The 72,089-nt window shown below is 37.4% G+C and overlaps 1 protein-coding gene across 1 annotated transcript; it reads right to left on the reverse strand.

Moving 5' to 3' along the window:
- Positions 1–7,159: 7,159 nt before the first annotated feature.
- On the reverse strand, positions 7,160–49,222 carry LOC128265604 (proton-associated sugar transporter A-like). The gene is given in 8 exon segments (XM_053001749.1): positions 7,160–7,318; positions 10,883–10,948; positions 16,844–16,915; positions 16,918–17,069; positions 17,125–17,172; positions 17,175–17,471; positions 46,588–46,850; positions 49,194–49,222. Coding segments are annotated over 7 exon segments (1,014 nt in total). The 5' UTR covers positions 46,808–46,850; positions 49,194–49,222.
- Between the last annotated feature and the right edge of the window lie 22,867 nt (positions 49,223–72,089).

Below are 72,089 nucleotides of genomic sequence, written 5' to 3' on the forward strand. Positions count from 1 at the left end.
CCACAATGCGAACACCCTTGTTCCACTTGACAGTCCTTGTAAAATGTATATTTTTGAATAATCAAATTCCAATGCATCTTTAAGCGTCTGAACCCTCTGTTATTTTCGAAAAATGTACATATGCTGTTGTCCTTGACGATCAAATCGGTGTCCATGCACTTGATGGCATGAGTGCATTTTTGTGCTGAGTCATGTTTAAAAAACTTCTTTCTGATCGCTGTTCATCATAGGCAAATATTATGAACATTTTTCGTAAAACTGACGTCTGTTTTCAGGTCTATTTTTTAAAATGTCCAAAGATATATTATAGTTATCATAATATATCAGCAGATGCTCTATTAAATATGACGCTTCACCCTTTCCAACTTTCATCTTAGGCTTCATCATTTGAACGCTGTCAACCATTTCCTTAAGCTTGTCAAAAAATCCTGACCATTCGGAAATGTAGGATTCTCCTATTCCTTACAGAAACTCGACGTTCTTCAAATCTATTCTATTATTTCTTTTTCCATTTTAATCTTCTCATACCCCCCTTAAATCGTTGGGATAATTTGTCCATTTATTTTCCATTCTTTCTCAATATATTTCATATATAATATTATATGTAGTTTCGGGTCTTGGCCCGCAGTTTTCATGGTTCCATGAAGCGATTGTCTTACTTGGTTGTATTCGTGTAAACGCATTTTCTGTTCCCCAACCAATTGTTGTATTGAGTTGTTATCATTTCCTCGGGTTGAGTGTTGAGTGTATTCCCACGCCGTTGCAGCTCAAAAGCCGCACTCTGTCGCTTGATCCTGATCTTCTCACGTCGACCGCCTCCATGAAACTCGCAGCAGTTTCAGGTTGCAATCGTCGTTTTAGGTTTTGTTTCCCTAATTTTGCCGTAGTGCACCGTTGAGTGAGCTTGCGAACTTTTCTACTGTGGATACCGTAAAGTGTACCGATCGGTTTGGCAGTCTACATGAGCAAAGAATTCTTATGCTCGAAGGACCATATTTAAGCAGCGTATATCGAGTGCCTGGGTGCAGCTCGTACAGCAACGTCGTCCGTGACTAAAACACAACAGTACTGATCTTTATTTGGCGGTCATCTTTATACCCTTTTCCACTTATGTGATAGTTTCAGTTTTCTTATCTTTAAACAATTCTAGGAGTTATATGTGTAATCTATTTTTTAATCTATTAGCGGGTAAAAACTATCAAGTGTCAATTGTTTGGGTTATCCCATTCTATTTATGTTGGATAAGAACATGTTTCTTAGCTATCTGACTTTCAGATCAATGTATGTCTGAAGCAACCTAATTGTCCATGTCAGATGTAAGCATTAAGTGATACAAATTTCAAAATGCAAACGAATCTCTAGCGCTGTTTGCCATCATGTTGTACTGGAACATTTTCAATAACGTCGATTTTTTTACCGTCTGGCAATGCCTTTATAAGTGCATTTATGTCCCAAAATTTTGATTTCATGCAAAATTAATGAACAATTTTCTAGATGTAACATTAGATTGTATTTCCTACATATCTCAAAAACATCAGTTAAATTCCAAAGCATATGATTCTCGAAACAATTAAATCATCCGTATAAAGAAATGCTAGGTTCAAGTCCAGAGAATGATGACTATAGCATTCTCTGGACATGAACCTAGCATTTCTTTAGCGCTGTTTTAAAGCCGAATGGTAGTCGCGTGAAGCGATGTGAACCATGCTCTAGAACTTTTTTCAAGTTAAATTTGATGAAACGTGACAATAAGTCATGGCAAATTAATACTTTCACTACCTAGTTGATCAAGTCGAAATGAGGATTGCCTCTACCTCGACTAAAGTGGTCTCAAGTTCTACATAAGTGAGCTTGCCCTCCGATATATCTTCAATAGCAAAGTTTTTGGCCAACTTCACCCACGGCCTTCAAAGCGCTCCAAAGTGTGGAGCTCGGGGCGGTACGGAACAGAAATCAAACTCTTTGCACGCACTATATGAATGAAGAATGTCAATCGCATCCGTATTGAAGAATTCGCTGTGAAATACGCACATATTTATTGATGCACCCAAAAAATTAGTGGCGTTATCGCAATACAGTAAGAGGGTAAGCCTCGGCGCCCAATAAACCTTCGAGGCATGATAGGAATGCATTAATTCGGATACCACTTCTATATGCACCTTTTTCGTGGCGAAGCAAACAAGATGGACACATATTTCTTATTAGGTCGTTTTCCACGACGTTTGGAAATGTCAATTAGACGTTCTGGGCGTATCCTATCCGCAGGCAGGTTACTTATAATCTACTGTGAGAGTCGAGGCTTTTAGTGAAAACCATGCGGACAATCTTTTGAGTTTGAACTCTTTCATAATCCCTTCCGTCTGATGAATAAATGGGGCGTCACCCTACAGTTAAGGTTTTGAAAGACTTTGCTTACTAAAAACTTAAATTCTTCATAAAATACTGAATGCTGTATGAGCACAATGATACGCCAAGAGATTATGCTAATCTCTAAAGCTAATGTGTTAGATGTCCACAACCTTGAGTTTCCGCTTTAATACCATTTTTTTAAACGCTCGATATACGTATATGGCTAGAACTTAATTCTTCTTCTCTTGTAGCTCGTCTTTCGTATCAGCACCTGTTAATCGTCGACGCTTAAATCGTTGCACACCTTAGGCCCCAACTGAAAACTGATCCTTGACTGATCTGCCATATATTGCAGGCATCTGACGGCCATAAACGGAACTGATGATAATCCGTACGTACGGTGTTCAGTTGTAGATTTGAATTGTATCCGTCGCATTTGGCCTCCATAAGATAAGCTGGAATACTCAGTCGCAAGTGTCTACCATGAAGGCTAAGAAAAACCATGTTCAGAATTCTTTGCGACGTTTACTGACTTTTGATGCTGAAACGTGTGAAAGGAACATTTGGAAAAGACTGTTAAATACTAGTATATCTGGCTTTGACTGGTCCGGGCAGAGGCCATTAATATCTTTTATAATGCATTGAACTCTTTCTTCCAACAGAGTGTTTAATAAAGAAATGTCATGCCTTGAAAATGTGAGGTCCCAGACTTTATAACAAATATAAGGCATGTGGTTCGCAAGCCGTCTTTTCCAGATACTTAAGTGCTCGGTCGAATTTACTGTGCTTGAAGCAAAGTATAATAATGGCTATTTATCTCGTTGTCGGACCCAGTTTTCAAAGATCCAAAACAGTTTTATAATTTTGTTAGCACTAAGCGTAACTCCGCCTCTTACCCAGCATCTCTATCGTTATAAATTCCAGTGTTTAAAAAACTGAAGTAAGTTTCATTTCATATGATTTTGATACTGCTCCTAGGAAAGCAGAAGTCGCAGTCGAAGCAAATGCAAAAATCAGAAAGTGACAAAATTCAGAAAGCAGCAAATTTCTCTGTTTTTCGTTTCATTGCTTGCTGCTTTGCTGTTGCTTACACTTATGAGCGTAAGTCGGAGCTGCGGAAGGCATCGACTTTCGGAAGTCGTCGAAAGTCGCAGTCGGGTTAATACGTTCAACTGTTGGATGACTTGTTATTTGTCGCTTTTGTTTTTTTTAGCACCTCTTTTATTTTTCCAGGAGCAGAAGCAGAAGCAACAGCTCATTTTAAAAAGTCGCAAGCAGTCAAGAAACAAAAGGTTAATTTTTTTTTACTTTTGCTACTTTGATTGCTGTTTTTTAAACACTGGAAAATTTCACGGCAAACACTAATCAGGCAAACGACTTTTCAGCTTCGTCCAGTAAACATTAATCTTACTCAAATGTCAAGTCCAGCCTAACTTAACATTTTGTCCGAGTTTAAGTGAAAACTCCGTTCTATTCAGGTTGATCTGCAAAGGGTTAAGCCAATATACTGCCCGGGTCCTGACGGTGTTTCAAGCTGCGTGCTTCGATACTGCGCAGACACCCAGTGCAGACCACTACATAAATTGATCACATCCTTAGAAACCTCTGACTTCCCACCTATTTGGAAGGATTCATTTGTTATTCAAAAAAGGTAAATAAAAGCTCTGTCTCTAAATAATCCAAGTTACTTTAGGCGTCTTACAAGTGAGTGCTTGGATTTATAAAAAAATTGGTCTAAAGAATTTGATGATCCCTGTGCAACAAAGACTTTTCATTAGTTTGCTTGGGATTACTTTTATTCGTTAACTTACATACGGAGAAGTGCAGAGTCCCGAGTTAGTGGGTAGCTCACATTTGTCTGTGGCTAATTGAATTACTAGGAACTTTATTCCTCTTATTTATAACCATTGTCGATCAAACATGAACCTTTTAGAGTACGATGCAAAGTTTATAATAAACTCGTTCACATAATTTCTACTACCGACTTTTTACCGATTTTGTAAGTATAATCTTATCTTACTTTTGGGCTTATGACACTACGATGTTGGCCTCATTTATTGCTCATCTTTACAATTGTGCGAGCAAGCAACTGAAAAGCTTTAAACGTTAAAATTAGAGGAATAAACACATATAAAAAACAAAACAATAAAGTTTAATTTAATGTTAATAGGGTGGTGTGGCCGTGAACTTATATCAAAAAGTCTCAGTCAGTATCCATATAGTTGTCTCTTTCTCTGAGCTTAAATGAATCCGTCAATGCGAAGAACGTAATGGCATACCCGTATTAGCACGAAATTAGCGTGTAGTATTTAGATTCGTAAGTTTTTTTAATTAGTACGTCCGTTTCTTTATTGTCCCTTTTCTTTCACCCCTCGCGATCTCGTTTTGTACGACTCTGGGGCCCGTGCGTAACAAGCATTGCTTGATACAGTAAGGGCCACTTGTTTGTACTGACCATTGTGCATCAACGTAAGAAAAAATTAAAAAAAAGAGTTAAATTTTTGTGCTATTTTTAGTGCTATTTTAAATGAATATCTTAAGCCTTCACTAGCACATCTAGCCCATCGGCTAGAACCGAGACAGTTTGAAAAAATGGTCTTCACATGTTAGCTTATCTTTGGTAAGCTATGGAGGAGATGTCCAGTACTCTTTTAATTTTCCAGAATGGATGCAACATTCCCGCCTACGATCCACCCGAACTCAGTATTGTTTAGGCGCGGCTTGCCGTATTTAGGAGTATGCTTTCCATTTTTAACTACGTCTAAGATGCCTTCAGTACTGATAGTTCTATTCGATTCTAAAACAAGACAGAATGCAAACTTCGGCTATATGATATATACACTTACTATATATTTCGAAGAACTAAAATAAAAAAATTAAAGAACAGCAAAGTGATCATTTTTTTGTATTTTTTTCCGATTGTTCCTATGTGAGCTATATGCTATACTCGTCCGATCCGGTTCGTTCCAACTTATTACTACCTGCAATAGAAAGACAACTTTTGGGAAAGTTTCATGCAGATAGCTTTAAAACTGAGGGACTAGTTTGCGTAAAAACGGGTCGGTTTGAAATTTAAGAAAATCAATTTTTTTGTTCAATTTCTTAATGTAAACACACAGAAACTTTTATATCGTCCCGTTGAATATTTTCAAAGATACACGTTTATGTTAAAAGGGTTTTCAGAGTGCTTGAAAGTACAAGAACAAATTTTAAACGCGTTTTTCTCAAAATGGTGTATTTAAAGTCGGTGACCAACATCGGCTAAGACGATTAGTCACCGAGCTTCATTTTTTAATAATTAATCGAAACATTTTCTCACCGATATATACTTTTTTGTATAAATAATTTAAGACCAAAATTTTGGTCAAAAATCATTTTTCTTATTGCTTATTACTTCGATTAATTACTAGAATTAGTTCAGAGATATAGTTACGCAAAATGCTTTTTTTTTTGAGAGGAACTCCCGGAGATCAGCTGGATCTCCTTTCCGAATAAATATTTTTTCTGACACGTTGTCTTAAAATAATTCAAACTTTTCCAGGAGAGTATTTCATGCCCTTGTTTCATTTTGTTGCTTATCAGCTGCATTTAAATTGGTCGCCAGCGCCCGTCGTTTGGATTCAAAGGCCATCTCGCTCGCATCAACACACACGTGCAGCTCATGCTTACATGCTTACCTTACACTCGAGGAATATTGGCAAGTATCACAACTCATCTTATTTTGAAATCCGAGCCCCGTTTAATCGTTTTGTTGAGTCCTTTAACATTTTTCTCGCTCTTGTAACACTTTATGAATGTAGTCATTGCTCTGAGATTTTAACACCAAAAGCATTATTTTTGGTTTGTTGATATTATATACCCCGAAATGGGGTACTATTACTTACAATGGACGCTATCTCTTTTGAAAGTTCAACATCATATCCCTGGCTTACGAAATCCATAATTGCTTGGTCATACTCTTGCATTTTTCCTAAATTCCGCATCTTATTTACAAATCCGAACCCGTCTGTTCAAAATGTAGAGTGCTATGGTGGTTTTTCTTGCAACCAGCTATATTGCATTTCTGCTTAAACTTACAACTTGTGATTTTTCCACAATACAGGCTACAATAGCGTAGACCATGTTTTTAAGCTAGAGTTCATCTCTTTTGTACACTTGCCTTTTATGCACCACGCATTTGACTAATGGATGATATCAGTTGCATTTGAAACAAGTCACCATGACAGTTCTATGCTGATTACGGCACCTTTCAGCATCGGTTTTGGATTCATAAGGCTAGTTTTAGCCACACTTTTACCTATTTCGCCAAGCTAAGTGCTAGAGTGGCTTAAGTCTGGGTAAGAAAATATATTTGTGCAGTGCTCATTCCATTGTATTTGTTTTGATAAGGGTAATTTCCCATTGAGCTGTTCTGTAAAGGTCGGATTATGGAGGTATTGTATGGCTCCAGTGGAATGTAAGTATAACACTAAATTTTCAATAAAGTTGGCAAATCGTTAGCCATCTCAATCTGGCTTTTTCTTAAAAGTTCTGGTCGATTAGAAGACCCACATTTCCGTATTTATAATTAAGCCTTTACTTCATTTTAAAGAATCTCCCTTAATGCTTTTTTAATAAATAGTGGCCAATCTTCCGGATTTCCATTAAAGTCTGGCAAGTCTATTAACTTTCTAGGCTGCACATCAGAATGTCCTTGCATAAAAGGATCGTTTACGTTGAAATATTGGTAGGATATACCCTGTTTCCCACAGAATCATGACTACTATTCATAAATTGTCCATACATACCAAGATCTCCCTCCATTGACGTGCTACCGCTTAATGTTGCTACCCTGTGTAACCAGGGTGGATGTGTCGCCAAATGCGCCACCAATTGCTAGGATAGCTTCCTTAGGACTCATATTCGGATCCGATGGTTTTTCCAGCTTGTCCATCCGTTCTGTTAAGTTCCTTGTCAGATTCACCACACCCTCAGATTGCAGAGACGAATTATTGGTTTTATTTGTTAGGGCTGTATGCTTCAGCAGCACTGTATTCGAATCCATTTCAGTGACTGTATCCTCTTCTCCAGATTTCGTTGCCGTTGATGACACCTCAGCAATTAACAATCTTTTTCCACTGCGCAATTATATGAGAATTTGAGAATGTTTTTCACAAAACAATTTTCACAAAAACAAATAAATAGGATGAGATCAGAGTATACGATATCTGAACAAATAAGAAAGTTAGATTCTGTGGATTCATCGGTGTGGTTTAATAACAAATTAGAAAGATTTTTCTGATTGGAAAAGTAGTAAACAAATTAAGTTTTTTTCTAATTTGCTATATAGCCTATACATATAGGAAACAAACTTCGGCAGTCCGAAGCTCATATACCCTCGCAGCTATTGCAATAAATTTTGTTTTATTTGCGTATATGTTTTCAAAACATTGAAGTTATGATGATTCTGAGCTCAATTATAAGATCGTTCTTATGGCAGCTATATGTTATCGTTTTCCTATTTAAATAAAATTTAAAGCATAATTTTAAAGTATCAAATTATTATGTCAAAAAAAATTTAAGAAAAAAAATTTATTAATCTTTCTGTTTTTAATACTTCGAATTTTCTTATAAAGAGTAAGAAATAAAGAGCTATATGATTTAGTGATCGGATTTTTATGATATATAAATAGTAAATCGGAAATATCTCGAAGAACCAAACAAAAAAAATTAAAATCCGCAAAGTTACATTTTTTTTAAATTATTTTTCTGATTGTTCGCATGGGAGCTATATACTATATAGGAATACAACTTTTGGGAAAGTTTCATGCAGAGAGACTAGCTTTCGTACAAACGGACGGACAGATGGACGGACAGTCGGACACGGCTAAATCGACTCTCCTAGTGATGCTGATCAAAAGTATATATATATATATTATATATATTTAATTCTTCTGTTGAATCCGAATCAATTTCCATTGAATGAAAGTAAGCCGCACTTAAAAAAACAAATTTCTTGAAAAAAAAATTTTTTGACCTAGAACTTTGACACCAAAGAGTCCATGCTTACACTGGTGCACAAATTTAAATCGACAAATCTTGATTTTTGGTAAAGTATGACTCCCGATTCAGAAATTATACTAATGTGAAAAAAAACGGTTTATTCGTCTTTTATGCCTATTTTATCTTTTTTTTGGTTTGTTTTAGTAACAAGAAAGGAAGCAAACTTCGGCAAGTCGAAGTTCGTATACCCCTTGCAGCTATTGATGAAATTAAATATTCTTGAAAACATTAATATTATGATTTACTTGCGTATATGTTAAAAACATAAAAGCTATGATGATTTGAAGCTCAATTATTGATAGTTTCTATGGCAGCTAAATGATATCGCTTTCCGATTTTAATAAAATTAAAAGCGTAATTCTGAACTGTCAAACTAGTAATTATTTAAAAAGAGTTTCTAAAAAAATTACAATTCATTTTAATTAATTTAAGAAAAAAAAATTTGTTACCATGGGAACATTATGTTATAGTCGTCCGATTTTGATTATATTTAAACCGTAATTCTGAAAATTTTAACCATTACTATACGTCGAAGAACTAAAAAAAAATTTTAAAAACAGCAAATTTTTTAATTTTTTTTCATTTATTTTTCCAATTGTTCCCATGGGAGCGAGAGACTAGTTTGCGTAGAAACGGACAAACAGACGGACATGGCTAGATCGACTCTCCTAGTGATGCAAATCAAGAATATATATACTTTATAGGGTCGGAAACGTCTCCTTCCCTGCTTTGCAAACTTCTGACTGAAATTATAATACCCTCTGCTGGGGTCTACAAAATTTGTTGGTTTATAAATTGTCAGATTAAAAAAATCTTGACGGTTTTGAATCTGTTGGATTTGTTCAAATCTGTCAATTTCTTGGCAGTAATACATCAATACAAAATAAGTTGATAAAAAATTTGCAGTGTCTATATTATTGACAAATATTTTTTTTTAAGTCCCTAAAAACATATTTTTATACCCTTGCAGAGGGAACTATAATTTCAGTCGGAGTTTGCATCGCAGTGAAGGAGACACTAGGAGAGTCGATTTAGCCATGTCGGTCTGTCCGTATGTCAGTCCGTCTGTCCGTCCGTTTCTACGCAAACTAGTCTCTCAGTTCTAAAGCTACTTTCCCAAAAATTGTCTTTCAATTGCAGGTAGTATATAGTCGGAACGAGCCGGATCAGACGACTATAGCATATAGCTCCCATAGGAACAATCGGAAACAAATTATAACTTGCTGTTTTTTTTAGTTCTTCGACATATAGTAATAGTTAAATATTTCAGAATTACGGTTTAATTTCATCAAAATCGAACGACTTTAACTTAAAGCTCCCATAGAAACAATAAAAATTAAAAAAAAAATTAAAACAATTTACCTTTTTTATTTTGTAATTTTTTTAGAAATTTTTTTTGATTATTTAATAATTTGACAGTTCTGAATTACGCTTTTAATTTTATTAAAATTGGAAAACGATATCTGATAGCTGCCATATGAACTATCAAATAATTGAGCTGCAAATCATCATAGCAAGTCAATCATAACTTTAATGTCTTCAAGAATATTTAATTTTTGCAATAGCTGCAAGGGTATATAAAAGTCGCCAAAGTCAGCTTCCTTTCTTGTTTAAATCCTTATTGCCATCAAAAAAAAAAGTTTTTAATCGAAATAAAGTTTTGGAGCATTTGGATACCTGATTGAGAAATTCTGTCTCTACTCTAACCCTTTGTAAACGATCTTGATGCGTATGCAACTAGAAGTTTAAGTCCTTTTTTGTTTTGAGTTAAAACTGCTCCACAGGCTTGCTACTTGAATCTGTTATTATGCAAAATTCTCTGCTGAAATTTTGATATTAAAAAAGAGTTGGGCTTATAAGTGCAGTTTTAAAGTGGCCAAAGGCATGTTGGCAGAAAAGCATGTTGACGTCATGAAACGTCCATAAAATTGCTAAATGCAACGAATCTTCTAGCCGCTGTACGCATCATGTGGTACTGGATAATTTTTAATAGCGTCGATTTTGTGTCGTCTGGCAATATTCCCTTACAAATGCAATTATGACCCAAAATGGTGACTTCATGAATGTAACTTTTAATTGTATTTCCTACATTTCTCAAAAACATCAGTTAAGTTCCAAAGCTTTCTTTCTCTGAACAATTAACTCACCAGTATTAAGAAATGCTTGAGTACGTTCAAGTGCAGAGAATGCTACAGTCTTCATTCTCTGAAAGGAATTTGTCGGTTTTTTTTAGGCCGAATGGTAGTCGCGTTATGCGATATGCACCCTTGGTTGTTGAAAACTACTTTTTATCTCTAGAAAATTTTTTAATTCGAGTTGATGAAATCATGACACTACGGCATGGCATTAAGTTATAGGGAACAAAAAATTTGTATTAATCTGAAGACAGTCAATTACTAATCACTTTTTTTTCTTGTCATAATCCGGAAGCGATTTTTCGGTACTTACAAAAGTGGGCTGTTACTATTTTGTGGTTTATTAACTTTCGTACCTGCGCTTGAATTTCTTTTCTTGGATTGTGAAAGTTGAAAACAGGTAGAAGGAAGCGATTCCAAACCTATAAAGTATAAATATTCTTTATTCTGATGATGCTCAAATGTCCTAAACTAATGAATGTATAAATGGCTGTAACATTGCACTGTGGTCAGAACGACTACTTTTTGCAGTAATAACTAAAGACAAAATGAGCTATTTAAGTTTTATTTTTGACTTAAGCTTATATCAACAAATATATGGAAAATTTAGGGCGTGGTTCTGCCCTGTTTCAAAGGACTTAATTTTTATTTTTTAACATAAATGTTCCTTGTTGTTTTTTTCTTAAATTAAAATACGAAGGCGAAATAATATAACGTTGACTAAAAGAAGGGTGGTGATATGCTTTTATTTTACGAGAAATCTCAAATCTCATCTCTCATATTTTCGACAAAATGTAAAACAAGGTACTTGGATCCTTCTAAACGCAGTAATTCTTTCGAAAAGAGGACGTGACATGACAAAACATTTTTTTTATTTATTTATTCAAAGATTTATTTTTATTAAACATTTTTTATAGTTTAGACGGCTACATTAAAACACCAACTACAAGAACACCACGAGTATTTTAAGCAGTTGAAAATAAGAAACACAAAGCACAAGGCCCTTTTTTGTTATTCCATCAAAAGTTTTCTTTTAAATCTTCTTAATTTCGCTGTTTAATGTATTCATTTTTTTTGACAAAGGCGAAAACTCAAGCCAGGCAGCTGAAATGTAAAAATGGTATATGGCCCTAATACTGTAACTGCCAACCCTGCACAATTCTGGTTTCATCGATTTCGTTCTGGGAATTTTGAAGGCTGCGGAAGGCCAATCGTCAAAAATGTCGACAAAATTATGGAAATCTTTGACTCTGGCCGTTATTCAAGCAGTTAATCAATTGCCCAGGAGCTAAACATTGCTCGAAAACAGTTAGGAACCATTAAACAAAGGCTGGATACACAAAAAAGCTTGATGTATGGGGTGCCACATGAGCTTTAAAAAAAAAACCGTTTGGACCGAATTTCGATCTGCGAATCGCTGCTGAATCGCAACAGAACCGACTCGTTTTTGAAGCGGATTGTGACTAGTGATGAAAAGTGGGGCACTTACGACAACATGAAGCGATAACGGTCGTGGTCGAAAAAGGATGAGCCGGCCCAGGCGGTGGCTAAGCCACGGTTGACGGCCAGAAAGGTTTTGCTGTGTGTTTGGTTGGATTGGCAAGGAATTTTCTTAATTCGGTTTTGTACTGTCAACAATTGGACCGTCTGAAAGAAGCAATTGCCGAGAAGTGCACCACATTGCCCAATAGGAAAGGAATTGTTTTCCATCAGGACAACGCTAGACCACACACATCAATAGCGACTCGCCAGAAGCTCCGACAGCTTGTATGGGAGGGTATTTTTCATCCACCTTATAGCCCGGACATCGCACCAAGTGACTACCACCTTTTCCTGTCAATGTCGAACGATTTGGATAGTGTAAAATTAACTACAAGAGACGATTGTGAAAGCCGACTGGCTTAGTTTTTTGCAAATAAGGACGAAGGATTCTTTGAGAGAGGTATTATGAAATGACCATCAAAATGGCAATCGATTGTGGGAAAAAATTGTGCTTATTTAAAATAAATCGCTTAATTCTAACCATAAAAAAGCTTTGAATTTCATGTATGTATAGGTATTGGACTACTTTTTACTTGACCTTATATTTAGTTTAGTATAGCACTCATGAAAGTGGACCGAGTATTAGATATAAAAAAACTACAGCCAAGTTAGTCATCAAAACAGATAGTAGGTCAACTGAACCATCAGCAGTTCGCCGAAACAATACGGTTAGCTGACACCACGATTTCATATGTCGGGCAAAAACTTGTGCTACCAATGCATTTTGTCTAGTAAAATACGAATAATATAATAATTCTCTTTCCACCTACTTTGTAAACCTAAGCACTTTTTGTACCAGTCAGTTAAAATTATATAAAATCAGTATCCAGTTGAAACGATCAAAGAGTTGTTACTCAACCCCAATCCCAATCATCAGAGGCTAACGCTGTGTCTCTCTCTTCACATTGCGCATTAACAAGATCTCAAGTCCATGGTTACTATAAAGATGTCGTTTAGAATGTTCAGTTTAGCCAAACGAAAATGTTGAATTACTTAAGCTTAATATCAAATTTTTGTTTAAATGTTATATAAAAGGTAATACTCAAGCTCGGGTTGTAGAACTCTCTTCGTCTCGTCGGTCTCTTATGGTCAGCAGTTTTTCTTCGGCAGAGCTTCTTTATTAGCTCCTCTCTGGGAATACTCCTTTGGTAGCGTCTCTCTAGAAGCCCTTCTTCTTGCTGGACTTCGTCTAATGGCGCTTTACTGGTAGCGCTGCTTCTCCGGTGACGCGTTTCTTGTAGCACCTAGCTGGTACAGCTTCTCTAGAAGCACGTCTTTTATAGCGCCTCATAAGTACAGATTCTCTGGAAGCCCGTCTCTTGTAGCGCCTCGCTAGTACAGCTTTTCTGGTAGCACGGCTCTTAAACAATTGTCCTCTGGTAGCACTACTACAGTACGCCCTTTGCTGCTCCTCGCTTCGTCTTGTTGTTTAGCGATCCTTGGTTTCGCGTTCAAGCGGTAAATCGAATTGTCTCCTCAGAATATTTAATTCTTGCAGCAATACAGCATTACAGCTCGCTCGTAATTTCAGAACACAGTGTTTATCCTCGTTGCATTGCTCTCTGTAGTTTTGTGGTCGTCATTCATTTCTATTGTCGTCTCTTTTTTTCCTGTGTTCAGCTACAAAACGCAAAATTTTCTGCTTCGCGGCGACTACTCATTCAAGTAAATAAATAAATAAAATAAATATATATTATAAATGTTAATTTATTTTTGGTTTTTCGATTTGAAACACTGTAAAATTAAATAAGACCAACATCTTTTCCATAATCACGCGCTGGACGTCCTCTCTCGTTGATCACTTGCGTAACTCTTCTATAGACCGATACCGTCTATGTAATCGGTTGATTTATTTGATTCTACTGATGCTATTAACTTAGCTATAGGGACTCAACATATACTAACTCCCACTCATACAATATTTTTATGTACTACCTGCAATAGAAAAACAACTTTTGGGAAAAGTTCATGCAGATAGCTTTAAAACTGAGAGACTAGTTTGCGTAGAAACGAAAGGACGCAGTGGAGGGGACAGTTCCGACCCTATAGAGTATATATATTCTTGATCAGCATCACTAGGAGAGTCGATCTAGCCGTCTGTCCTTCTATCTGCCTGTCCGTCTATCCGTCCGATTCTACGCAAACTATTCTCTCAGTCGGAACGACCCGGACGACTATAGCATACAGCTCCCATAGGAACAATCGGGAAAATAAATAAAACAAAATTATACTTTGGCTTTTTTATAATTAATTTTTTTTTGTTCTTCAACATATAGTAATGGTTAAATATTTCAGAATTGTATTTTATTTTATTTTATTTTATTGACTTATAGCTAACAATGAACTGCTAACTTACACATATATGCTAAAATAAGACTATCTTAAACTAACTAAATATTATATGATTCAAGAAAAGCATAAATGTTTGATGATAACCGATCAATAGAATTTCCCAAAGATATTACAGGATATACTGCCTTATAATTTAAATAAAGCACCCGAAAGGGCTCATGAAGGGCAAAGTTGGATCTAAAAATAGGCAAGTGAATAGGGCGAAAAGTACGAGAAAATATTGAGGGAACAGCGATGTTAATATAGCTAAGGAGGAGGCCAGAGTTCACCTCACCTATGAGAAGCTTATGCAAAAAAATTACTCCGATGCACATTCTACGATGTTTTAAAGACTTTAGATCAATTAACATTAACCTTGAAGAGTAAGGTGGCAAACGCCTCACCGGGTCCCAATTCACCTGTCAAAAAGCAAATAATAAAAATTGCTTTTGGAGTGACTCGATTAATTTTTGTTGATCAATATATTGAGGGCTTCAAATACATGCACAGTATTCCAAAATATGGCGAACCATGGAAATGGAAAGAGTTAGTTGTTGTATAAGGGTAGTCAAACTCCTTGGACCAACGTTTTATGAAGTCTAAAACACCCTTAGCTTTAACAATGATGACAGAAATATGGCTTTTGAAACATATCTTGCTATAGGACACCTAGATCAGATACTTGCGTAATACGCTCTAAAGTAGAGTTTCCAAGATGGTAAGAGTGTATGTGGGCTGAAGTCCGGTAAAAGGACATATATTTGCATTTGAACACCATAATTGTAATTGATCAATGTCCGACTATAGGCGAAGGTATGACGTTTGGTCAGAGAACGATAGGCAAATTTTTACGTCGTCCGAATACATTAGAGTAGAGGCAAATGACACTACTTTTGGAAGATCATTAATAAAAAGAAGGAAAAGTAGTGGCCCCAGATGACTTCCTTGGGGGACACCAGAAAAAACATTTACGACGGAGGAAAGTTGATTATTGAAGACAACGCGTTAAGTTCTGTTTGAGAGATAGGCAGAAATCCAGTTAAGTAAATTAGGTGGAAAACCTAAATTTTACGGTTTAAATTTGATCAAAATCGAACGACTATATCATAAAGCTCCCATAAAAACAATAAAAATATAAAAAAAAAATTATTTTTATGTAACTTTTTATTTTGTAATTGCTTTAAATTCTCTTTGACTTATTAATAATTTAACAGTTCAGAATTACGCTTTTAATTCTATTGAAATCGCAAAACGATATCGAATAGCTGTCATAGGAACTACCGAATAATTGCAGGTAGTACAAAAGTCTAAACGAGCCGGCTCGGAAGACTATAGCATATAGCTCCCATAGTAAAAATCGGAAAAATAAATGAAAAAAATTTATAGGTCTGTAGTTTTTTATTTTTTTTATTAGTAATGGTTAAATAATATAGAATTACGGGTTAAATTTCATGAAAATCGGACGACTATATCATATAGCTCCCTTAGGAACAATCGGTAAAAAATACAAAAAAAATTATAGCTCTGCTGTTTTTTAATTTTTTTTTTTAGTTCTTCGACATACAGTCGGTTAAATATTTTAGAATTACGGTTTAAATTTCAACAAAATCGGACGAATATATCATACAGCTCCCAAAGAAATAATAAAAATATATAAAATAACTATCTAATAATTGAGCTCCAAATCATCATAGCTTCAATGTTTTTTAACATATACGCAAGTAAATCATAATTTTAATGTTTTCAAGAATATTTAATTTTTGAAATAGCTGCAAGTTTGCGTTCCTTCTTGTTTTTATTACTTTTGGATTTAGTACTGGTTTAATATTTTAAAATTACGCTCTTAATTTTATTCAAATCGCAAAACGTTCCATAGGAACGATCAATAATTGAGCTCAAAATATAATTGATTCAATGTTTTAAAATATATACGCATATAAAACCAAAACCAAAAATTTCGGCTTGTCGAAGGTTGCTTCCTTTCTTGCAGTTATACATGTGCTAGGACTTTAATATCGCATCACAAATTCTATACAGCTCTTGACAAAATTAAAACGTATCTCTTTGGCACAAAACTATATCCTACATTTTCCCCGGACTTTTATTCCTATTTGCACATGCCGCGTTTATCTTTTCGTAAAAAAGACATTGCTGGGTTCCTTTATTGGTTAGGTTGGTGGTGACCCGTCAAACTCCGTGCTCTACTCTACTCTACAAGTTTTGACAGCCCACCAGTAAAATATTTTTCCAAATTCAAGACCTTAACGTTAAAAGCATTGAACATTGAACATTTACATACAGTAGTAACAGTACAGTAGTAGTAATCGCCTTTGGAAACTTGTTTGTGAATCGTAAAATTGAATTAATTTTTTTTGATTAATCCAAATTAAAAATCAAGTTACAAACAATTGTGTTTTTAATAGTTTAATCATATTAAAGATTACCTGTTTATTTTCGTCGGGAATTGAATACGTTTCATCATCAGATCCGCAGGCACCATATGATCTTGAAAAGCTTTCCCAGACTCGCCCCTACAATTTTTTGAGTCCGCATTTGCTAGTACCCACAGGGGTATTTCCGCAAAACTGGTTATTGTAAACGCAACACACATAATAAATATGATTGTTATTATTGAAAAAACGGCCTTTACGTGTCCACCCAATCGACGACCTGAAACCAAAGGGAAAAGCAAAGCTATGGTACATTTTGATTTCTTTTTACTTACCGATATCGGTTTCGTCCCAATTTAGTCCTCCCATTGAATAACCAAAAATCCTCCTAGACCTGCCATGACGGTAAACGTAGACAGTCCTCTTGCGTGATCTTCTGGCAAACATACGTCTAAAAGATAAGCTCTAGCTGGACTTTGACAAGCATCAGCGTCAAAGTCGAGAAGAACTGTTCCCAATACTGTAAAAAATATACCCCAGGCATGGGAAGATTTCGGTGGCGTTTGATGACTATGACTGACATTTTTCAAGTTCTTCAATTCAGAAAAATCATCTCGCTCATTTGCATTTCGATCTCCAAGCCAATATCCCAAGGTTTCGCCATTTGGAACCAAAAGAAGTCCTTAAAATAAGTAAAGACCGTGGATTAAAATTATTTAATACTTGGAAATGAGTATTTTCAACAAAAAACAAGGGGGAAAGCTATAGTCGAGTTCCTGACTATTAGATGCCTGTTACACAGGTAACAAATTTCAAAACCAATACTTCCACTGCCGAACTGCAACGTCAACACTACAAGCAAAGAGCGATCAGCACCCAACCTCCCTACAGCCTATCTTATGCAGAGCAGCGGCAAAGAACACACGAACATTTAAAACCGCTGTCGGAGCACACACAATGACAAGTTATCCGTGCAAACTACTCATACAAATTAAGTGCGAGCTTTTAGTAGTATGTATACTCTCCGCTGCTCTTCATGCACGAACGCTGTCTTTCAAACAGGCAGTGTGGTCTAAACAAAACATAATTGCCCATTACTTCTAAATTAATTGCTCGATTTTGAACATTTTTGTGTCTACCGATAGATACCCAAACATACACAAAAAGCCTGACAGATACGGTACATGTCACAGAGTGATTTTGCGATTCGTGGGCGTTGGATTATTGGATCCGTTTGAAAATAAATTTACGCTGCGTAGGAACAACTTAAAATGCACGTAAAATCACAAATCTCTAAGTTTTATAGTTTCCTATATTTCGACTTTCCTACGGACGGACAAACGGACAGTATTGGCTAGATCGACTTTGTTATTGATACTTATTGCGAATATATATACTTTATTGAGTCGGACGCACTTATTTTAACTTGTTACTCTACGAATAACGGCTATAAGAATTTGGCTTTGGAGAAATACGTGTGTTTTTTATGTTATCCTTTTACAAATTCCTCATCTTTTCAGATGTTACTTCAGTTAGTTATCGCATACAAATAAAAAAATTTTTTATTGTATATTCTAAATGTACGTTATGTGACAATGTAGACGGACACTGGCTTATCTTTATCTTTTCAATAAAATTTACATAAAACCCTTTTTAAAAAAATGCATGACCTTAGCTCATATTTTTGCCCCAAATGTGTAAATTATGTATTGTCGTTGTTCCCGGTTGTCGCCGCAATCCGTGAGGAGAGGGTGATGACGTCACTGGTTGACTGGCTGGTCTTCTTGGTGAGCGACGTTTGAGCTTGGAGAATTCTTTCTCTGGGTGATGCACTGGCCGCCTGTGTTGGAGGGCTCCGCGCCGTTCCTTGCTATTGCAGAAATATGATGGGAGAATTTCTCTCCGTTGTTAACGGCCCTTAAGGTTCGATAATTAATTCAATAATTAATCAGCTTTTGCTATGCGCTCTTTATTAATATAAAAACAAGAAAGAAAGCAAGCTTCGGCAAGCCGAAGTTCATATACCCTTGCAGCTATTGCGAGAATTAAATATTTTTGAAAACATTAAAATTATGATTTACTTGCGTACATGTTTAAAAACATTGAAGCTATTATGATTTGCAGCTCAATTATTACACTCATATTTTATATATTTTTATTATTTCTATGGGAGCTATATGATATAGTCGCCCGATTTTGATAAAATTTAAAACATAATTCCAAAATATTTAACCATTACTATATGTCGAAGAACTAAAGAAAAAATTAAAAAACAGCAAAGTTATAATTTTTTTTTGTATTTTTTTTTTCGTCCGATTTTTATAAAATTTAAACCGTAACTCTGAAATATTTAACCATTACTATATGCCGAAAAATTAAAAAACAGCAAAGTTATAATTTTTTTGTATATATTTTTTCGATCGTTCCTATGCGAGCTATATGCTATAGTCGTCCGATCCGACTCGTTACGACTAATATACTACCTGCAATAGAAAGACAACTTTTGGGAAAGTTTCATGCAGATAGCTTTAAAACTGAGAGACTAGTTTGCGTAGAAACGGACGGACAGACGGACGGACAGACGGACATGGCTAGATCGACTCTCCTAGTGATGCTGAATATATATATACTTTACAGGGTCGGAAATGTCTGCTTCATTGCGTTGCAAACTTCTGACTGAAATTATAATACCCTTTGCAAGGGTATAATAAAACTGAACTTATACATAAGCTGTTCTTTGGCTGAACGTGGCCGGCAGCCGGCCCCTAAAGGCGTCTATGCTGTGTCTGCCATTAAAACACTAGGGTGATCCAAGAAGAACCCCAGATTTCTACCGACTTATAAGTTCCCCATTAATTGTGTTAACTACTCCCCTCTTAGAAGTATGACCGTAATTGGTCATCTGCAATTTATAGACGGCCTGTTGTACTTCCTGCGCCGCTCGTTTCCTACTCAACACTCGGAAAAGTATGATAGAGCAGCTAATTAGGATGCTGATTTCGACGCCGACAGCGAACCAGATGTTGGTGACTCCAGCCGATTTCACCTCCTCCTTAAGCCCTCAGATAACCTCCAAGTTTTCGTTGTTCATTCTTTGGATAAGTGGCATACTCAGCATTGGATTATGGCCGGTGATGTTTAGCAAGAGAGAGGTCACCATGCCCGGTGTCTTTTTATAGCTTCACGTTGATTCGAATACTTAGTGCCATTGATGAAAGCTACTCGCTCGAACGTAATAATATGTGAGCCGTTGGTAGTCATCTCGGGGCCATCGGCAGTGCTGACCCGAGCTGGACACTCGTTGATAATTAGTATCCCGTCATCTACCAGTGTGATGGGGCTTAAATGGCTGGCCTGCGTTTCGCATTGTGCTGTACCACCCGCATGTAGGCCTCGAGCGTAAGTTGTTAATACGGATTCGGTGACTGCTAGGACATCATTGTTGCGTTCGGTTACTTTACCCTTTAATTTTAGGATATGCAATGAGCATATGGATGATATTACTTTATAATTTTATTGACCGTCTCCGTGAGCTTGTTGACTTTATCCTGAGTTGGCGAATTGATGATTACCTGCCTGTTATTTGACTCTATCAGTTGAGACTCGGACATTTTAAGCATTTCAAGGTCAGATGCGTCAGGAGTTCCCGCTGTACCTAAGAAGTCTAGAATCCTGGCCATCTTATGGTGCACTTATAATACTACACTTTCAGTGTCCACCTCTAGCAATTTTCGCATGTCCGACTTTGGGAATAAATCGGATAACTTAGCAGTTTCTTCTATCATAGCTGAGAATTCCGTCAATTTGCTTGAGTGCCGCAAAAAATGTCTCTGTTCCCACCCCAGTGCTATTCCGTCTGTGATAGAGATGCATTGGGCGTGGGAGTAGTCTGTCACTCTAGCTTTAACTACAGCTAACGTAAATAATATAATTCCTGCGATCCTTTAAGAAAGCGAAAAATTAAACTACTGTGCATTTATATGGAAAATATGTGTAAGTGTGGGGTGCATGTGAACCGTATAAAAAACAAGAAGGAAAGCAAACTTCGGCAAGCCGAAGTTCATATACCCTTGCAGCTATTGCATTAATTAAATACTTTTGAAAACATTTAAATTATGATTTACTTGAGTATGTGCTAAAAAAAAACATTGAAACTATGATGATTTGCAGCTCAATTATTAGATAGTTATTTTATATATTTTTATTATTTCTATGGGAGCTATATGCTATAGACGTCCGATTTTGATAAAATTTATACTATAATTCTGAAATAATTAAACATTGCTATATGTCGAAGAACTAAACAAAAAATTAAAAAACAGAAAAGTTATAATTTTTTTTCATTTATTTTTCCGATTGTTCCTATGGGAGCTATATGCTATAGTCGTCCGATTTTGATGAAATTAAAACCGTAATTCTGAAATATTAAACCATTACTATATCTCGAAGAACTAAACAAAAATTAAAAAACAGCAAAGTTATAATTTTTTTTCATTTATTTTTCCGATTGTTCCTATGGGAGCTATATGCTTTAGTCGTCCGATCCGGCTCGTTCCGACTTATATACTACCTGCAATAGAAAGACAACTTTTGGGAAAGTTTCATGCAGATAGCTTTAAAACTGAGAGACTAGTTTGCATATAAACGGACGGACAGACGGACGGACAGACGGACATGGCTATATCGACTCTACTAGTGATGCTGATCAAGAATATATTCTTTATAGGGTCGGAAACGTCTCCTTCACTGCGTTGCAAACTTCTGACTGAAATTATAATACCCTCTGCAAGGGTATAAAAATTGAAAGGGGTTTTATCTGAGGTTGCCGTTCCCATGTCTGCTTGTACGCGCTCTTCAGTGTACAGTTGGGCTAGTTTATTCCCTAACCTTTTGTTATTTTTAAGGTATACGTTTTCTACTACCTCAAAAATTCAATTTTGTGTGGTTGGGTTGCACCTATCTAAATTAGCTTGTTGAGCTTTTCGATTTGGAATCTAATTGCCAACTTTTGTTCGTCGTTGGCTGAGTGCATAGCATCATTGGGTTGCACATTTGTGACTGAGTGTAGCGTTTTATTATCTCTACCGTGGCTCTCATGACGAGCCGGACGGTGACACTTATTTGTTTATCAATTAGGGTGCCGTTAGGGTGCTGTGAAATCGTTCCACTTGCCCATTGGAGCTACTGTGTAAAGGAGGTGCGTTAACGATGTCTATGCCATATTGGTTTTTTAGCAATGAAGTTATGGTCTCCGAATTGAAGGATGCCTCTTTGTCGCAGTATATGGTTTTGGTTTTAGGAAAAAAACTCACAAGTTGTATGATGGGGCCACATACGTCTACTATTGCCCTAGAAGGTAAAGGTTGCACTATGGCGAACTTTGAAAATTGTCAACACAGGTTAAGAACGATTTTTTATCAGTGGAGTAAATATCAATATGCAGCATTTCGCCCGCATACGAAGGGACTGGTGTGACCCCCAAATCCTGCTTCTTGGGGTGTCTTTTGTATTTCGCCTTGGTGCATGTTTAGCTTAGTCGAGCTTAGTCATTTTTGGAAAATAGTAATCCTGAAGGACTTGTTTCACATTTTCCTGAGCAGCCCTGTGGACGTGGTTGTGCTCGCATGCTATAACTTCTGTCTGCTCGTTTGCATCATTCACAAATCTTTTGCAATGCCAAAACTAAGTTACCCGGAATTCCATCACCAAAACATGTTGGATGCAAGCTAATGTATGGTGGTCACAGTGGATGGCGTTCACAACATTCACGTTAACTACTTCTTTAACTAACTCGAGCAAGGAATCTTTGTTATTGAAATGGATTATGTGACGGGTTTTGCTTTGTGCCGATTACAAAACAAACTGAATCAAACTTATCTTCTAAGTTCAGGGATTCATTTATTGAGGCTAGAGAATGAGATTTGTACATTACAAGCAAAACACATTATTAAACCTTTTGCTGTATGTTACGTCGGTGTGTTATTGCCCAGTCCAAAGGACTTAGGCCGAGGGAGTTGGGTCCTGGGTAGGCACGCTGGGTGCTGGCTCAGCTCGCCGGATGGGGTGGGTTCTTTGGAAACCACTCCCTCCCCTACATAACGAGAATAAATTTATCGTGCCTTAGGAAAAAGATAGAGATCGTTCAGTTCGTTTTGTCATTTCTCGTCGCTGCCCACAAGCTTCTCAAGTAGCTAGTTCGAGCGCTTGACCGAATTTCGATCGGCAGCGTGTGGCTGTTTTACCCTGCCCCTTCATACCTCCCTTATGCCGATGGATCGCCGCCGGCCACTGCAATGCGATCCCCTATTGTCAATGTCGTCAGTCGAAAGTTACGTCATTGTTCTTGACCCGAGCATTTCCATTTGCGCCAGCTCCCCCTTTTATAAACGTTTACCAACACATTATTGAGTTCTGCTTCATATTATAATTTATTGAAAAGATTTTTCATTTAAAAGGTACGCATTTAATTGGCAAATAAAAGAGTAAATTAGGGTGCCAAATTAATTAAATTGAGAAATATTCTACGCGGTGTATATAATATTTGTATTAACGTATAATAAAACTGTTGAGAATGAATAAATTTTTAAGAATAATATTTTTGAGTTAATTCATAAAAATAGGTATATACGCATATGTGTAAATATATATATATATATTCAAGTTAATTTGCTTGAAAGTAAGTCGAACGCAACTCACTTACCCCTTTTTATTTCCATCGACGAGAGCTCTCATTGTGGTATTCTGGGTTTGGAAAATTAATTATACACATATGCATAAATATATTTGTATTAGTGCAAATTCACTAACCATTATTGATAAAGTGTTGGATTAATTTATATAAAAAAATTATGCTAATTGTCATTTCTTGGGCAATTGCGCGATGTTGGTCTTATTTTACAAACAGAAGAAAAAAAGAAGTTATTCGCTTTATTGCGATACGAATTGCGAGGAAGAGAAGAGTGAAAACGGCACTCGCGACGGTTGACGGTAGCACTTCTAGCTGAGGTTTCTTCTGGTGGTTCCAATTACAAATAAAGACTTTGGTCTTTGGCTTGCATTTAATTGTTTGTTTATTATTGATGGGTGTTGTTGGTTGTTTTGCCGAAATTGAAATAATAATAATGAAGTAATTGTCATTTTTGCACGGGTTGATATGTTAGTGCTGGCTCCTTTCTGGCATATTGGCGGTGGCAGCTATGATTTTCTCCAGCTCGTGTCCGTGGTCCCGACGACTCTGCACAGGTCGCTTGTACATCCGGAGGAAGTTCAGAATCAACATAAGGATCAAGAGTCCAGTAATGAGGCACAAAACATTGTAGACTTTGGTTATGTCCTCCTTGTGGTCTACAATTTCGACGTTGTTCACCACGTTTGCCGTGTTGTCGGATGCCTTCGAGGTTGTAGATCCCATGATATATAAGTTATATTTCTATCAGGTTCCAAATTCGATCACTCGGATAAGTCCTCCGCGATTACTGTTTTTGTCAGTAGAGGACTTAACGCGGTTCCGCGGTTCTTCCTGTCTGGACTCCCGATTCTCAATTATCTTGGACTATGGCTGCCCGATTCACAATGATCTTGGACTGTGATTTACCGATTCGCAATTATCTTGTACTGTCTCCATTCGAACCTAAGGTGGGGGCTCTTTTATACCGGTGGTATTGCTTCCGGGTCATCTAAGGGTTCCCACTTAGGTACAGCATTTCCCCCTTTTCTGGCTTAATGGCCCACTTCTGGATTCTGCTAGGTTTCATATTAATTGCTGCGTACACCTATTGCCTGCTGTATGTTCTTATGAATTGCTTACTCTGACCAATTCGTTGCTGGTTACTGTATTGGGCAATTTCGGTGTTTCGCCACCTGCACTTCACGGTGTCTTCTGTCTCTGGTTATTGTACCTATTTCTTTCTTGTTTTATTTCTTACCCCGCTCCCGTAACACCCTGGGATTTAGGAGTCTCACTCTCTATTGTCTGAGATATCCGGGCTATTAAACAATTATTATTAATGATAACAAATTAATTTGCACTCAACAAAAAAAAATAGAAAAAGGTCAGGTGACAAATATATATATATTTTTTTTTGTTTTTATTTATTTGATAAGACATGATTTTTTTTTTTTTTACATTGACAAACGCCGTCTTGCCGGGGTCGGCTCGTAGTCGTCTTCATCTTCGGTGTAGACACGGTAGTCTGGAGAAGGTTTCGAAGTTTCTTAGTCTTCCGGTTACCCCTTTCGTGTTCTTCCTCTTGTGCCGTATTAAAGATACGGGCGCGAACCTCCTCGTACTCTGCCTTACGCTGATACCATGTCTTATGAGACGATATCTGTGCGGGGCTTGAGGTCGCCTCTTTTATTGTCTCGGGGTGTCGTTTTTCTGACCGGTCGTCCCCGGCTCCCCGATCAGACCGTAATAAAGAAGAGTGAGTATAGTTTTAAGAGTCGTTTTTACCACAATAGTGACACTGCGTTGCATGGAATGTTCCGTCTACAATTTTACGGTGGCGATAAAATTCCGCCGGCTTATTGCACGTATAGCAAAGGTATGTATGAAACGGGGACGTGCATTCTCTTCCGGGTTCTGTTTCCATTGACTCCAAGGTTTTCTTGTCCAAGTTTTGACGAAATGGATTTCCTCTTGCTGGCTTTATCATTTCAGCACCATTCGGTGCCGGTTGTTCTGAATAGCCTCTACTTGGTAGTCATCGGCCTCGTATTCTTCTTCCGATTCATTTATGATCTCGTTAACGTGCCGCGGGCGCGACCTCTTGTCCTTCAACCATTTTTCGACACGTATTCCTTCCCTCTTAAACTCGGCTAATGTAGATATGCTTGACGACAACAAAAAGACTTCCATTTGAGAATTTAGGTTCTCTTTCAATATCTCCACAAGGTTGGATTCTGGAATCTTATTTCTTAGTTTAAACTACAAATTGTGCATCGCAGAAATATAATCCTCCAAACTCTCGTTTTATCCCTGTCGTCGTTCCATTAATTCCTTTATGGTGACATAGTCGTTCTCAGATGTCGAAAAGGCTCTGGTCATTGCTCGGCTTAACGAGTGGTACCCAAAATCATGGTCGTCCGCTTTGTCTTCGAGCATATGCCAAGACCATTTGCTGGCGGATCCAGGGAGTAAACAGTGAAATTCTCGGAATACGTGTTCATCTGTATACCCATACATTGCTTTCATGCGATCTACTCGGAAGAGAAAACTTTCTATTGACATCCCTCGGCTGGTCCCATCAAATTTAAGATTCCACTTATCCAATCTAACGTTCCGGTTCTCTGTTGGCCCACTTCTGGATTCTGCTAGGTTTCATATTAATTGCTGCGTACACCTATTGCCTGCTGTATGTTCTTATGAATTGCTTACTCTGACCAATTCGTTGCTGGTTACTGTATTGGGCAATTTCGGTGTTTCGCCACCTGCACTTCACGGTGTCTTCTGTCTCTGGTTATTGTACCTATTTCTTTCTTGTTTTATTTCTTACCCCGCTCCCGTAACACCCTGGGATTTAGGAGTCTCACTCTCTATTGTCTGAGATATCCGGGCTATTAAACAATTATTATTAATGATAACAAATTAATTTGCACTCAACAAAAAAAAATAGAAAAAGGTCAGGTGACAAATATATATATATCTTTTTTTGTTTTTATTTATTTGATAAGACATGATTTTTTTTTTTTTTACATTGACAAACGCCGTCTTGCCGGGGTCGGCTCGTAGTCGTCTTCATCTTCGGTGTAGACACGGTAGTCTGGAGAAGGTTTCGAAGTTTCTTAGTCTTCCGGTTACCCCTTTCGTGTTCTTCCTCTTGTGCCGTATTAAAGATACGGGCGCGAACCTCCTCGTACTCTGCCTTACGCTGATACCATGTCTTATGAGACGATATCTGTGCGGGGCTTGAGGTCGCCTCTTTTATTGTCTCGGGGTGTCGTTTTTCTGACCGGTCGTCCCCGGCTCCCCGATCAGACCGTAATAAAGAAGAGTGAGTATAGTTTTAAGAGTCGTTTTTACCACAATAGTGACACTGCGTTGCATGGAATGTTCCGTCTACAATTTTACGGTGGCGATAAAATTCCGCCGGCTTATTGCACGTATAGCAAAGGTATGTATGAAACGGGGACGTGCATTCTCTTCCGGGTTCTGTTTCCATTGACTCCAAGGTTTTCTTGTCCAAGTTTTGACGAAATGGATTTCCTCTTGCTGGCTTTATCATTTCAGCACCATTCGGTGCCGGTTGTTCTGAATAGCCTCTACTTGGTAGTCATCGGCCTCGTATCCTTCTTCCGATTCATTTATGATCTCGTTAACGTGCCGCGGGCGCGACCTCTTGTCCTTCAACCATTTTTCGACACGTATTCCTTCCCTCTTAAACTCGGCTAATGTAGATATGCTTGACGACAACAAAAAGACTTCCATTTGAGAATTTAGGTTCTCTTTCAATATCTCCACAAGGTTGGATTCTGGAATCTTATTTCTTAGTTTAAACTACAAATTGTGCATCGCAGAAATATAATCCTCCAAACTCTCGTTTTATCCCTGTCGTCGTTCCATTAATTCCTTTATGGTGACATAGTCGTTCTCAGATGTCGAAAAGGCTCTGGTCATTGCTCGGCTTAACGAGTGGTACCCAAAATCATGGTCGTCCGCTTTGTCTTCGAGCATATGCCAAGACCATTTGCTGGCGGATCCAGGGAGTAAACAGTGAAATTCTCGGAATACGTGTTCATCTGTATACCCATACATTGCTTTCATGCGATCTACTCGGAAGAGAAAACTTTCTATTGACATCCCTCGGCTGGTCCCATCAAATTTAAGATTCCACTTATCCAATCTAACGTTCCGGTTCTCTGTTGGTCGGTGCTCAGCGCCCGATATTTCCCATGCACTGTTGCAGTTTCGTCTGCCAGAGTCATTCTGATTATGTTGGTCCAGCGAATTAAGCCCTGGCGGCGGTGCTGACCCCGAAACTCCTGTTTCGGTGTTAAGTTGACGCTCACAGCGGCTCAAATGTGCCGGCCGAGAAGCGCTGTTTTATGCAGGCATGTCTCCGGCTGTTTGTGAATTATCTGATTGTGATTCACTAATACAACAGCAGTTTTATTTGACAATTATATTATGAATAGAATACAGAAATTTTTAAATCGGGTTCGCTGGCATTGGTCGTTGTTTATGGGTCAAGAAACCGTTCGAAATTAAGCCCCCAAGAAGTTATAAAAACAAAGGTTCCTAAATAAGTGAATTTTATGATAGGATTTAACTGGTCTCCACCGGAGATACCAGTTCCATTCATGTCCTTCTAACCTCTTCCCAGGACTACAGCCTCCACCGGAGTGCTGATTCCCCGTAGAAGGAACTGTCCGAAACCCCCTCCCGCCCAGTCGTCGGAAACAGGTAGACTTGCTCACAGACAGCCGAATAGAGCTTTATTTCAGACAGACGAAAGAAATGGCCTCCCTGTTTCCTCTCTCTCTGGACTCGAACCTCTCGAGCGACCTGGTTCATGCCTAGTACAAGCGGATAGCGTCGGTTAGAGAGATAGATTCAGTCCTCCCGCCCTTGTATTGGTGGGATCCGTACAGACTCAAACCTCTTGAGCGACCTGGTTCTTGTCTGGTTCAAACGGATAGCGTCGATTTGTACGGATCTGGTCTGTTCGCCCCCTCCCCCCCTCTTGGTCAATCGGTTTCCTCTGGACTCGAACCTCTCGAGCGACCTGGTTCTTGCCTGGTTCAAGCGGATAGCGTCGGCCAGAGAAAACCCAAAAAAATTAAGTTGGTTCCCTAAAAATGCTATGTTGGTCTTGCACGTGATTTGATAATATTATATAAGGACTATAAAATTTTCAATTAAAACGCATTAAATTTTTCTATTAATAAAACAGAGACAAATGATTTTACTAGATATTGAAAAGAGTTGCACGGCTATTCTGAGACAAGGTTCCGATTGCGAGGCCTCTCAATTCAGACTGTCGCTGAAGTTGGGGACTTTATATGTGCAAAAAAAATTAAATTAAATATACCTGCGAAGAGGAATTTTAGGTGGGACACAAACTATTTTTGATCTTTGTTCCGAAAATTGAAAATTTTGTCTGGCAAGTAATTTTTCAGATATGTCCTACATCCGGTATTCCGATTTTGAAATCGTAACCTTTAATACGTAAAACAAAAAATCTTCAGATGTTAAAAGTCCTAGTTCTAAAGATGCGAAGAATCCTCCGTTGGGCGCCAAAGGACTTGGGCCGAGGGAGTTGCGTCCTGGGTAGGCACGCTGGGTGCTGGCTCAGCTCGCCGGATGGGGTGGGTTCTTTGGAAACCACTCCCTCCCCTACATAACGAGAATAAATTTATCGTGCCTTAGGAAAAAGATAGAGATCGTTCAGTTCGTTTTGTCATTTCTCGTCGCTGCCCACAAGCTTCTCAAGTAGCTAGTTCGAGCGCTTGACCGAATTTCGATCGGCAGCGTGTGGCTGTTTTACCCTGCCCCTTCATACCTCCCTTATGCCGATGGATCGCCGCCGGCCACTGCAATGCGATCCCCTATTGTCAATGTCGTCAGTCGAAAGTTACGTCATTGTTCTTGACCCGAGCTTTTCCATTTGCGCCAGCTCCCCCTTTTATACCAACACATTATTGAGTTCTGCTTCATATTATAATTTATTGAAAAGATTTTTCATTTAAAAGGTGCTCATTTAATTGACAAATAAAAGAGTAAATTAGGGTGCCAAATTAATTAAATTGAGAAATATTCTACGCGGTGTATATAATATTTGTATTAACGTATAATAAAACTGTTGAGAATGAATAAATTTTTAAGAATAATATTTTTGAATTAATTTATAAAAATAAAAATTTATAATAATAATATCTTACAGGACTTTAAATTTAATGTATGAGGATTAGATAGATTAATGTTGAGAATAAATAAATTTTTAGGAATAATATTTTTGAGTTAATTTATAAAAATAATAATTTATAATAATAATATCTTACAGGACTTTAAATTTAATGTATGAGGATTAGATGTATATCTAAATGTTTAAGTTGCACATAGATCTAGGCATATACGCATATGTGTAAATATATATATATATATTCAAGTTAATTTGCTTGAAAGTAAGTCGAACGCAACTCACTTACCCCTTTTTATTTCCATCGACGAGAGCTCTCATTGTGGTATTCTGGGTTTGGAAAATTAATTATACACATATGCATAAATATATTTGTATTAGTGCAAATTCACTAACCATTATTGATAAAGTGTTGGATTAATTTATATAAAAAAATTATGCTAATTGTCATTTCTTGGGCAATTGCGCGATGTTGGTCTTATTTTACAAACAGAAGAAAAAAAGAAGTTATTCGCTTTATTGCGATACGAATTGCGAGGAAGAGAAGAGTGAAAACGGCACTCGCGACGGTTGACGGTAGCACTTCTAGCTGAGGTTTCTTCTGGTGGTTCCAATTACAAATAAAGACTTTGGTCTTTGGCTTGCATTTAATTGTTTGTTTATTATTGATGGGTGTTGTTGGTTGTTTTGCCGAAATTGAAATAATAATAATGAAGTAATTGTCATTTTTGCACGGGTTGATATGTTAGTGCTGGCTCCTTTCTGGCATATTGGCGGTGGCAGCTATGATTTTCTCCAGCTCGTGTCCGTGGTCCCGACGACTCTGCACAGATCGCTTGTACATCCGGAGGAAGTTCAGAATCAACATAAGGATCAAGAGTCCAGTAATGAGGCACAAAACATTGTAGACTTTGGTTATGTCCTCCTTGTGGTCTACAATTTCGACGTTGTTCACCACGTTTGCCGTGTTGTCGGATGCCTTCGAGGTTGTAGATCCCATGATATATAAGTTATATTTCTATCGGGATAGGTCCTCCGCGATTACTGTTTTGTCAGTAGAGGACTTGACGCGGTTCCGCGGTCGTTCCTGTCTCGACTCCCTATTCTCAATTATCTTGGACTATGACTGCCCGATTCGCAATTATCTTGGACTGTGATTGCCCGATTCGCAATTACCTTGGACTGTCTCCATTCAAACCTAAGGTGGGGGCTCTTTTATACCGGTGGTATTGCTTCCGGGTCATCTAAGTGTTCCCACTTAGGTACAGCATTTCCCCTTTTTCTGGCTTAATGGCCCACTTCTGGATTCTGCTAGGTTTCATATTAATTGCTGCGTACACCTATTGCCTGCTGTATTTTCTTATGAATTGCTACTCTGACCAATTTGTTGCTGGTTTCTGTATAGGGGAACTTCGGTGTTTCGCCACCTGCACTTCACGGTGTCTTCTGTCTCTGGTTATTGTATCTATTTCTTTCTTGTTTTATTTCTTACACCGCTCCTGTAACATGTACGTAACAAAAAATTAATTCGAAACGTTTAGCGGCAGTAAGTTACGGATTTACCTAATCTGTTTAAGTCATTTTGAAGAAGCTGACTATCCAAAACCGAGTAAATAGACTTATATAATTTGAGATCATCAGCAAATAACAAAAACTCGGAATTCTGAATTCGTTAATAAATAAAATGAAGAGCAACGGGTCTAGAGCACTCCCTTGAGAGAGGCCAGACGGTGTTACATACCACTTAGAGAAAAAACCATTGTTTTCCACTCTATACACCCTGTCCTTCAAATAGGATCTGATTCAGTTTACGATTGAAGAGTGAAAGCCTATCTTCAACTTTGTGACAGACTTTATTAAACGTTTTGGCAAAATCTGTGTAAACAGTATATATAACCTTGGTTATGATTAAACAAAGCACTAATATAGAAGCTATTAAACATAACTAGATTTGTCGTAGTCGACTGTCCTGGCATAAATCCATGCTGGTTAGGGCTAATGGTGTGCCCAGCTAGAAATTCCAGCTGCCTTAATTTGCTATTGTCCAATAATTAGAAACTAAGTTTTTTACACCGTACTTGAAAGTCGGAGTAACTGTGGCAAGTTTCCATCTTTGTATGAACAACCCACTGGAGAGAGATTTATTAATCATTTTAAATGGACCGACGTATAGACGTTCCCCTATACAGTTTTTCAAAACGAAAGGAGAAAGGCCGTCGCAACCAATTTTTTCCGAGTCATTAAAGCTCATAGCAGCTGTATGACAGTCAGAATCGGTGACACTAAATTCCCTATGTTTTGCACTAGGTCAACGGAAGGAGTAATAGGTGCGATTGTCACGTTAATTTTACCTCGTCAGAGGTGTTTTTGTTTGATATCAGAATCTTTTGTTTGAAACTACAGTCTACCTACTCAAAACCACGACCATGAATCGCCCTTATGACTTGGCTATTGGAAAAACCATAGCACACAGTTCTGACAATGCATGAATATTGTTTCATTTGAAAAGACCGTTGCGAGTGTCAATAATAAAACAGTTGGCCTCTAGTCAGCAAGCAATATCAAACCAAGCTTTTGTACAAGTGTATTGATCATTAAAGTAGCTTATTTATCGCAAAATACTTAAAATGTCCTTATGTATCAAACTAAATGTGAAAGATTAATAAAAATTGTATGGTTAATTAAAAAAATTTTTCCGACCCTATAAATTATACACATTCTTGATCAGCATCACAAGGAGAGTCCATCTAGTCTGACCGTCCGTCTGTCCGTCTGTCTGTCCGTCCGTCTGTCCGTCTGTCCGTCCTTCCGTCTGTCTGTCTGTCCGACCGTCCGTCTGTCCGTCCGTCCGTTTCTACGCAAAACTAGTCCCTCAGTTTTAAAGCTATCTGCATGAAACTTTCCCAAAAGGTAAGTCGGAACGAGCCGGATCGGCCGACTAAATCATAAAGCTCAATAGGAACAATCGGAGAAAATAAATGAAAAAAAATTTTAACTTTGCTGTTATTTAATTTTTTTTTTTAGTTCTTCGACATATAGTAATGCTTAAATATTTCAGAATTACTGTTTTAATGTCATCAAAATCGAAGGAATATAACTTAAAGCTTCCATAGGAACAATAAAAACATTACAAAACAAAAAAATTAAGAAAAATAAAATTTTGTAATGTGTTTTTTTTTTTTAATTCTTTTTGACTTATAAATAATTTGATAGTTCAGAATAACGTTTTTGATTTTATTAAAATCGGAACACGATATCATATAGCTGCCATGGGAACAATCGAATAATTGCGCTGCATATCATCGTAGCTTCAATGTTTTTATACAAGTTAAATTTTAAGGTTAACAAGAATATTTAAATTTTTGCAATAGCTGCAAGGGTATATGAACTTTGGCTTTTTTGTTGCCTTTATTATAAAAATAAATCGAATATATTTTTAATTTTTTTGTTAGATTTTGTTATTAATTTGTAAAGGAGACGTAAAATCAAATTTGGTATTAAAGTTCACTTTGATCAGGAGCCGACCTCATATTACGTGGACATTAAATAAACCGAAGAACACAGTTCTGACCCGTGATCATAAAAAAATTATTTTTCTCTTTAATACCCTTGCTTATGTTTTCATTTAACTTTAAATAGGAATAGATTTCCACTCATTCACATAAGCATAAAATGGTAATTAAAAAGATATTAAATGCTACAGGCTAAATACCTCCCAAAAGCGATTTTTTAAAGAAAAATATTAAATCTCAAAAAAAAAAATTGCTAAAATGTGAACACAAAAACATAATTTTGGCTATTATTCCGTAATAATTTTACTTGAAGAAAATGTATTATGGAAACGTACTTGAAAATACCTTTTCATCGATATATAGCTTATCCGTAGCTTTAGTCGTTGTAAATCTAGCTTTTCTTTAGGCCGTTTTCCCGCTTAAATAGCGGGTAGAACAAACGTTTTTCAGCTCGAGCTGCTTAATAGAATAAAATTGGTTTCAGGACCCTTTAACGTCGCCATGAAACGCACATACAAACAAAAAAGAGAAAAATGTTCTCATTTAAAAAATACTGTTTTTATCTTGTTTGTTGAATAACTTTTTAACGGAGAATCGGATCGAGAAAATTGTGGTGTCGTTGGAAAAATATAAGACTTTTGGCTCCGCCGGCTCCAAAAGCTCTTGAAAAGACAACATTATTTTTACACTTTCACCCCCATTTCTCCGAAACCAAATGACTTCTAAAACTCTTAGAATGCGCAAACTCTTATAAAAGTGATACCTTTTGATTTAAAGATCGGACTATTATTAGCTGACTTTGAATGTTGCGGCTATATAAAGTAGTCTCCTTGCACGCTGATCAGTGCTCATCGTCACTACATGTACGGCCGTTCATAGTGATATAAAAGATTATACAATCATACGAAAAATTATGATGTATGGCGGGTTCAAGCGTAACCCTTACTTTTGTCGTGGAACCCGCACTGCTGGCTTCTAGTTTACACCTTGTCAGGCCCAGCCCCCGCATGTCATGTGGAGTGGGGGCTAAGACGTGAGCCTACGAAACTATTTTTCAAGAGATCGAAACCCGATGTTCATTTTTTATTTATTTTTGACTAATTTTGTTTCTTTTTCTTTTCATACAACATTTTCTATTATTTTTAATGTATTTATATATAATGTTAATTTATTTATTTTTCGATCTGTTTGCGCACTTGGCGCTTGTATTTGAAATCACTAGTTGAAGGGCGAGATTTGGAGCCAATAAAGCTTTCGTCCGTTCGCTCTTGCGAATTGGCCCCGTCTCTCGCCACCGTAGCGATACGGAGTTAGGTTCTAAGAGAAATTATGGAAATATTAAAGTTAGTGATCAATCGAACGTCATCGTAACCACACTCCTTTTCGTCGTCGTGCTTTCGAAATAGTTTCTTCACAAGTTTCGCAAAATAAATCGTCTCGAACTACTACAGTCACAAGTTTTCGTGTTATTATTACAAAACAGTATTAAATTTTCATGGTGACCCCCACGTGATAACAGTAAAGTTCGCGAGTTGTTTTAATGTTTTCGGTGAAAAACTATTAAAAATACCAACAATACCCAACACCAATTTATTCGTGTCGGTTCGGCCAAAAAATTAAATTCAACAATATTTCGTCGATGAAAATTTTCTGCCGTTCCTTGGAAGTAAAAAAGAAAGTTGCAATTATCAAGTCGGCTAACCAGGTATAGAGTGCTAAAAGTGGCGTTTTGTCAATTGTGTTTTGGCCCATCTTTTTTTTTGCTTTCGTGTAAAAATCGGTAGATAGTGAGCATTCTAACCAAGAAATAAAAATTTGCATGTAACAACCAAAATTCTGCAATAAACATAAAATATTTCGAATTATATGTGAATCGCTTTGAACCATAAACAAGCAAATAAATTCTCGTCGTCGACCCAATTAGTGCGAACTTAACTCCCCCAATTTTCGTCGTAGAGAGCACCAATTTAGGGTATAAATAAAACAGCCGGAAAAAAGTGCAAATTGTGAAAAGTGTAGTTCTCAAAAATTAGCGGCAAAAACTTTCGCCGCATTTTGTCTGAACATTTTCCCGCGCTTTTCCAATTTTTCCGCGCTTTTTTATATATTCGTTGCCCTTAGTTATCGGTCAGTGTATCATTCTCCGTTCGCATTCGCCTAGGAAGAGCCGCTAGCCGCACACATACACACGCACACCGACACCGCTGCCGCTATTTGGAGTTATCTGTGGTCGTTTTCGTTCTCGATCGCTCCAGCAGTGCAATTTTCGGTCTGCCTAAACTTTGTTCGTTTTTTCGGTACGCTTGAGCTTGAGCGTTAGCTCCCTTACAGTGCTTGCGTGCGGCATATTACTGTCGCAGGGTTTATATAAAAATATAAATACCCTATTTATATATTTGTTGCTGTGCTTCTCTTGGCACTTAGCTCCCCTACACTGTGTGCGATCGGTATATTACTCGTTGAGTTTTTTATTAGATTATTAAACAAATAAATAGTTTAATAAAAATAAATATTTAACACCTCTTCGATACTAACAAAATAAAAACAAATAAACGCAATGACAACTAAGGTTATCGAAGAGCTTAAGCATCAACGAGATGTTTGCATGAAATGTATGAACCGAACTTATCGCCATTTAAAAGAAGCTAAATTATCAGTAAATCCGGTCGGCCTTGAGTGTCGATTAGAGATTCTAAATGCGCACATTGAAAATGCTTCATTTTTGCAAAACCAAGTAGAAGTGAATGATACAAAAGATGTATATAGCGAAGAGTTGGAGGGCCGTAATGACAAAAACATTGCTGATTTCGATTTTAAATAAGTGAAAACAAAATAATAGATTATACTTCGCTTCCACTTTGGAGCGAATGTGAGGCGGCCCTCAACAGGCGATACCAACACATGGTATCGGAAGAGGCTTCCAAGCCCACAACTGTTCAGCAGACCTTATCTAACCCTAAGAAGAATGGAAATAGGAGTTTTTCGTTTGTCGCTGCCAGGAACGACTCTGTTCAATGCATGTATTGCAACTCAGCTGAACATCAGATTGGAAACTGCGCTTCCTTCGCAGCCCTAACAGTTCAGCAAAGATTCGATTTCGCTAAAAGAGCACCCTTATGCATTAACTGCTTAAGAAAGGGTCACACGGTCAAAAAATGCAAATCGAACAGATGTAGAGTGTGCAATTCCTCACATCACACTTTGCTACACATATATTCCTCAAACACAAATCTCGCGTTTCCACCCCCTTCTCAGCCCACGGTCATGCAGGAGTCTCCATCCACGTCGCATGTTTTGCATGCGAATGCATCGGATCGAGTCATTCTTGCAACTGCTGTTGTGAGCGTCCAAACCAAAAGTGGCGAGTGGGGAACAGCCAGTTGTCGTCCGACTTTTGGATTATGAAAAATATTTCTGGCTATCATCCGGATCAAGCGGTGAACACCAGCGGGTGGAGGGTGCCTGAAAATATTCAGTTGGCAGATCCATTCTTCTTCAAGCCCCAAAAATAGATATGCTTATCGGCGCTGATAAGTTCTTTGAACTTTTATCTATTGGCCAGATAAAGCAGGGCCCTGAATTCCCCATCTACCAAAAGACAGTTCTCGGCTGGATATCGTCAGGGAGATGTGCCTCTGAAAATAATGTAAACGCTGAAAAAATGGTACATCTCAGCTGCCAGGAGGAAGCGTTGGAGTCAATTGACATAACCCTACAAAAATTTTGGTCTGTGGAGGACTTGACGCCCAAGGCTAAAGTCCATACTCCTGAGCAACAACTCTGTCAACAACACTTTGAGAAAAATACTCAAAGATTGTCGTCCGGTAGATTTTCGGTTCGTTTCCCGTTCAAATCTGACCCAAATACTCTTGGTTCGTCATACGAAATTGCGAAACGTAGATTTTTGTCGCTAGAAAGGAAATTGTCAAAGGACCCTTCGCTGAAGAAGATGTATCTTGAATTATGGAGAAATATGTTTCAATGGGCCACATGTCCTCCACCATTGACAAAATTCCGAATACTCCGCACTATTTCATTCCGCACCAATGCGTTCTACGGCCACAAAGTACTTCAACTAAGTTGAGAGTAGTTTTCGATGCATCGAGCCGTACTTCCACGCAGGTAGCGTTGTATGACATCTTGATGGTAACCCAACTATCCAAGAGGAACTGTACTCGACTCTGCTTTGGTTTAGATTGCACAAGTTTGCCCCTGCGGCCGACGTCAAGTGATGGTGGAAGAAGCCGACCGAAACTTCCAGCTCATAGTATGGAGTTCAACACCGTTACATATGGAACTTCGCCAGCACTCTTTTTGGCGATTCGGTGTTAAATGTGGTTAGGAGAGATGGCGCAAGCAACTCATGCAAAAGCCGCAAAGGTTATTCAGAATGATTTTTATGTTGACGATTTGTTGACTGGCGCCGGATGCGTTGAGGACCTGCAAAGCGTTCGAGACGAAGTTTCTCAGGTCTTGCAAGAGGCAGGCTTTGAATTGGCAAAGTGGTTTTCAAACTGCCCAGAGTTATCCGCATCTGATAGCGCTGTACTGCCACTTATGGCAGACTTAGACGTAACTAAGACCCTTGGCGTGGTTTGGTTACCGGTTAAAGATTACTTTGAATTTCGGTTAGATGACTCTATCCTGGATCTTCGCGCGACAAAGCGAAATAATTTGTCGGTGACTGCTCGACTTTTCGACCCACTTGGCCTCATGTGTTCTTTGGTCACAAAGGCTGTTGTTGAAAGATGTTGTTGCAGGAACTGTGGCTTCGAAAATTAGATTGGGACGAGTCGCTACCGATGCAGTTGCTTTCATCGCGGGAGACGTTTAAAGCGACGAAAATTAAGGTATCGCGATTCGTCAAGATTATGAGACTCTTCAGGCAGCTGGGCCAGAAGCGACAAAGACAGAGCTTGTACATATGCTTTACACCTTCGAAATGTTTTTCAGCCAAACCCTGCAAATAATTCATTCACACTATCGTCAATTCAAATTGGAACTGAGACGACGCCAATTCTGTTTCAACCAAACGAAGTTGTAAAAGTCATCGGCGAGCATTAAAAAACAAAAAAAGCCCCAGGCGGTGGTCTAATAACTCCTAAGATGCTAATTGAACTCCCAAACTGTGCAGTTGAAGTAATTTGTAAACTCTTTAACGGGATTACACGACTTGGCTACTTCCCAAAAAAAATGGAAAAAGTCGGTAATCCTAATGATCCCAAAGCCAGGAAAAGATTACACAATACTAGCTTCATACAGACCGAAAATTTTACTCTCGTGACTGTCAAAAGTGCTCCAAAAATTACTTTTGACGCGCATAATCCCATATCTGAAAGAGTACAAAGTTATCCCGGCACATCAATTTGGCTTTCGAGAAAGCCATGGAACAATAGAGCAAGTCAACAGATTAACAACAGAAATACGAACTGGGTTCGAGTTTCGGGAATACTGCAGTGCGGTATTCCTTGACGTTGCGAAGGCTTTCGACCGAGTCTGGCTCGATTGCCTTATGCATAAAATCAGAACGTTACTGCCGGAAAACACACACAGGGTACTTGAATCGTACCTTTACGACAGAGCCCTCGCCGTGAGATGCAATACTACAACATCCGACGATTACACGATAGAGGCTGGAGTTCCTCGAGGTTGCGCCCTTGGTCCAACTCTATTTCTCCTTTACACCGCAGATATTCCCACGAACGAGCGGCTAACTACTTCTACATTCGCAGACGATACCGCGATTCTAGGTCGGTCCAAATGCCCATCTCGTGGTAGTGGAGAAGTGGTTATCAGACTGGCGTATAAAAATAAATGCGCAAAAGTGTAAACACATAACGTTTACTCTTACCCCCGCTAACTCTGAATAACACGCCACTTCCACAAGCTGACGATGTAACGTATATTTGGCGTCCACCTAGGAGACATATCGAAGCTAAGAAAATTCATCTAAAACTAAAATCCAATAGCCTCCATTGGCTCATAAACGCTCGCTCCCCCCTTTGCCTGGACTTCAAGGTTCATCGCTTAAGCCAGTTTGGACTTACGGCTCCCAATTGTGGGGAAACGCGAGCAGCAGTAACATCGACATTATCCAGCGAGCACAATCAAAAATCCTGAGAACTATCACTGGGGCACCTTGGTATGTTTGGAACGACAACATCCACAGAGATCTTGGCATTCTACCCGTAAGCTAACTTCTCATCCAATCCAGATCGCCAGGGGCCTAGCCAGGGTTTCCAACCGGAACCGATTGCAACAAAATGACCTTCCTGCTCAGCAATAGTTATTAGAGCCCTTACATCTCGCGTCATTCGTCTTGACTGTCAGATATAGTTTTTAATTTAAGATTTTATATACTTTTTGTAAGTTTCAATTCAGAGAAGATTCAATAAATAAAATGCATATGCTAACAAAAAAAATATTTCTAGACGTTTCTTCGAGTTCTATTTGATGAAATCCTAACATCAGATCTAGACATGAAAAGTATTTAGCCCTACCTAATTGGTCAGGAATATCGTCTATTCTTGGTAGTGGAAATTTATCTGATAAATGTTTTTTGTTAATTTGGCGGTAATCAATTGGCGGTAATCAAAATGACGTTTCTCTTAGTATCGCAATCTGGTAATGAATTTTTCGGGACGATTAAAAATGGACTGTTTTATTCAGAAACGGAAGGTTCTACTATTTTATCTTTAATTAATTTTCTTCTTGTTTTTTTACCTCTTCTTTTTGACTGTGGGGAATTCTATAATTCTTTATGTATACCGGTTCATCATCTTTCATTCTTATTTGTTGTTTGTAAAAATTATTAGTTGAAATCGATTCAGATTATATTCCGAATATAACAGTGTATTTGGTGCATAATTATTTAAGTATTTCTTTGAACTGCGGTGGAAAATTTTTGTTCAGTTTGTCTAAGATTTCTTCTTGGTTTTATTAGATTTAATTATATCATAATCATCCAATGGTTCAACTTTGAGTGTGTTTAGTTGAATGATTGCAGATTTGTTTGTTGTATTCAAAATTCGGAATCCGCAATGGAATTTCCAATGAATACTCCACTTTGGATTTCTTGGTTTGGTATTAATATATACCTGGTTGCTGAATTTATAGCAATTTTTTGGACGACTTCGGATGTTATTTGGTCTCAGTATCAGCCATTCATTTTCTGGTTTTAAATCTATTTGACAATTGTATTTTTTTATAAAATTTACGCCTATAATTCCATCACATGGAATAGGAAAATTTGATACTTCTATATGAAAAGTATGCGGTATAGCATAGTTGCTTGAAAGAAGTTCTATTGATACTAATCCTTTTGAATTGGTTGTTCCTTCACCAACACCTAATATTTGGGTAATATTTTTATAGTCAACATTGTTAAATGAGTGTGAAGCTTCTTTTATTTAAGAGATGTCCTTATTGGTTTTCCGACGTGGCTTGTACCTGTCCGATATTATTATTGTTTCGTCTGTTTGTATTTGTGTTGTTATTTGTGTTTCCACCACGGTTGTTTCCTCTATAATTTCCACGACCTCTATAGTTGTTGTTGGTCTGATTATTATAGTTTCGGTTTTACCCGTTATAGCCATTATTTTGGTAATATCCGTTATTCTGATAATTACCTCGGTTTTTACCTCTACCGCGGTAATTATTTCTAAAATTGTTACCGCGATAGTTGTAGAACACAATTTTTAACCATTGTGGTGTTTCGCCGACTATAGTGTCTTGCTATTTTTTTATGATTGAATTTATTATTATTAGATCCTACAATTTGATTTAATGACTTCCACAGCCAAATCTTCGAATGTGCCTTTTGTCAAGTCAAGTTCACCAACTTCAAAGCTGTTATAAATCATTGAAGGCGTATCTTTTGACCGTTAAATTCCGGGATGGCATTCGAGATAACTTCTAAATATGACCTTTGGGCTGCTAAATCTGCCATTATGTTTCTATATCTTCTTCTTCTTCTTATCCTGCTTCGGTTACTGTTATAATTGCAGGAATTGTTAGATTATGTAGATCTTTTTCTTTTATTTCAAGTCCTTCGCTCGAATCGGAATCTTCATTTTCGGTTAGGTCTATTTCTTGATCTATTGTCGAAGGTGTATTTAATGTGTATGTGTATTCTATTTAGGTGTGTATGTCTATTTCCGAGAATACTTTACAGTTTCTTAGGGAAGACAGTGCTATTGCTTTTTGCGTGCGACTGCAATGAATAAGCGGGGAAAAAGCTAGGTTGTACGTATTCATATATATTTATATTCAAAATCTGAAATTAACAGAGGCTCTGTGCTGTTTCTAAATATGGCCACTACCCTATTCTCAAAATTTGGTTCATTGTCAATAGTAATTTTAATGCAGACCTGTTTATTCATTTTTATGTTTATACCCTTGCAGAGGGTATTATAATTTCAGTCAGAAGTTTGCAATGCAGTGAAGGGGACATCTCCGACCCTATAAAGTATATATATTCTTGATCAGCATCACTAGGAGAGTCGATCTAGCCATGTCCGTCTGTCCGTCCGTCTGCCCCTCTGTCCGTCCGTTTCTACGCAAACTAGTCTCTCAGTTTTAAAGCTTTCTGCATGAAACTTTCCCAAAAGTTGTCGTTCTATTGCAGGTAATATATAAGTCGGAACGAGCCGGATCGGACAACTATAGCATATATCCCATAGAAACAATCGGAAAAAAAATAAAAAGAAATTATAACTTTGGTGTTTTTTAGGTCTTCGAGATATAGTAATGGTTAAATATTTCAGAATTACGGTTTAAATTTAATCAAATCCGAGGACTATAACTTAAAGCTCCCATGAGAACAATAAGAATATTAAAAAAAATATTTAAAAAAATTAAGTTTTTATTTTGTAATTTTTTTTAGAAATTCTTTATGATTAATTAATAATTTGACAGTTCAGAATTACGCTTTTAATTTTATTAAAATCGGAAAACGATTTCATATACTGTCATAGGAACAATCAAATAAGCTTCAAATAGCTTCAATGTAAACATACACACACAGTCAATCATAATTTTAACTTTTTCAAGAATATTTAATTTTTGCAATAGCTGCAAGGGTATATGAACTTCGGCTTGCCGAAGTTTGCTTCCATTCTTGTTTTAATTATTTTTATTTATTTTTTAAAAGGTAAATTTTCTTAAACAGCATTTAATTCTCTCTTCGAAATATGTCACTGTGCACATATATACATTTTTATTTTTTTTTAATTCAAAATCATATTTTTATAACAATTGTTTGTGCTTTATTAAATTAAGACTTATCCAGATCGTTAGCATGGCTTCTGTTTATGGCCCTTTTTGATACGCTTTTATTGTGATATATTCAAAATGTATGCACTCATAATGAAAACAATTATTGATAATTATATTTTTGTTAGTTCGCTATCAATAGTTTTTGATTCGACTTTATTAATTACATTAGCAGTGGAGTTTACGCTTTTGGTATCAATTAGACCCATTTTGGGTATTATTTCTGTACTGTACGCATTTTTATCTCTGTACGTATTTTCTAGTTCTTTCTTAATTTTAACATTTTCCTCCCATGCACTATGGGGCAAATGACTACTTTTTGCGACATTAATTAATAACTTAAAAACAAAGCAATTTTCACGGGTTTTGTTTTTTAAATTTAGTCGATGATACGAAAAGCAAGGTTTAATTAAAACAAGAAAGGAAGCAAACTTCGGCAAGCCGAAGTTTATATACCCTTGCAGCTATTGCAAGAATTAAATATTTTTGAAAACATTAAAATTATGATTTACTTGCGTATATGTCTAAAAACATTGAAGCAATGATGATTTGCAGCTCATTATTAGGTAGTTATTTTATATAATTTTATTATTTCTATTGGAGCTATATATATAGTCGTCCGATTTTGATGAAATTTAAACCGTAATTCTGAAATATTTATCCATTACTATATCTCAAAGAACTTAAAAAAAATTAAAAAACAGAAAAGCTATAATTTTTTTTCATTTATTTTTATGATTGTTCCTATGGGAGCTATATGCTATAGTCGTCCGATTTTGATGAAATTTAAACCGTAATTCTGAAATATTTAACCATTACTATATCTCGAAGAACTAAAAAAAAAATTAAAAAACAGAAAAGTTATAATTTTTTTCATTTATTTTTCCGATTGTTCCTATGGGAGCTATATGCTATAGTCGTCCGATTTTGATAAAATTTAAATCTTAATTCTAAAATATATAAAACCATTACTAAATGTCGAAGAACTAAAAAAAAATTAAAAAACAGCAAAGTTATAATTTTTTTTCATTTATTTTTCCGATTGTTCCTATGGGAGCTATATGCTATAGTCGTCCGATCCGGCTCGCTCCGACTTATATACTACCTGCAATAGAAAGACAGCTTTTGGGAAAGTTTCATGCAGATAGCTTAAAAACTGAGAGACTAGTTTGCATATAAACGAACGGACAGACGGACAGACGGACGAACAGACGGACAGACGGACATGGCTAGATCGACTCTACTAGTGATGCTGATCAAGAATATATATACTTTATAGGGTCGGAAACGTCTCCTTCACTGCGTTGCAAACTTCTGACTGAAATTATAATACCCTCTGCAAGGGTATAAAAAATGGGCGAGGTTACGCCCCTTTTTTAGGTTTTTTTTTTTGCTAAATGCTAAACAAAAAAAATTGTTTTTTTATATTCAGAAGATAATGTTAAAAAAATACACGGTTGGAAAAAAAGTGGGCGTGGTCTTAGGATATAACAGGTTTTTTTCTTTTGGGAGAAGTTATTTTCAGAGCAATCGCAGTAATTGTGTTGAAAAAAGTTTAAAAAAACTCTGAAATAAAGAAATCTATAATTTCGTTTTAATAAAGCTGCACTTGCAGCTTGAATTAGTTATCTAGCATTGCCCGCCTGCAGGGATGCTATTTCTGTCGCTTCGTTTCCTTAGCCAAGATGAATGCCTTTGGCTGAAAAGATTTGAGTTTCTTTTGCACTTTGCCCCTTCTGTGTTACATTGTAGCAAAGGCTTTGACTTTTTTTTAACAAAATTGCCTCGTCCTGCTTGGAAGAAGGACAACGTATTAACGCTTACAAAAATTCGAAGATGGCAATCTCCTTTGCACTCTTTGTCGCCTCTGCTTTCCATATGTTAAAAAATTAGGAGTTTGCAAATTTGAGGTTAGAACCTAGTAACATGTAACATGTAACAAGTTATATAGTTTGAAAGTGCTTTAATCACTTTGTATCTCTATTTAAAAATAAAAAATCACTACAAGTTTTTTTATTTTTTGGGGTTATAACTTACACAAAATAACAGGGGCGTCACAATCGATAACTACAATTCACATTTACAAACATATATTACAAACCACTATTGTTGGACTGCATGCCAAAAAATTGCACTTGAATTGGTTTTTTTGCTTATTTTTTAGTGTTAAATTTGGAAGAAAAATTTACGACTTAACAGCGCTCGCTTCAAGTTGCACAAACAGCTGACTTTGACAGCTGATAGCTTAACAGTAATGCGCTCTGTTAAATTTTGTGCTTGCAACATTTAAGATTAGGATTATTTCTATCCATCGCGATTAAAAAACAATATATTTAACGACTTTTAAAAAATGGGTTTTGGACAAAAAATGTGGTCGTTGGCCCCATAGTGCCATGGTCCTGGGGTCGTATTTTCAGCATATAGCTGGCTTTTTAATTCCTTTATCTTTAGACTTAGGAAGTTTTTCTTACCTCCTCTCTTCTTTTTCTTACAAATTTTTGTTGCATTAGGTAAACTATTTGTATATGATTTTACATGTATCCTACCTAGGTAAAAAATATCAAGACCCGCAGCTAAAAATTTTACTAATTCTATATAGCATCTCAGATATATATAATAAAATTATTTCTGTGCGCTCTTGGAAGCGCTGTCTGTTCACTTTTCCGTGGTCCGGCTTGGTGCGCCGAACGGTACCGGTGCTGGCTGCACAGGCTGTTACTATTACATTGACTTCACTGTTGGGGCATCGGTGCTGGCACAGGTGTATTCATAGAATTATGATTTCAGGGGTCCGCTGTAGTCGTTGGGTCATCTCCTCTTTGGATGGGGATGCTTCTTCTTCTTTTTTTTTGGCTAGGTTGGTAATTAGTTGTTGTTTTTTTTCAATGTGGACTTAATTTCTTTTGAGTGAGTAGACGTGTTGGGAATTCGCCATGTAAAAGAAGATCAGGTTCGCCATGTAGAAATGGTTAAAAATCCAGTCCAATTGATAAATAAGACAGTCCGTTTAAGTTAGCTTGAGGGGCGTTTGAACGCTCCCATCAAGAATCTTTTATTGAATGTTCTTTAATTCTTTTACATTGGCGCATATAGCTACGACATATGTGTAAGGCTAACGGAGAGTCACCAAGGGAGAGAGTGGTACTATGTTTAATTGGAGACAGAGCGGTCGCGCATGGCAATTATGCTGACACTGCAATGTCCAGTCCCACTGCACTCAAGAGCGGTCATATTGCCGAGCACTTTGGGAACTGTTTGGGACGTATGTATGTAAATATTGCATAACACCGAGTGTGTACAGTGTGCATTCGATATGTGAGCATTCTACTTTATAATTTTCATCTCATAAAATATTATTTACTTACTGTTCAAGTAGGGGTTTAGCTCCACCAACAAGTCGAATAGCCGTTCATCCTCTGCTGCCTGCATCTTCCAACTTTAAGCATGGAATAAATCATAACCTCGCGCCGCGGAAGAACATTTTTAAGGAAATTGACGAGACCCGAAGTATAATTGAGACTAATTTCTTTTCTTCTTGATAAGCAAAATGTGTTCTCAACAAACCAAATCAAAAACAATAAAACAAATTTATTCTCGATTTCAAAAACGTTTTTTCATAATAAAGTGAGAAGCAAAATACTCAAATGGAGCAGATTTTTTTTTTCGTTCTCTAATATTCTGTCTGTCTTGGATAAAGTTTGTATACGAGCGCCAACCTGTCTGCCAACCTGTCGTTGATCATCAGCTTTTCGTATGGAAGGCCAGAGCGTCATGATCCGTTCCGGGTTTTTTCTTAAAGGGTGTTAGAGGTGTTTGTATTTGTCCTCGTTAAAGTTCACTCTCAATAGTTCTACATATATGAGCAGATCTTAAATTTTACAATCGGGAATAACAAAGTTTTGGCAGTGCAAAAAGTTCAAAGTTTTGTCATTTGACTGCTAATGTGTGTGGAAGCTAAGTTTGTTGTGTTTTGTTTTCGTCAGTGTTCCGTACGTAGGTAATGCAAGTGTGAAGAATTATGTAATCAAAATATTTTTATAAACAATTATGCTGGACATGATTTAAATCTTTAAATATATATATATATATATATATATATATATATATATATATATATATATATATATTATTAATAAAAAATACATTAAATAGTTACCGATAATGACTCCAATAGACAATATAAGTATAAATGGTCTTCGGCGTCCAATGTTTAACTTGCAGCGATCAGATAAAGATCCCAAAAAAGGGCATAGAAAAAATCCAACCAACGGAGACAGTGCCCAAACCAACGTCATGTGCTGATGCATAACTCCAATTTTTAAAAGTGTTGGAGAAACAAATGCTGTTTCGGCTGCGTAAGAAAACTCGATACCCATGACAGCAGCAGAAATTCGAATTAATTCCGCTCTTGATTTTGTTCTGAAAAAAATCAAACTGATAAGTAGATAACCAAAACTGCCCTGTTGCATAGGATTTATTTATTCTAAGATGTAGAAATATTTTGTATAAACTTAAAACAAAAACAAGAAGAAACGCTATAGTCGAGTGCCAATAGCTATTCAATAGCCGTTACTTGGTTTATCAGTTTTAAATTAAACATTCGCTTCAAAAACGATCGGGTAATAGGTGGCGCCATCTTCCAAACTACAAGCTGAAAGCAGGCAACATTTCAAATTTCCCAAAAAAAAAATACGTTCTTGGTAATATTCTCGATTTTTTAAGTTTTTATGCTTGTCAATGCTGATAAGACACAATTTTAGTAATTGATATCAATATCAATATCGATATCCGAGATATCGATGTTTATAAGGGCAGACGGACATGGCTAGATCGACTCGTCTACCGATCCTTGAATATATCTACTTTTTATACCCTTGCAGAGGGTATTCTAATTTCAGTCAGAAGATTGCAACGCAGTGAAGAAGACATCTCCGAACCTACAAAGTATATATATTCTTGATCAGCATCACTTGGAGAGTCGATCTAGCCATGTCCGTCTGTCCGTCCGTCTGCCCCTCTGTCCGTCCGTTTCTACGCAAACTAGTCCCTCAGTCTTAAAGCTATCTGCATGAAACTTTCCCAAAAGCTGTCTTTCTATTGCAGGTAGTATATGAGTCGTAAAGAGTCGGATCGGACGACTATAGCATATAGCTCCCATAGGAACAATCGGAAAAATAAATAAAAAAAAATTATAACTTTACTGTTTTTGAATTTTTTATAGTTCTTCGACATTTAGTAATGGTTAAATATTTCAGAATTACGTTTTAAATTTCATCAAAATCGGACGACTATAACATAAAGCTCCCATGTGCACAATAAAAATATTAAAAAAAACGTTAAAAAACAATTTAACTTTTTATTTTGTAATTTTTTTTACAATTTTTTTTTGACTAATTAATATTTTGACAGTTCAGAATTACACTTTTAATTTTATTAAAATCGGAAAACGTTATCATATAGCTGTCATGGGAGCTATGAAATAATTGAGCTGCAAATAATCATAACTTCAATGTTTTTAAACATATACGCAAGTCAATCATAATTTTAATTTTTACAAGAACATTTAATTTTTGCAATAGCTGCAAGGGTATATAAACTTCGGCTTGCCGAAACGAAAACAAACGCAAAGAAGACGCCGTAAAAAGATTTGTGACAAAAATGAAAGTAGAAAGCTGACTAACTGAAGACCAAATAGTGGAAATATTAAAAAAATATTAAAGTATTTATAGTTTAATGAGACCTCGATGGTCCAAATCAGTAACAATCGAGTAAAACTATTTAAGGGGACCTTTACCTTTCTTCAGATTTGGTAAAAAATTCATCGAAGTTTGAGCATTTTTTTTTTTTGGGTTAGTGAAGTCACATAGGAATGTACGGTTTTGATTGTCAACTGTGCTTCTTTTGTATCTTTTGTATCTTGCTGAAACTCAGAATGAAAAATCGCGTCTCGGAATTCAACTGTGCAGAATCATGTTATGAACCGAAATGAGTTATGATTACCATTTCTGAAAATTGATGAGATTTTCTGGAGAATATTCCTAATTTGACAGGATTTCGACAAATATTTTAGAGAAAATCTCGTTTAAAGCTATACAAGAATATTTTTTTATTTGGCCAGTTATCACGAGAAATAGTACAAAAATAGAATTGTAGGACATAAAAAAGGAAACAATGCTTAAAAAAAGGGTGGCACCGAGTTACCAAGTAAATTTTTTTAAATTAATACGCCATATTTGGATATTTTTTTGTTATGTAGTTTGTAAGAAGGCGTTGGGAGGGCGTGGTCAAACTGGCAAACAATTTTTTTTTCAAAATTCAACTATAGTCTCCCAAGCATTTAGTAAAATTTCCGAATTTTAGGTTCATTTTTAGAGTTTATGCCAAACATTTTGACTTTTGGGCCATAGTGCAATGGTTATACTTTTTTTTGAGGCGAACTGGTAGGTGATGCTGTTGGAAGGGGATTAGCAGCTAAAGAGGCAGGGAAAAAAATTTTTTAAAACGCATCAAAATTTGTGGGTTTTGTGTGGCTGCCTTTTTGCATTACCGTTCAAAATGCTACCGTATTTCACAGAGTTTAGATATTATCAGGCTCTTGAGCTCAGTGCATACCATATATTATTTTAGGAAAATTCAGTGCACTTTTCAATTTAAAATTAAATATTTGTCAAGAGGAAAGTGAAAAAACAAATTTGTAAGTTTAAATGACTTGAATTTTTTTCAAAGCATGTTGTAATAAGACAAACTGTTAGTAATACTTACTGTAGGCCGCTAGCGGCTATTGTCAAAATTAAATCTGTGTTAAACTGTTGTTTAACATGTTCTTTTCTTCCTTATTGGTGTATTTTGAGCGGCTTGGAAATCATTGTGTGATAAATAGTACTCCATTACTAGTTGGGTGGCGGCAATTCATCAAAATATTGAGTGCTATGTCGTAAAAGGCTTTTACTTCTGACGGGTACGCTGCTTGTTTTCATGTGCATGTGCTGTTTGTTTTCGGCTATTTTTCTTTGTCTCGATTAGTACATAGCGAAGTGAATTAAAAAAACTAAAAGGGCAGAGTCATTGTATGACATGTAAACGTGCTTAGACGCAATTTCTAATATTGGGTTGTTCTATTTCATCATTAAATTGATTATCTGTTAGATATCACTGTGGACGGCAGTACTTGTAGTGACGAAGAGCCCCAGAGAGCATGCGCAAGGAGACTACTATGTATGGCCGCAATAATCGAAATCAGCAAAGAACAGTCCGATCTTAATAAATGATATAAGATTTTGTGTCTACAAAGAGTTTTAGAAAGTCATATGCTTTCAAAGAAATGGGAATGAAAGTGCATGGTTGTATTCCTGCATTAAATACGCTTTAAAAACACCACAATTATCTCGATCCGAAAAGATAACAGCCGCATTTTTGAAATGATAACTTTTTCACTTTCTTGTTTGTACGTGCGTTTCAAGGCGATGTTTTAGGGTTCTGAAACCAAATTTACTGTATTAAGCAGCTCGAGTTAAAAAACGTTTGTTCTACCACTTAAAAAAAAAAACACTAGTTTATCGAAAAATCGCCTAAAAAGCCATATTTTACACACCCACTGTCAAACGACTAAAGCTACGGATACGTGCTATACGTGTATATCGTTGGAAAGGTGTTTTCAAGGGCTTTTTACGATTTCTTCAAGTAAAATATTTACATAATTATCTCCACAATTAGGTTTTTGTGTTCACATTTTAGCGATGTTTTTGAAAACGCCGCGTCAAACTCCTTTTTATTTTCGAGTCCACATAACACAACTTTGATACATAACACTTTTTTCTCTAAAAAATCGTTTTTGTGGGTTATTCAGCGTTTAAAAATGCAACTCGTTGCAGATCCTTTTTAATTAGAATTTTGTGCTAATTTGAATGAGCCAAAATCTTTGCAAATACGAATATGAAAAATTCTTATTGGAACTAATAGTATTATCATTTTATTATAAATATAAAAAAGGTTATTATAGACATTATTATATTGTGATCAGGGAACAGAACTGTGTTCTTCAGTTTTTCAATATACAACATCAAAACAGCAACAGCTGTTTTCAATTTTGGTTCACAGAGGGGAAAACTCACTAATTTCAATTAAATTTTGGGTTGGGTCTCTTTATTATAAATATAAAATTTAGGTTCTGGAAATAATAACATTTTCTAATATAACAAGTTGAATTAAATACATCGTCAAATTAAATTGTGGGGAATTCTCTTTTAAATAAGATTTATTGAAGTCCTAAATAAATTATTACCTGCTATATTATTTAATATAAAATGCGGTTAGTAGTAAGACAGTAAAATACTTTTCTTACACTTCATTTTATATTTTTTTTCTGTCATTTAACACCCAATCGATCTCCTGGTCATGGTGCTGACATATTTTTATACAACTAGAGGTTTTAGTATCATGTACAAATTAAAAACGATAAAGAAAGCAAACTTCAACAAGCCGAAGTTTATATAACCTTGCAGCTTTTGCAAAAAATAGATATTTTTTCGTATATGTTTTAAAACATTGAAGCCATTATGGTTTTAAGCTCAATTTTTAGATCGTTTTTTTCCATGGGATTGTTTCAATGGGAACTATATAATATTTGACTGTAATCAAATTTAAAAGAAGAAAGGAAGCAAACTTCGTCGAGCCGAAGTTCATATACCCTTGTAGCTATAGAAATAAATTAAATATTCTTGTGAACATTAAAATTATGCCTTGCTTGCGTATATTTTTAAAAACATTAAAGCTATGATGATTTGCAGCTCAATTATTTCATAGTTCCTATGACAGCTTTATGATATCGTTTTCCGATTTTAACAAAATTAAAAGCGTATTTCTGAACTGCCAAATTATTAATAAGTCGAAAAGAATTTAAAAAAAAATTACAAAAAAAAAAGTTGTTTTTTAAATATATTTATTGTTCCCATGGAAGCTTTAACTATAATAACTATATGTCGAAGAACTAAAAAAAAATTAATAACAGCAAACTTTCCTACTAATGTTGATCAAGAAAATATATACTTAATAGGGTCAGAAAAGTCTCCTTCTGACTGAAATTATAATACCCTCTGCATGGGTATAAAAAAGAACTAACAAAAAATGGAAAAACAGCAAAGTTATATTTGTGTTCAGTTTGTCAAGATTTTTCCAATGGAAGCGTATGATCATCGACGATTTTTTGATCGTTATATGCTAAACGTTTGCTGCCAAAACCCTTGCACCAGCCCTTGTTCCTTTGCTTCTAAAACTGCTTCCAGCGCGATCCGCTGCTTTTCAAAATTTACCAGCCCGAATCGCTTCTCCTTGATCTTACCAGCTTTACTTCCGCTGATTTCTAAGCTTACCAGCCCGATCCGTTGTTCCTCTATATATTCCAGATCTACTACCGTTGCTTTCTTGATTTTTCTCTACACCCAAGGCGCCAAATGTCTCAGCTTGTATGTGTGTTACTCGTCGCTTTTGTGTGTAACTGCGCTGTACCTTGCCTAAGCTTGCAATGTGCGTCACACTGATGAAATTCTTTTTGCCTTGTTATCCACTCCTGCCTTCCAGGCAATTGCTTGTAGAAGGGCTTGTTCGAGCTCTCTTATAAAATAAAAAAATAAAACAAAAAGAAATCCCGAAAAGTAGGCAGTATAGCTTAGGTCTTATAGTCAGAATGCTAGCTTGCACCAAGTGCAGCCCATCATGATCAGGTGGCGCCCTCTACCGCGGGAACCCGAACTTTGTCGTACTGGCAACGCAACAAATGCAATCAGCTGAGTAGAAGACAGTGGTCTGTGGTCAATATCAATTTTGACAGAGCTATATTTCCGTTTTGGGGTAACCTGCTAAGCTCACGGCTTTAGCTTATTCTTTTCGAAATAAATTTTCTCCAACAAGCAGACCGACCTCTTGGTTTGGCTACTTGGTTAGAAAAATAAACCGTGAGTAACCATCAACCAGCAGAAAAAGCAACGAAAACTTATTAGGGCTTTTATTTAATTTTGTTTAAAGAAATCTGTTCGAATAACGCAACACGCGTTCAACGGTGGCTGAATACAGCAGAGCAGGTGCAGCAACAGCAGGGCTACCCAGCAGCCCAAATAAGCCCCAATACCCAGTGGAAATAGAGCAGAGCAGGTGCAGCAAACCCAGGGCTATCTTCAGCAGTTATACTAAAGCCTAAATAGGCCCAACAAGCTGTCCAATGTAAAGCAGCAGCCGCAGCAGCATCAGCAGTAGCTGTTGCTACTCATCCTAACCCTACCTCAACATAAATCTAATGCACGTTGTTGCAATATTTTTCTCAGTTTTATAAGAAAGTTATGAGATATTCAGAGAGAAAAATGATAGGTAAAAAGATCAACGTTGCTGCTGCAAACCGGTGAAAATTTACAGTGAAAAAAAAATATATAAAAAATATATAATGATATGTGAATGTGCTAGTAAACGTGTAATCCTGCAGTTTAAACGCGCAAATTTTATAAAATACATATCTAAAATGTTAACGAAAAAAAATAATTCACAAAATTAAAAGTAAACAATGTTGCCGAGTCAAAACTAATACATTGTTAACTAAAAATAAACACTAAGACCATATAAATAAATAAACATGTACAAGAAGTCGCCGCTGCCAAAGTTCTTTTGCCGCCGGAGTTAATCGACTGTAAGTTACCTTTATCATACATTGTTTCATTATTTTCTTTATTTAGTTATTTCGTCACTGGTCAAACTGCATAAAATTTACGATGTTTTGTTTTGAATATAAATATTTGAGCGTTTACGCTGTATTGCTGACCGTTGCTCGCAAGTTCTAAAGCTTTGTTTTAATAAACGAGGGCCGCTACAAAAGTTCTCTCAAGATTTACACGCGCAGTCACTTATAAATTTAAAAACCTGAAATCTTTACAATGATCGTATACTATTAACCTACATGATATTTTTATATAAATTTATATATATATATAGCCATTATTATTTATATAAATTAATCCCGTTCTCTTTCAGCAATTTGAACTCTTTGCAATTTTCGATAAGAAAAAGAAAAAAAATGAAGTGAATTAATCAGACAGTTTTTTGTAGGTATGTAAAGAAAACTGAAATTTTTGTGAAGCAGTAATTTTCAAATTATTTTTGTTTTGATAATACACCGGAATAAAGAAAAAAAAATTAAATCGAAATGATAGAGAGCTTTTGTTAGAAATAAAATTTTCCTATATTTAAAAATTCTTTATAGTATTGTTTAAAAATTTAAAACCACAAGTATGAAAAGTTATATGAAACCCATTTATTTTTCTTAAGTCAAAGTAACCTAAAAATAAACAAATTTAATAGAAAAATAAGATTTTTTTAAAACAACAACAAAAATATCTCAGCTCATATGAAAGGGATAGTTCGTAATTATAATTTGTAATAAAAGAAATGAATTTTAACTAAGTTTCTCCGTATCCGGGGATCATGGAAGTATAGTGTCTTTTAAAAGGGTGATTGGTAGTCACTCCAAGGGATCCTGAAGAGGAAATGTTGGACCATTAGGATCATGGTAGGGTGGGCACTTCGCCTTCTTCGCGTAGTAAAAGGAGTGATGTTTTGGCAAGTGTATCTCTCACGTGTTGTTTTGTTTTCGTATTCTTTCATTTCTTCAGCCTTTTCTTTTATTTTTTTTGGTCTCTAGCTTCCCCAATGTACGCAAATGAATAGTACGCGAATTTTAATTTATTTATTATTATAGCATACGAGCATTATAACGTGGCGGTTTTCTTTTCTTCGTTAACCCACCCCATGCCGACCAGACATCTGAAAACACTTAACACTATCGAGTACAGAAAGGGATAGATAATAAATCAGAATGTGAGACCACTTCTGGTTGTCCTTGTTACACCACTACCGCATCACACATATATATTAAGTGAGAGCTACATTTGCGCTAAAAGTTTCCTGTTCAACCGTGTTTACATTCTTACTCTCGCCATTTGATGACAGCAATACCTCAGCACGCAATTTCTTAGCCCTCCAATATTACCTTGATCGAGATTTACCACTCATTATAACAATTTTAACAATTATTACTGTTAAATTTGTACGTCCGCACTTGTCGCTTGATAAATGTCAATTGCCTCGCCATAGAACAGGCGAAGGTATTTGTTGCACATATCAGGTAACAGGTGTATTTGTCACCAATCCGTAAAATTGTTTTTGTGTATTGGGCTGTTAGAAAGGTACGGCTTATTACTTTTAAATTTGGGATTTGATCAAGAAATGTGAAGTGTAACAGGTGAAGCTTGACCGTTCTTTAAAGATATGAGTTTAAGAAAGTTCAAATTATACCTGTACTATAATTGTGTTAAAGGTATAAATATAACTTTCTTGGCCGAAACTTTACACTAACAGGTAGTCGCTAAAATTACCTTTTTTACAGAAAATTGTTTGAAACATCCAGAAGATCAGATGAATCGCTTGAAAAGTAAGTTAAAAATAATAACCTTATTTAAGTGAAATCCACTTAATGCAAATATTAAACAAAAATATTTTTTGTAAGAATTGTAATTGAAACGAACACAAAATACTAGCATGCTTTAGCATTTTAACCGAAAATGCTCACCCGTACAAGCCTCCGAAACCGAAGTAAATATCGATTTGTAAGTATATTAAAAGTTATATATATATTATATTAATTATATTAATAATTTTTTTATTTACAGATTCCAGTTTTCCAAAATATGGTGAGAGGAGAGGGACAGAATATAATAGTTTCTGACGAATAGTTTCTCCTCTTTCAAATTAACTTTTCAGGAAAAGCTATAAAATTGGCTTCACCACTTTTAACCATTTGACAAGCGCTTTATATGATAAGTATTTTTCGATGTTTTAATATACCTTTTCTATACCCTTGCAGAGGGTATTAAAATTTCAGCCACAAGTTTATAACGCAGTAAAGGAGACATCTCCGACCCTATAAAGTATATATATTCTTGATCAGCATCACTAATAGAGTCGATATAGCCTTGTCTGTCCGTCCGTCCGTCCGTTTCTACGCAAACTAGTCTCTCAGTTTTAAAGTTATCTGCATGAAACTTTTCCAAAAATTGTCTTCCTATTGCAGGTAGTATATAACTCATCTTACGTTATATTTACAAATTAATAATAAACAATGAAAATTAGGCGTTCTGCTGCGAACATTCTCCTCCCGTTGGAAATTGAATGCTTTCAACCGATTGGGGATTGATTGGCAGAACGGCGACCCTTCTGGCCAATACCTTTGCGTTGCGGATGACGACAACTCTTGCAATGCCGTCCTCTCCTGTGATGACTCTGTACACTCTACCAAGGGTTCACTTGAGTTCCTGATTGAAGTTTTTGCCGAGTCGTCTTCCACTTCCCGCGCTCTTGAAGCAGGGAAAAAAATGCTGTACTCCACTTTTTCCAGAACGCTTGCTGCATTTGGCACACTTTCTGCCAGCGATTGAAGTGCCCTGCGTCCTGAGTCAAGTGAGGCTCGTCGATCGTTGCGTTTGCCTTGCCCCAGGTAAAGGAATCTCCAAATTGAGTTGAGCATTGCTGAGATTTGACACATGCGGGTTCGAAGCTCGTTAAATGACAGAGTTGAGTTTCCAACGACGCGGTAAAAATGGTATTTTGTGTCTTCACATCGGCCTCCCGTAATCCACCGAAATGTGGCACACGAGGAGGAACGAAATGCTAATTGACTCCCACCGCCGTACAGTTGTTGACAATCTCTCTTCTTTGTGAATCCGCTGTAGCTTTGTGAACGAATTGCTGAATATGCAGGACATTGCCAAATTCAGCCGTTTAGTGTTTTTGAGCGCCTCTCGGGTAGATCAGACGGATGATACGCAGCTTGAAGCCAACCTGCGCTGCCGGCTTGTAAACAGGAAGTTGCGTTTTTCCACAGTAGTGATTCTTAAAGCTCAAGCGGCCTTAAAAGGATGACAATACATCCGCTGGGTTTAGCTGCGAAGGCACATAATGCCAGATCATGCCTTTTGTCCGCTGTTGGCTTAGAGCTAACCTGTTGAGACAAAAAAGTTGAAGTTAGAGGGGGCTTCTCCTATCTAAGCAAGAGCTACTGTAGAGACGCTCCAGCAGTGGTATTTGCAGACATTCTTGAATTATTTGGCGATGTTTGACATAAGATCGGATAATACAAGCGCTGCTGAGAGTTCGAGCTTTGGGATTGTCCGAATTTTTTAAAGGAGACACAAATGTGACGAATCTACACCCTGCTACTCAGATTGGAAGTATGCGAAAGCGTCAAAAGCAAAACCCATGCAACTCAATTGTGGCTAGCGGCGATAGAATAAATCCTGGGAATTTTAGACAAAAACTTGGAAGCTGAGAAATGAGCAGATTCCATTCTTAGTGTATTGCTTGCGGCAAGCATTCGTCCCAGTCCTATTTTTCCTTCCATAGAGCCTGAAGAAATATTTTTAATTTGGTAACGATAGGTGAGACTAATCCGAGTGGGTCGTAAACCTTGGCTATCATGGACAAGATACTTCATTTTGTAATGGGCTTATCGGGTACACTATGTGTGAAAGTAAAAAAAGAGACTATCGGACCTGGGATCTGACGCCAAGAGCTTTGCTATGTTGGTGCCATCCTTAAATTCCATAAGCTTTACACAAACTAAATCAATTTATCCTTCTAATGCGGTAGGCTCGATTGAGCACCACTTTCGAGTTGGAAAACGACCCTTTGCCAATAGTGGTTTTACTTTCATGCGGATTTGAACGACCTCCTCCACGGAATCTCCTTCTGCACAGAAATCCTGTCGCAAAATTTTACAAGAAATTGATCTGGGTGTGATACTCGCACGCAACGATCCTTTTTTTAAATATCGCCGCACGTAGCAACTCTTAGAAGGCGAAACTGAATGAGCATGTTGAAGAGTTTGGGTTGTATCGACTGGCCTGTATGCAGTGACATATGGCCCAGCTCGATGTATTCGCGCATGAAAGTAGAGTACTTCCGTTTAGTTTGAAAGTTTTGTGCCAATTTGACTTCGAGCGCCTTTAAGCGTCTAAGTGCGCTCCTATCGTGTCAATGGTGAATTTAGTCGGCATCCTTACTGAGTACTGACCTGTTTCAAGTCTGGAGTAGCCCTGTAGGAACAGCTGCTTGCACATGTCGTCGTCAGCGGATGTTGTGGGAGACTCACCGCAGGAATTGTCGATTTCCCGTTGCGAACGAGATAGTGTTCACCTAAAGCCACCCAACCTAATTTGGTCTTTAGCAGGATTGGTAAATTATCTGCCATTCCAATTTGGTTTTCACAAATTAGGTCGAAAGTAGACCGGCTCCAAGCAATAAATCTATTCTCTGAGGTTTGAGAAGAGTGGGGTCTGCGAGGGATATGTTTTTAGAAAATCTCCAGTTGGAGATGTCGAAGCCAAAGTTCGGTTGGAAATCTGTTATTGATCGAGTTATAACTGCTGGGAAGGATGTGCTGAATCTCTTGTCGCAGGACTGTGCTACAATGCCAGCTGACAAGTTAGGTGCAATCATTGCCTCGGCAATTCTTGATATCGATATGGCTGCATGGCAAAACTTAATAAGAATGTCGAAGAGTTTGGGTTGTATCGACTGGCATGTACGCAGAAGATCATTTAGAGATATTCCTGATGTAGGTCTGGCTGATCCATCAAAAACCACACGACATTTTGTCGTAGCTATCCGGTTTCTCAACGCAATGATGCGGCAAATAGAATTTTGGGAAAACATCCTGCTTGGAAGCCAGTGACATTTGGCACAACTCGATGTATTCGCGCATAAAAGAAGAGTACTTCTGTTTAGTTTGAAGGTTTTTGACTTCGAGCTCCTTGGAGCTTCTAAGTGCGCGTTGAAAAGAGTCTCCTAACGTGTCAATGCTAAAATGAGTCGGCAGCCTTAATAAATACTGACCTGTCTCAAGTCTGGAGTACCCTGTAGGAACTGCTGCTTGCACATGTCGTCGTCAGCGGATGTTGTGGGAGATTCACCGCAGGAATTGTCGATTTCCCAGAATCTTTTGACAATCTCTGATAAGGAGTCATCCTTAAAATTAGAGACTTTACGAAAGGCTACGAGAGATGAATGCCCGTTGCGAACGAGATAGTGTCCACCTGAAGCCACCCAACCTAATTTGGTCTTCTGCAGGATTGATAAATTATCTGCCATTCCAAATTGGCTTTCACAAATAAGGTCGAAAAATATACCAGCTCCAAGCAATAAATCTATTCTCTGAGATTTGAAAACGTGGGGTCTGCGAGGGATATGTTCTTCGAAATTCTCCAGTTGGAGACGTCGAAGCCAAAGTTCGGTTGGTAATCTGTTATCGATCGAGTTATAACTGCTGGGAAGGATGTGCTAAATCTTTTGTCACAGGACTGAGCTACACTGTCAGCTGACAAGTTAGGTGCGATCATAGATTTAACAATTCCTGATATCGATATGGCTGCATGATGAACCTTGATCTGGAGCTGGTTAGCCAGACGCGTGGTAATAAAGTTGAGTTGGGATCCAGAATTCAAAAGAGCACGTCATGGTATATATGTGCCTGAATTGCTTCTGGCGTTAATTATTGCAATAAATGGTACTTGAAGGACTTGCTGACCACGATTTATGAGCTGTGTTCAGGCAAGGTGGTGACGAGAGCGGAAGCTAAAGGCATTGATAAAGGTGGTGTAATTGACTGGGATGCTATTGCAAGGGGGCCAAATGCGGTAGCTAATTTTGATTCTTTCCAATACTCCTTCAAAGATAGTTAAATCTCCCGTTTTTGAAATTATTCCTTATCCCGATGAATATATAAATATTTTAAAAGAAAATATATTCGACAAATATTTCTTATATGACAATAAAGTATTTGACAAAGAAACAGAAAAAAATTATATTTTACGAATGTATAAATGGAATAATTAAGCAAGAAAATGCTGAATGAAAATATACCAAAACATATAAAAATTTCCAAATTAATTATGTTGAACCAAATATTTTATTGACATGGGATATCCCTAAAACATTATTTAATCAAAATTGTATTAATAAAGAAATTTCTAATTATCTATATAAGTTGTTTGTACAGGGTGGCCCATCTAGCGTTTGATTTTTGATCTATCGATAATTTTGACTTTGACATTTCGAATGTCATTATCAATGTGTCAGATATTAAGTAGAAAGTTTGCGGTTTACGCAAACTATTGACAACTTTCTTCCAAATTGTAGAGTCTTCAAGCGAAATTGCAAGAAAATTGCGGTCAAAATTCGGAAAAAAAAAGCGCCTTCCAGGCAGTTTGTGGATAGTTTTGTGAAGCGTGTGCGTGAGACTGGATCGTTGATGGATAAAACAACACGTTTACGTGCTCGTCCAGTTCGGTCGGTTGTAAATATCGCTGCGGTGGCCGAAGTGTCAATGACAATCCGTCGACGTCAACTCGGCACCGTGCTCATGAGTTGGACATTTCGCGCACTTCCCTGCAACGGATTTTAACCAAAGACCTCCGTCTAAGGCCATATAAGATTCAGTTGGTTCAGAAGCCTAAGCCGCATGACCATCCAATGCGTTTTCGGTGATGAGGCCCATTTCTACCTCGGTAGTTATGGTAATAATCAAAACTGTCGCATTTGGTGTTCAGAAAATCCATCATTGGGCAGTTTTTCTTTGAAAACGAGGAAGGAGCCGCCGTAACCGTTAATGGTGTCCGCTATCGCGTCAAATTGGAAGACTTTTTCTTTCCCCGATTGGAACAGGAAGACATAGACGACATATGGTTCCAGCAGGACGGCGCTACGTGCTACACAGCCAACGTCACAGTCGATTTTATGCGCGGTACGTTCGAAAATCGCATAATCAGCCGAAACGACGATGTCAACTGGCCGCCTCGCAGCTGCGTTTTGACCCCGATGGACTATTTTTTGTGGGGTGCCGTCAAGAATAAGTATTACGACAACCACATAGAGACGATTGACGACCTAAAGCACGAGATTGAAATTGCCATCAGGCCCATTGAGGGCCATACCACCGAAAATGTGTTTCAAAATTGGGTCGACCGAATGGGCTACTTTAGGCCAGCCGAGGCAGCCATATGAACGAAGTGGTGCATCATACATAAACAGAAATGTTAAAGCTATCCAACAAAAAAAAAATTTTTTGAGAATTATATACTCGTTGTTTTTTATAGCGATTTTCAAACGCAAATCTTTCGTGGGCCACCCTGTATATATATATCCGTGTCAATCCACAATAGCAATAACCACCCCCTCAACGGTTCAGAGTTCAATAATAAATTAAAATACTTGTATTCCAAAATCAGATTACCTCTTTCCATAACCGAATTCGAACAGAAATATATGAAAGAGATTGACTTAGATTTTTCTCCACTATGTTATTTCAATAAAACCCAAAAAGCTATTTTTTTATCCACATTAAATTTTACTAAGTATACTCCGTCATAGATGAAAATGCCTTCTTAGGCAGAAATATAAAGTTTGTAGTTACATGTAAATAATTAATTATTAATATAATAATCAGTATCGGTTAATCTTTTCAAATGTTCACATATGAGAAGCCTCCGAGCGACTTTTTACTGTCGTGAATAAGTCAGCATAGTTTTTTTTTGCTGATGTGCACACCGCTCAAGTTATTATTCCGATTCTTTCCGCTGCTGTGTGAAAATATATACTCATATTCTTAAAGCAATTATAAGCCGATTTGTTTATACCTACAAAACTTAGTCCTAATTCCATGAAAGCCATTTTGGGCAAATGAAATGTACTAATTTTATATATTTTTAGTAATCTAACCATATTATTCAATAAACTTATAATGTAATCCTAACATAAAAATGACTTGTTAAAAACCAATTTAAGGGGGTGCTGATTAAACGGTCGAGTAGGCGAAGAAAATTACATAATTTCTGACGGACAACCTTGACAATTGGGTATCGTATTGCGCGGCCCGCGACGATCTATTGGCACACGAGCAAGTGTGCCGAAACGGCAAGCGTCTTCGGCTTAACACACACATATGAACATCACTGTTTTAAACTTATGTAAAACTGCAACGACGGGAGCGTCGCGGTCTTATACACGCTACAATTTGGCTGTCCATTGACTTGTGGGTGATATAAATAAATATATATAATTAATTACGTATATACTTCGACAAAAAGAAGGCGTTACAGTATGTGTATTAAGCAGCTAATTTAGTACACACAAGCAAAATAATTCAACTCAATATTTTTTTTAGTTTATTTTTCAATTATCAGCTTATGTGTAAATCCACTTTCGGTCATCGTTCACAAATTCTTCGTCATTATCGGCTTCTGGGGCCGAACCATCGCCGCTCTCCATGTTAGATTGAGATCCTCTTTTTTTTGGCACCTATTCCCACATCCCTCATTTATTTACCAGTTAAAGCTTTCAACCAGGTTCAGATAATGTTATGTTTGGCTCGGGAATCTCGAGCAAATGGTGTTGCCATGACATCTCCAAATGAATGGTTGTCGATGATGTGTCTGGGTCATCCATCCTTGTAATGGCCTCAAAAATGTTCATTAAATGGCAAACATCCCTTATTTGAGTTTTTTCCCTACCTGATACCTTTACAAAGTGGTCTTGATGCTCTAAAACTTTATTTGTTGTCGTATGAAAACTTGGTGTCAACTTATTCGGAAATACTAAATTTTCATTAGTACCTGGTAACCTACTTGAATGTTAACAAGCATTAAGAAAAATTCCTGTATCTCTTATTGAAAATTGTATTTATTTTGTTGGATCGTTTCATATTTTCGAGTTCACTGTTTGCCTGAGGCTTATACGGTGGAGTCCGGGCCTAAAAGTTGAGACACAAGAATGCAATCTTTTCATGACTTCACGAAATTTCTAGCATCTCGATCAATGCGCTGCCACCCCTCTTTGACTCTCAAACGACGCTTCATGGCCGACTCGCCAGGACTCGCCGGCTCCCTCATGAGCTTGACTTAGTCAGATCGCATTAAGCAATCTTTTTATTTAAATCTCGATTTTTTCTTAAGAAAGTAGAGAAACGAAGGTGTAGAAGGGCTTGTTCGAGCTCTTTTATAAAATAAAAAGAAAACAAAAAGAAATCCCGAAAAGTAGGCAGTATAGCTTAGGTCTTATAGTCAGAATGCTAGCTTGTACCAAGTGCAGCCCATCATGATCAGGTGGCGCCCTCTACCGCGGGAACCCGAACTTTGTCGTACTGGCAACGCAACAAATGCAATCAGCTGAGTAGAAGACAGTACTCTGTGGTCAATATCAATTTTGACAGAGCTATATTTCCGTTTTGGGGTAACCTGCTAAGCTCACGGCTTGAGCTTATTCTTTTCGATTTCCACCGCCAACGATACAAGTTGTCTGAAATAAGTTTTCTCCAACAAGCAGACCGACCTCGTGGTTTGGCTATTTGGTTAGAAAAATAAACCGTGAGTAACCATCAACCAGCAGAAAAAGCAACGAAAACCTCTTAGTGCTTTTATTTAATTTTGTTTAAAGAAATCTATTCGAATAACGCAACACGCGTTCAACGGTGGCTGAATACAGTGAACTATCAGAGGCCAATTCGAATGCTGGCTTAGCACCACCATATTCCTCCTAAAACCGCGCCTAACCTTAACCGCACTGGCTTACAACACGGCTCGTGGCCATAACTAATAGCGCTGCCTAACAGCCGTAGCACGATCAGCAGCTACCCAGCAGCCTAATTCGGCCCAACAGCCAGTACAGCAGAGCAGGTGCAGTAACAGCAGGGCTACCCAGCAGCCCAAATAAGCCCCAATACCCAGTGAAAATAGAACAGAGCAGGTGCAGCAAACCCAGGGCTATCTTCAGCAGTTATACTAAAGCCTAAATAGGCCCAACAAGCTGTCCAATGTAAAGCAGCAGCCGCAGCAGCATCAGCAGTAGCTGTTGCTACTCATCCTAACCCTAACTCAACATAAATCTAATGCACGTTGTTGCTATATTTTTCTCAGTTTTATAAAAAAAAAAAATCTACCTAGTATGAATATAAATATTCGATAAAAAAATATGTAATAATTAAAATTAGAGTTCTAAATTTGCTGTGGTTTTAAGATATTAGAGAGAAAAATGATAGGCAAAGAGATCAACGTTGCTGCTGCGAACCGGTGAAAATTTACAGTGAAAAAAAAAATATATAAAAATGAATGTGCTAGTAAATGTGTAATCCCGCAGTTTAAACGCGCAAATTTTATAAAATTCATACCTAAAATGTTAACGAAAAATAATTCACAAAATTAAAAGTAAACAATGTTGCCCAATCAAAACTAAAACATTGTTAACTTAAAAAAAACCCTAGGACCATATAATTATTAAACATGTACAAGAAGTCGCCGCTGCCAAAGATCTTTTGCCGCCGGAGTTAATCGACTGTAAGTTACCCTTATCATACATTGTTTCATTATTTCCTTTATTTAGTTATTTCGTCACTGGTCAAACTACATAAAATTTACGATGTTTTGTTTTGAATATACATATTTGAGCGTTTACGCTGTATTGCTGACCGTTGCTCGCAAGTTCTAAAACGAGGGCCGCTACAAAAGTTTTTTTTTTTTTATTTTTTTTTTTTATTAACTTTGCTTTATTTATTGAATCTTCTCTTAGCTTTGAGACTAACAATAAGTTTTCGAATCTTAAGAGTTAAACATTAACTAACAGTGGACTGTAATTTTGGTTGCGCGTCCCTCAAGTTGGTCGCTGGGTAGGTAAGTCATTGCGACGAAGACGGGATTGGTTGCACAACCTTGTTGGACCTCTTGCAAGGTGGTTGGGGTGCAAAGACAGCTTGGTGAGGTACTTATCCTTTTGTTCTGCGATAACTGCTTTGACTGGTGGGATGTTCAAGTCACGATGTATGTTTTCGTTGCGAACGTACCACGGTGCCCCGGTGATCGTTCTCAGGATTTTTGATTGAGCCCTCTGGATTATGTCGATGTTGCTATTGCTAGCATTCCCCCATAACTGGGAGCCGTACGTCCATATAGGCTTTAGTACTGAGTTGTACAGCAGGACTTTGTAGTCTAAGCTAAGGGAAGATCGAGCGTTGATGAGCCAGTGTAGGCTACTGGCTTTCAACTTTAAGTGTGTTCTTTTGGCTTCAATATGCCGGCGCCATGTGAGTCTTCTGTCGAGATGTACTCCTAGATACGTTACTTCGTTTGATTGCGGAAGCAGGGTGTTATTTAATGTGAGGGGTGGGCAGTTTTGCCTATTCAGGGTGAAAGTAACGTGCTTGCATTTTTGTTCATTTACTTTAATTCGCCAATCAGATAGCCATTTTTCAACGCTAGTTGCTTGTATTGGACATTTTGAACGGCTGAGTATAGCTGTATCATCAGCAAAAGTAGATGTTGTCAGTCGACTGCTTGTCGGGATGTCTGCTGTGTAGAGGACATATAATGTTGGCCCGAGCACGCTACCTTGGGGGACTCCAGCCAAAATAGAAAAATCGTCAGATATGGCAGTGTTACATCTCACAGCAAATTTTCTGTCGTGTAGATAAGACTCTAAAAGTTTGTGAGTGTTGCTGGGAAGCATTGTCTTGATCTTGTACATTAGGCCTTCTAGCCAAACTCTGTCAAACGCTTGAGAGACGTCCAGAAATATGGCGGTGCAGTACTCACGTTTTTCGAACGCGTTTCGAATTTCTGATGTTATTCGGTTGACCTGCTCAATCGTTCCGTGATTTTCTCGAAATCCGAATTGGTGTGATGGAATTCCATTCTGGATTCGTAGATATGTGTTTATCCGAGTCAATATGCATTTTTCAAAGAGTTTAGATAAGCATGATAGTAGGCTTATAGGTCTGTACGATGTGGGGATTGTGGGGTCTTTTCCTGGCTTCGAAATCATTATAATAATTGACTTTTTCCATCTTTTTGGAAAGTGGCCATGTTTAGCGATGGCATTGAAGAGATGTGTAATGGTGCGAACGGCACAATATGGAAGCTCCGTGATCATTTTAGGGGTAATGAGGTCGCAGCCTGGAGATTTTCTCGGGTTCATATGGTTTTTGATGATGCTAACGATTTCCAATGGGCGAAACTCGATTGGCTTATGGTGAAGCTGGGTGTCATATGCAAAAGTCGGCAGAGTGAATGCATTGGTGGCAGGATTTGGTTGAAAGACATTTTTAAGGTGGTCGGCGAATGTGCTGGCTCTATCTTTATCGCTGCGCGCCCAGCCGCCTGAGGGGTTTCTAATAGGCATCACGGTTTTTTCGGTGAGCTAAGAGATGGGTGGGCTCTCCATAGTGAGTGTTTTGAGCAAGTTGATGACAGTTGCTCTATATAACGGCGCTGGGCATATGATTCTTCTTGTTTTAGAGCTTTAGTTAGTTGCCGTGAGGCGTATTTCAAGTTCTGCCTAGCAGATGGCAGAATTGCCACTCCCGACGTAAGCGCCGCTTTTCTAGGACAAGCTGTTCGATTTGTAGATTTGTCTTCTTTTGCTTGCATTGAATATTTGAGATTTGGGGTGTGGAAACTTGAGCCGCAGTGACGAGTACGGACTCCAGTGTAGTTACAAAGCTGTCTATGTCAGCTTCGTCGTTGAGGCGAGGACATAGCTCAATATGTGAGTTAATATATTTTCTAAACTTGAGCCAGTTGGTTTTTTGTGAGGTCAGGTTAAACTGGTGTTCTAATGTTCCTGGTTGTTGGAGAAGATGAAATAAGACCGGCGAGTGATCAGATGAAAGATCCGAAAGGCATACGGCGCTTATAAGATTTTTGGGAATATTTTTGGTTATCGCGAAGTCAATAAGATCGGGTAGTTTCTTTGGGTCTGTCGGCCAGTATGTTGGTCTACCAGAAGAGACATAGTCAAGCTTGTTGTTGGATTTTATGATTGCATTGTAAAGCTGCTTCCCTTTTGGAGTCACGAGGCGAGATCCCCAGTGTGTGTGTTTGGCATTGTAGTCTCCTGCTGCTATAAAATGGTCACCTAATGTGTTGAAGAACTGCAAAAACTCATATTCGGTTATATTGAAACGAGGGGGGCAGTATACGGCGGCTAGAGTTAATTGGTTGCCGGTAATCAGTTGTATTGTTTGTAAGGTGTGTTTCTGAAAGTAGCATTACATCGATGTGATTGTCGAGTAGAAATTGAGTTAACTCAAGTTTGTGCTGTGAGACGCCGTTAGCGTTCCACGTAGAAATTCGTAGGGACGTCATTATTTTGATTGTTGTGAGACCAGCATTTGAATCAGAAGATTTTGGTTTCGCATTAAATCTTGCATAGTTGTGCGCATAAACGACATAAACTCCATTAGGCTTTGTTGCAGGCTAGCTATCATTGCTTCAAAGTTGCTTTGTGTCTGCTCCGTTGGTTGACGTTGTTGAGTCATATTGTGTTCTAGACATGCTGTTTGTGGAAATGAAGTTTTAGATACAGGAGGAGCCAGTCCTAATTTTAGAGCGCTTGCAAATGTCACATTTTTTTTGGGGGTTACGGGTCCTAGTGAGGAGCTGGGTGCAGTTGAAAAGAAGACTGCAGGGTTTGATTTTGATGCTGTGAGCTGTGCGTTGTGGGAGCGGGCAGTGGATCCTCGTTGATGGATGCGACTTTTTAGCTCCTTGTATATTGGGCAACCTCTGTAGTTGGCTGTATGATTGCCGCCACAGTTGCCGCACTTTTTTACATTGGAGTCGTTTTTGCTCGCTGGGCAGAGTGCTGAGTCATGAAGGTCTCCACAAACTACACACACTGGGCGTAGTGTGCAGTATGACTTTGTATGGCCATATTCTTGGCAGTTCGTACATTGTACCGGCCCATTGCGCTTATGTGGTTGCTCTACTGTGATTCTACGGTGGAGAAGGAACTGGAGTTTGTATATGGGGTGCACTTCGTTTCTATTAAGGGGCTTAGTTTCCGGTTCGAGCTCTATCTTGAAGAGTGGTTGCGGTTTCCTATCCCTGTTCAAGATATTGAAGACTGTCTTAGTGTTAAAGCCTTTGTCTTGTAGTGCATTTTTTACTTCTTAGGGTGTTACATAGGATTCAATTCCTTTAAGTACAACTTGCAGACCCTTGCTGCTTTTAAGTTGGTACGTGTAGAAGTTCTTTTTCTTGTCATTAAGATATTTAGACAACACTCGGTAATTGTCTTCGTTCTTCGTTTGAACTTTTGTTTCGTGTATGCTGCCCTTCACAAGGGGAATTATATGGAAGTTATCTTTTCCAATAAGCTCAATTATTTTGTTAACAAGTTCATTGCAGCTTTTCTCCCGGATGTATATTGGGGGGGGCTTCGGTTTCTTCTTCTCAGCTTCGGTAGCTTCGTCAACCTCTTCGTCAGTAGCGTCTTCCAAAATTTTAAATCTGTTTGTATTAATGGGCGTTTCAGTCTCAGCTGAATTATAATTGGCACGGGTTATTTTTCGCTTAGAATTTAGGGGGCTCAGCTTTCTTTTGATTTGGATGTAGCGATCCATACCAGTCTGCACAGCCGGCCTTTTATTTTCGTTGCTTATTGTGTATTTTTCGGGCAGCGCAGCGAACGCCGTTTTTGTGTTGGCTACGGGTTTGTTTATCGATGGCGAAGTTGCTGATGATGATAATAAACGGTTGGTCGATACCGTTGCTGCTGTTGTTGTTGTTGTTGTTGTTGTTGTTACCGTTGCAGTGGTTAAAGACACTGCTGTGCTACTTATTGTTGATAAGCGTAGGTCAGTGCATACATGCATTGGAGTACACTCGGCACTTTTTGGCTTTAGAGACATCGATGGTAGCGCGGGAGAACAAGAGCGCGCTCTCTCGCTCGTTACGTTCAAGAGGTCAGTCGAACTGGGGGTGATTGACCGCGTATTGTCTGGGTTTGCATAATTTTCGGTTGCAGTAAACGAGAAGTATGCATTATTTCTGATCGATGAGAGCCGTCTCTCGTCTTGCTCGCGCTGACGTTGCATGCGGATATCGTTTTGCCTCATTGTCTTCACTTTAATTATAGTCTGCGTATATTAATTAATTAATTAATTAATATGTGTGTTTGCGATTACATCGCAAGAAGCGTCTTTTCGCGTTGTAGTAGGTTGGTTAGAAACCAATCTACCTATTTGTGCCCGAGGGTCTTTGCGGAATTTGATTATTTTCGATTTGCACTTTTCCAATTATCACTTTTTGAAAGCTTGCACAAACTAAGCACGGTCCGACAACACGTCCGATCGCGGCGACAGTCTGTGTAATTGCTACAAAAGTTCTCTCAAGATTTACACGCGCAGTTACTTATAAATTTAAAAACCTGAAATCTTTACAATGATCGTATACTATTAACCTACATGATATTTTTATATAAATTTATATATATAGCCATTATTATTTATATATATTAATCCCGTTCTCTTTCAGCAACTTTGAAATCTTTGCAATTTTCGATAAGAAAAAGAAAAAAAATGAAATGAATTAATTAGACAGTTTTTTTGTAGGTATGTAAATAAAACTGAAATTTTTTAAAGCAGTAATTTTCAAATTATTTAGTTTTGGTAATACACCAAAATAACGAAAAAAAAAATAAATAAATGAAATCGAAATGATAGAGAGCTTTTGTTAGTAATAAAATTTTCCTGTATTTAAAAATTCTTTATAGTATTGTTTAAAAATTTAAAACCACAAATATGAAAATTTATATGAAAACCATTTATTTTTCTTAAGTCGAAAACTAAAAAAATAAACAAATTTAATAAAAAATAAGATTTTATGAAACAACAACAACAATATCTCCGCCCATATGAAAGGGATAATTCGTAATTATAATTTGTAATAAAATAAATGAATTTTAACTAAGTTTCTCCGTATCCGGGGATCATGGAAGTCGAGTGTCTTTTAAAAGGGTGATTGGTAGTCACTCCAAGGGATCCTGAAGAGGAAATGTTGGACCATTAGGATCATGGTAGGGTGGTCACTTCGCCTTCTTGGCGTAGTAAAAGGAGTGATGTTTTGGCAAGTGTATCTCTCACGTGTTGTTTTGTTTTCGTATTCTTTCCTTTCTTCAGCCTTTTCTTTTATTTTTTTTTCTCTAGCTTCCCCAATGTACGCAAATGAATAGTACGCGAATTTTAATTTATTTCTACTAGCATACGAGCATTATAACGTGGCGGTTTTCTTTTCTTCGTGAACTCACCCCATGCCGACCAGACATATGAAAAGCCGAGGATGTCGCGTACTCCGCAAACACGTTAATTTTTCCACCAGCTCTTTCTTAATAGATCGTTATATGCTACAGAAATAATTATGGCGCCCAACCGTGTGAGGCCGACCTTGGCTGGCCCCGATATAGAATTAAATAGTCAACTTCATCAAACAGTGCGTAATTTTCATATACCACTGGAGACTAAAAATATGGTCAGATTTATTACTTTTCTTTACCTTTTCTAACCCAAACCGAAAATAAAACTAATTGCACCTTGATTTTGAGTTAAGATGTTTCTGGATTAGCGTACTATTAATATAGAAACGTTCCGAACAATTTTAATTTCGATGAGTCATTAAAGAGAAAACAGCTAAATCAAGTAGGAACCTGCGATTGGATGTGGATATTTTAGAAGATTTCTATCACCTGCCACGCAGCAAAATAAAAACTCTGATAGGCTTTTGAAGTACAAAAGGATAAAATACACTTTTATAAAAAGGGTTCTACCGTTACTTACAATATTCTCGCAAGGTGCTTAGGGTTTCCAAAACGCTGCTTTAAGATACGAACTAACCTCTTGCCAGGTCTATAAACTTGGATAAAGATGGATATTAGTTGCAGTACCGCTTTGGAATTTTTGTTTTTTTTGTTGTTCAATTTAGTTATTGCAGGTTGCAAACAAGTAAAAATCGTAACAGAGGTGTGCCAGAGTAGAAGCTTTATTTAGTAGCTTTTAACGTTTTGGATCACACATTTGTACGAAGGTTGGAATGTCTGCAATAGTTAAAACTAATTTTTGTTGTTTACTTTTGATACACAATGCTTAAACGATTCCCGGAAATTATTTGTAATTTCAAAGAAAAATAAACTTTTTAAATATTGGGTTATCTTTTTGATTTATTTTAAGAAAAAATTAATGATTATTAAGAAATGTTAGGTGAAGACGAACCAGCAGAAGATATTTCCGTCACGGCAAACGGTGATTGCTTTATTTGAATACGCTGCTAAGTTATTATCTGCTAACTGTGGTCATACTTTTCATAGAGTTTGTTTTAACACAAAGGTTCGAAATCATAAAAAATGCCCTGTGTGTAAAGCAGATTTAAAATCCAATAGTGAAAGTGCAAGTAGACCATCGAGTGCATTGGGTAGGTCCCAGATTGATTTGAACAAGGAACTAGCAGGAAATCCTATTACAGACGACTTTAACATGGAAGAGTAACAGCAAGCCGTTAAGAAATCTAATAAAAGAACGGAAGCTTTAGCAGAAACTATTAGCGCTGGGTTTCAACGAATGTTAACTCTTTTGGAGAACCAAAAGCAAGCCCCAGATGCTGGTAATAGGCTAATAGAGAGTGATGATCAGCTTCAGGAAAGAGGGAACTTCCCTGCAGCAGGACATTCTTCGGCTACAGGAAATCTTCCTCCAATAGAAAGTAGGCCTGTAGCAGGAAATTCATCTCCAGTAGGAAATCGTTCGAGAATAGGAAATGAGTCCGAAGCTAGGTTTTACGCAAATGAATACAGATTTAAGACCAGATCGTATTAGCCAGATAATGATAAACTGGAAACTGCGTTTCTCAGGCCGGTCAAACATGTCGATTGATGAATTTATATATCGACTTGAAGCCCTAACTTTGATCTAATATCTCGCTACATAAGCAATATATTAGACGGAAGTGCTAATGACTGGTTTTGGCGTTATCACAAAAGCGTTCAACTAAGTCAGGGTGCTAGATCATTGCAGTGGGTAAATTTGCGTGCCGCTATTAGGGCTCAGTTTAAAGATGAACTTACGGATCTCAACATTCGCTCAGCAATAGATCGACGTAAGCAGAGGGAAAACGAATCGTTTGATGAATTTTATGAGTCGATCGTATTGTTGGCCGATAAACTTTCGGTTCCATTGTCAGACTTAGCATTGTTGGAAACTTTACGGGCTAATTTGCTGCCTCAAATTCAACTTGAACTTCTTTATGAAAAGTGACTAGCACAGCACACCTACGTCACTTAGTTAGAACTCGTGAGGTATTTATGCTGAGCTTGACAAAGAATAAACCTATATCGCAAAGGCCACAACCTCCTCTACGACGCACAATTCACGCTGTAGAGACACATGGCGATTGCGAAGAGGGTTTCAGCGATGAAGACGAGAGTCTTGAGGTAGCAGCAATAAATTTGACTTTCTGGAACTGTCGAGCGAAAGGCCATCGAAACCAAGATTGTCTTTGCGAACGGCAGGTGTTTTGTTACGGCTGTGGTCAGCCTAATACTTATAAGCCATCCTGTACGAAATGTACCGGCTCAAAAAGCTTAGTCGATCGTGCACCAGTGGCAAGTGCACTGAAGAAACAAACAGCAAATACGACTCAGACGGATTTGTAGAGCCACCTCAATCTACAAAAACAATTCTACCAGACAGAACCACAAACCTGCCAATACCAAAACTTTTGCATTCACCACCAGCAAGAAGCAAAAGATCTTGCT

This window comes from Drosophila gunungcola, unplaced genomic scaffold (assembly GCF_025200985.1).
Source record: "Drosophila gunungcola strain Sukarami unplaced genomic scaffold, Dgunungcola_SK_2 000139F, whole genome shotgun sequence".
Classification (NCBI taxonomy): Eukaryota; Metazoa; Arthropoda; class Insecta; order Diptera; family Drosophilidae; genus Drosophila; species Drosophila gunungcola.